Genomic DNA, 62,059 nt, shown 5'->3' on the forward strand with positions numbered 1-62,059 from the left:
CAGCATGCAGCACAGACAAGTTCTGAAATTAGATCCTGAACCCCAAAAAGGCAAGTTCTCATTCAGCCTCCAGCTAACTGGAAATAGTCCAGCTTGTCCATTGTGGGGGATTTCAGCTCCTGATGGCTACACCTTCCCATTTGCAACTAGGCAAGTCACCTTGTCATCTCAAACAGCACAAAGCATCACAGCCAGAAGGTCAACCTCTACCTGGGGACAGGGGTCCCCTTCACTCCATCTGGCTCGGGGCCACAGCAGTGCTGGTGCAACCAGGTCAGTCTTCCTGGAGAGCAGAAGCAACATGATCTACACAGCAACATTGGCATCCCCATGTGAGCTTGTTCTTTTCACCAGTTCAGCACAGCACAGAGCAGAGAATGCTGGCTCAGCTGCAGCAGTGAGCCAAGCCTCAATACTGTGCTGATGTGGCAGTAGTGCTTCTACAGGCCTTGCCCTGCGATGTGCCACCCTCTCCACTGCCTGGTGTGGACACTCACTGTGGGGAAGTGGCAAACATCTGCTGTGTAATGATCAATAGCGCCCAATCCATTACCATCCACCCGAGCCGGCATTGCTGACCAGCTCTGCTTTTGTCAGACAGACAAAAGCCCAGTTTGGTGAGGAAGCTCTTCATGACTCTGGAGACCAAAGAAAGTAGCCTACAACATGCAAAAAAGATTTTACATAGAGAAATGGAATAACCTGATACTTCCCTTACATCCTGGGTTATCTGGGATAACCTCTGCCTTCAGATCTATGTTCTGCCTTCAGACTGTTTCTCGTGTTATGCCCAAGAAAGAACTGTTACTACCTCTTTCTGGATGCAAACTGTCCAAGGACAGGCCAGTTTGCATGTCTGCTACTAATGAACATCCCTGACTGAACTCATGGGTACAAACATAACCACCCTGCACTGCAGAAGAGGCACTAAAGCTGTGACCTCTAGGTCACTAGTCAGGCAGCCCAAAGCCAGTGCTCCTCACCCTGGACCCATGAGTACAAGTGTGCAGAAAACAAGGCAAATGAGTGAGCCTAGCTGCCAAGAAGGGCCACCACTGTTCTGCCAAGCATTCACAGCCTCTCTTTCAACAATACTGATTAGCACCACCAGCACAAAATCAATATTTACTTGAGAGAAATGCTGGTTGAGAGAAACCTAGCAGTGACCCTGGCACAGCCCAATCCCAAGACATGGGGCAGCACGTCTGTCAGAGGGAGCACACACTGCCTGCTGGAAAGTGCCCATTAACTCCTCTTTTGTTTGAGACTTCCTACCTTCCAGACATCTGATGCAGTCAGCCCTCAAGGGGCACGGGTGTTTATTCCAGATGAGTTAATTGCCCTCCCTTGGGACTCAGGTTTTATCAGGTTTTAGGTCTGTACCTAAAAGGCAACTTTTTTGAGGAGAAAACAAACAACAAGAGGTGTAGGAGTGAGATTGTGTTTTTTCCTTGGCTGCTTCACTGAACCCATCAGCCTACTGCTAAAACTCCCTTGCCTTTCATGTAGGGCAAAAACTCAAGCTCACATGGCAAATAGCAAGAGGGTCTGAGCTTCCTAGACTCAGTTGGGAGCTATCACCTGCCTGGCTGCATCTCACAGAAGAGAAGCTGCATTGAACCTTGGGGTTTGGCCCTGTGTTGTTGCCTCCCTCCCACTGCAAGATGTGGCGACTTCAAAGCACAGCTCATTCTATCCACCACGCTCCTTGGTCTAATAAAGACCTGGAACAGTCTCATGCTAGAGCCTTTTATCTGGGATGAGCCTATTAACTCTCTTCTAGGCTCAGCTCAGGGCTTATTTACTTGTTTAATGCACGAGACCAGAGGGGATCCCTTGAGTCACTGTATTCAGTCTCCTGCCTTAGGATACTTGACCACCTTGTCCCGGGTCTTTACATCACATTCCGTCTGACTTCTGGCACATCACCTACAACTTCTTTCTCTCCTTCACAACCTCTTCTACTTCTGTAAATGCTAGTTACAATCCATCACCCTGCACAAAGGGTCCCTAGACATCCCCAGAGCCCCTAAGGAGAATGGTTATTGTTACCTCTCATTCCCACTGTGGAGGATATCAGCTTTCATCCATGGGAGGGAAAAGAATAATTCTATATGTACAGCATTCCTCAGTTCCATGCCAATGGGACAGTGGGTACTGTAAAGCTTGATAACAGCAGATGATAAAATTCTTTTGGGAACATCATGCATCATGTACCCCATTTTCATCCTGGTTGGGTGACAGGGCATTTGCAAGAGCAGGTACTGTGGCCCAAGAGCTTCTCAGGCTGCAGGTGAATGAAAGGCATCCTCATGATAACATGACAAGTTCAGGTGAACCATGACAGAGGCTCAGAAGCAACTTCCTTCCTGCACATGACAAAAGGGAGTTTCCCAGGAAGACTTCCACATCCATCTGCAAAATCATCCCCATTCTTTTTCCCTTGATGATCTCAGCCTGCTCTTCTTTCTCTTCTGACAGCTTTTCCCTCCAGCCACTCTGTTGGAAACTGATATTTTCCTGAGAAGCCCAATTTCTTCTCAACTGCCTTTGCACTGAAACCAAGATTTGAAGGGGAGCCTCAGGAGAGGGAGGGAGCAAAGTATGACACATTCAAGCTATAATGAAATGACATATTCATCACAGCTAATGGGGGCCCGCATGGCACCCCAACTGCATGCTGCCCCACTGCCCATTTCCCAGCTGACTCTGCTGGAGTTTCCCCCCTGCTCCCCTCTCCGTGTTTCTGACGGTGTCACTCCAAGCAAAGTGGTTGATCTGATTGGCGAGAGAACATGAGGGGTGTCAGAGAAGGTGCTCACAGACATTTCTTGGCTGCCTCAAGGAAATAAAGGCCATCGCTGAGCCTGTCAAAATGATTAATCGCTTACAGAGAATGAGGGGGAGGAGGGAGAGGGAGGCAAAAGGAACGGGAGGAAGGAGAAGAGAAAGACAGATGGGATGGGGAGAGCTATAAACAAATAGCAAAAGCAGGAGACACAGGATTGCTTCTGTGCTGGGGAGGAATTGGAAGCAAGAGGCCCCAGGCTGTGCTTGGAGTGAACTTGTGGCAGATGAATGGGTCCTTCACAGCCCCAAATTCCACTTGGAGGTTTCTTCCTCAGGTGTGCACCACTCCCAAACACAGGCTCAAAGAGCACTAAGGCCTGCTCCACCAGAGCAGTGTCAGACCTGACAGCCCAAGTAACATGGTCCTGTGACACCTCAGCTCTACAAATCTCTGCAGTTCCCGTGAGCTGACAGACCAGAAGCTTATTACCTCAAATGCCAAGCAAGGCCTTGCCTCCAGCTCCACAGCCAGTAGTAGCTGGCATTTGACCCAAATACCCACCAGCAGCAGTAATTCTTTGCTGCCAGAAGGATTTTAACCCAATGAAACACAGATGGTTGGGAGCAGCTTCTGAATATCAGAGGTCCTGGCAAGGGAACTTGCAGCAGAATCAGCCCATTGCCTGTGGTACTAATCTCTCCCACAGAAACTACCCCCTTGGATGCTATTATCACCCCATATGCCCTCTATGGACATGGGGACTGTCCTTTTATAGAAACAAACCATTTGACCTCACCCCTTTAGCTGCTTTCAGTTCAGCTCGAGCCCTCACACAGCTCACTGCATGAGGCCAGTACTGCTTAAGCAGCTCAAGGGGCACAGAGCATGCAGCAGATCTTGTAACAGATTACCTACACACAGGAGAGCCTCCCTTCCTGGCTTCCCAAGAGGTTAAGTCATATCCAAAGGTCCTCCCCATCCAGGCAATCAGTGGCAAATCCTGACTCTTCAGGGGAAAAAAAACCATAGCTGACACTGAGACAAAAGTCACACTTGTGCTCCTGCCATCCAGTAGAGTGACATTTCTTACAGAAAGGGCAATGCCCTGCCATGTCAAAGTCTGGGATTGCTCAGGGTTTGCTGCAAGTTTGTTAAGTGAATTCTGACCCCACTTCCTGCACCACAATCTACCTTCCCCCTCTACAAAGAACATGAGGTGCACTCCAAATGTAAATACACATTTAAAGTGTTGCTGTAAATGAGGAGCAGCCTTCCTCTTGTGTTCAAGAGGGAATAAAAGTCATTACCTGACATATCTTCCCTTCCTAAGAAATGTGACCAGTGATTCTCCTAACTGCTGTCATGATGAGCACTGGATGAAAAACCTTGTTAGATCCTGTCCTGAGATCTACTGTTTTCTCTTTCATTTTAGTTCCTGTGGTGAACACTAGCCATGGGAAGAGGCTGAAAATCCAAGCTGCTGTCATTTGTCTGAGCTCAGAGACAGCTGGGAATGATACAACATAGCTTCAGCTCTCCCCTTTTGTTCTGGTTTAGGGCAAATTTGGGAGAAAACCTCTAAAGGGGTTCTTCTAGAAAGCAGATTCAAGCAAGCCCTTCCCCCAACTGGTCAGGGAATGCATTTCCTTGGAGAAAAGTGGAAAAAATCTGTTTATTTAACAGGCAAAGCATTCAGCAGCACAAAAATGAACAATATTAAACAACAAAACCTCTTGCTGCTCTGAAGAGATGACAAGTTCAGAAAGTCCTCTTTGTGGGTCACTTAGCTCGGCCCACTCAGTCTGCTGTCAGTCCCTCCCATGCTGGAAAATGCAGGTGTGAGCTCCTGATGTTTTACCTTTGTATCTGCTTTGATTTCCAGCCACAGAAAGAGTAATCATCCTGATGGAGACCTTCACCTCAAGTAAATGACCCAGCCTTGCGAAGACAGGAACTGCCACTGAAATCAATGGATCCAGTAAGCTTAAGTCTTCAGATGAACCAACCAACCAACACTGTATGCTCCACAAATGGTCTATCATGCCCCCTCCCAGGTTAGAGCTGTTGATTTAATCAGAGGCAATGCTCTTCATGCAAACTATACCAAAGTGTTTAACCTGGCAAGACCATGAATGACAGCTGTAGGAAAAACAGGTAACACAGATTTCACAGGTACAATAATTTGATCAAAGCCAACAAAACCCAAACAAATGCATGTAGTGGATTGTGCGTGACTGGATGATGAGGCAAGACAGCAAATGACAGACATGGAGAAGTCACCACTGCCTTCTTTTCTTTACCTGTCATGCAGTCCATCAGGTTCTTCCTCGCTCTTGTAGAAAATGACATTATCAGGAAAAGAGCCTGAAAATGCTTTCATGTTGCCTATCCTAAGCTTTCTGCATGCCAGTCAAGGCCCCTGCCTGCTCTCTTCCACACCATAAACTGCATGCAAGATGTGGAGCAAGGAGACAGAAAATTTAAGACGCTGTTTCTGTGGTTTTTGCTGTCAGTTTGTGGCCAAGCACCGAGATGGAAGCGCAAGGTGTCAGTGGGGGAAGGACTGGTCTCCCAGATATGCTCTCTCCCTTACTAAGTAGGACTGGAAGGGTTTTGCCACTGCCTTCCTCCCCAAGCCAGACAAAACCCTCTTTGCTGCTCTGTACCTAGGCAGAGATGGCTCTGTGGAGCAACAGGAGCACTTAGTTATGCATCTTGAGGACTTCACAGTGGCTCTAGTGGCTGCCTCCATTGTTTGTGGGATATTCTCCCCCCCTTCCCTCCTTCTAACAAAGATTCTGATTAATGATCGCTCATTCCTAATTGTCAAATTTCTTTTCCTTCATCCTGTGTCTAATCACCAGTGACAGAAGCCATTACGCAAATGAGAGCAGACGACTTCCCACAACTGTTCTCGTTGGTAAAAGCCTTGTAATTTAAAGCTCTGATTTGTAGAGGAAAGCTGCGTTTCCCCAAGGCGTCCGGGCATCTGTTCCACTTACACTCCAAGAGCCTCGACTTCCGCTCCCTCCCCCCACAATTAGTCCTCTGCTTGCAACAAATATTTGACTTTTCGAGGCAGTAATTAGAACTTACTTTGCATGTGTTTGTCACAGTAACAGCATCTTTCCCTTTCCGTCTAGGCAGCAGCAATGCAGAGAAGTGCCCAGGGAAGATGGTGGCTCCAGGGCTTCCAAGGACATTGATGGGAGAGGTGCTTTCTGTTCCGAAACAGGAACAGAAGATGAAGACCAGAAGCAAGAGTGCAAGGAAGCTTCTCACACATGAGGCAGAAATGCATTTCTCTAAGTGTAGAAACACATGACACCTCTGCTGCAATTGCTGCTCTGCTTCCAGGGCTGAGACCATGCATTAACAAAGGCCTGCCAGGAGATTGCTGAGACCCTGAGAGCACTACCCCCGTTCTAGGGCTTTAAAGCACAGTTGGCTGTGTTGAAGGTCAGCTTGTTCATTGATAAGAGCTGTTGCAAAAAAAGTAAGTCTCTGCCCAGGCCTGCCCCTCTCTCTCTCAAGAGCTGCTTTGATTCCAAGGGTGACCCCTTGCCCCCAGCTGAGTTAGACTGCACTGCAACTGTGTCTGATACCTCCTCAGCCCAGGCCTGATCCTCACCTCTTGGCTTTACCTTGGACCTGATTTATCACTCCAAATTTCCCTAAGCTGAGCTTGACTCTGATCAAGGGGGTAACTGAGTGGATCAGTTCAAAAACCCATGTGCTTCTCTTTACACAGGAAAGATTCTGCAGCTATGATTTACAAGGATTAATACTTCTCCTGAAAAGAATCGCACTTTTGAAGGAGCAGGGAAATTAGGAGGAAAAAAATGGGAGAAGAAAGGTATTAAGGGACCTAAGTTAATAAAAGAAAAGAAGACTATAAGTACAACTGAAAAATCTTGACCTCTGACCTAGTTTTCAAATGACATGGTTCTCATCCCTCACCTTCCTCTGCTCTTTGCACAAACGAAACATTTCTGAGCTTTGTGATGCCACCTGTACATTATCCAAGAGGCAATGCAGAGCTGAAAGGATCAGACACCCTGTCCCCCAAGGGTGTGAGGAAAGTGCCATTTGCAGTGGCTCAGGCTGAGGCATCTCTCTCTTCCACAACGCCAACATCCCTCACCTACTATTCAACTATTCCCTATTTTACTACATCTTGGCCATTTGTTCAGAATTAGTCAACATTTCAGCAATGGTTAGATTTCAAGATTGCTGCAGAGTTAATATTACTGTGAAATAACTTGTGTTTACTAGGTAGAGAGGACTCCATCTCCCAAGGCTGCTAACATACAGCACAGGTACACACAGGAAGCTTCCCCCCAAATCTCTGTGACAATTGAGTGCATTAGGCCTGCTGTGTAGTTTGCTCCATCATCCAGTCAGAGTATGGTGACACCATTCAGGTCAGCTGGGAGGGGAATTTTTCCCTTCCCACCAACACTTCTTGTTGATAGGGTACAAGCACACCATCTTATTGCTAGCTTTCCTTTCAGGCTTCTGGAAATAATATGGAGAAAGTTGTGAAGACACATAATAATGTGATTAGTATTGCTGTTTTGAAGGCAGTTCTGGAGACCAACAGCCTTCACCAGCGAAAAACACAAGTGGAGTTGTCAGACTGAAAGGTAGCTTTATACACACGTGTCCTTATAGAGCTCTTCTACACAGCCACTCACAAAATAAAAGCCACACCATTCTGTTGTTCAACATTGGTTGTATTTAAGAACTACACTTCAGAAGGTACCATGTGTTTGTCACACCCCACCCCCTGCACACACACCCCTAGCAGAGAACACACAGCTTCCCAATACCATGGCAAGGGGCATTGAAAGCACAAGGTGAAAAGGGAAGGGGGAGGGAGTCAGTCCATCAGTGCATTGTAAATGAGTTTTCACAAAGTCAAGTGCAGCAAAACCTGTTCAGACACTTCAAAAGTTAGACCTTTGGCAAATAAAAGAAAAAAAGGATCCTAAAAGTTCTGTAAGTACCATTCTCTCTCCACATGGGATATGAACTCCCACCCTGAGCTTCAAGAGTTGATGGTGTCTAACAAGCAGTACTGAAGACTACCATGTGCTGAATTAATAGCACAGAAATGGGATTTAATTTGAGCATCTTTCAACAAAGGGCATGTGCCCAAGATTCCTGGGAAGGCCTTGCTTTTGGCCAATCATAAGGTTCCTCCCCAGTTGTCCAAAGACTGAGCATTGATAAGCATCCAGCTGAGTGACCTTCGTCTGGATCTAACCACAGCTCTGGAGAGTCTTCAACATGGCAGTCAGACTACTCAGTGACACACATTTCTTGAACAAGGACCCTGTAGCTGCCAATTAAACTTCATTTATTCTGACCAGTAAAGCAGCCTGAAAACTTGCCTCAGGACCTCCTGTTTGAGAAGCCTTTCACTTTTGTGAAAGATAAGCCCACTGCAAGTGGTGCAACAACTGTCCCAGCAAAAGCTGGGACCTGAGACCAAAGATGGAGCACTTCTCAAGTAGCATGTTACACTTTTATCAGAACCCACATCAGAACAAGCCCAGCTCAACAGGGAAAACACTGGGAAATCTCAACAAAGCAAGTTCTACACTTTCTGGGATGAGATAGTGGGCTATGAAACAGCTTCTTCCATCTCCAGCTTTTGGAACCCATTACAACCGCATCAAAAGTACAAGACCTTTGCACCACCCCAAAGCAGGGACGGCAGTGCAGCACACCTCAGGGAATAAAAGGTCAGCTTCCACATGAGCCCAAGGCTTCTGCATGGAAGAGGAGGAGGAGGAAAGCAAAGTTATTTTTCAGAGTGATTACTGAGGACTCAGAGGCTTCTCTGGTTCCTGTGCTCTGGTCTTGTCACTTCCCAGTCTGCCATGTCAAGTCCCAGAACACAAAAAGGATCAAGATAAACTTAATCACATTTAAACAAAAAGCCCTGAACTCTTTCACATGACTGTACAAGGAAGAGAACCACACACTGGCATGGATTTAACTGATGGACAGGAGCCACACAAAATCACACAAACGTGCGCACTTGTGCGCAGCCACACACACTTGAGTTCTTGCAGTTTCAGTAAAAAGGGCACTTTCCTGTGTTAGTCTCAGGAGCCAGCACCCTGCTGGGGAGAAGTGAGGCTCTATACCTATCTGACACTGCGTTTTGACGGTTGAGCTCAGCGTCCCTTGGAAATTTAATTTTTAAATGTGGCTTAATCATTCAAAACTTGGAGAGTGCCCTGGCATTTATGCATCTCCCTTCATAATGCTACATCCCCTTTTAACCATACTGCAGCTTCAAAAGAGCGGGAGAGAAGCCTTCACTCCTCAGAAAAAGCTGTCAGAAAGGAGATTTATCTAGACTCTTACAAGACAGATGTTATTTGGATAGCATAGGATTTGGTGCTCACACACTAGGTAAATTCATTCTGATCTCTACCCTGTACTACATCCAAACATAGATGTCTTAGGTTGAAGGAACTGAACCATTTGTCCAGTTGCTCAATACACACAGGCCATCTGACATGTTTGTTTCCATTAATATAAAAAGGTGCCAGAGTTGAGCAGGGACAGGTCCTCTAACAACAGAGGACTGTGAAACCTAACATTTCCCACCTTATATCCACTGCTGCCACCAACACACAAACCCAGCCAAGAGGTCCAAACCCCGTAAGGCTGAGGAAACAACATTGCTCCTGGTTATCCTCCGAGCTCTTCTTCATATGCCTGAAAATCCTGAAGTAACACATCCAAGTGCCAGAAGCCATGCTCCTTGTTGTGGCAAACAGGGCAGAGGGAAGAAAATAAACAAGTTAGTGAGCATGAATCCAGCTTCCAGTAAGTGCAGACTCTTTCTTGGGAGGTTCAGTTAGATGAGAGTGGAGGATGAATAGGGTACTAATGGTTTTGCAGTTCCAGTAGCCCCTTTATTGTAGTGGGGCCAGGACAGGCCAGGAAACCCATCAGTCTGTTAAGTGCTGCGTGCAATACTAGCGCTCAGTATCTTCCGTTGCTTGTGAACAAAGCAGCTCCAACATCAGCCAGGGGCACCAGGCATTAGTCATACCGGCCCTTAATCATCATATTCAACAAGGGACCCACCTGTTCAAAGCAAAAACAGGTCATTAGCCAGGACAGTTACACAGAAATGCAGCACAGAGCCTGCTCCCTCTGCATCACAGAGCCCAAGATACACCTAATCACTTTCAAAGTATTTTCTAGAAAAATACTGGGGCACCTACAAACACATTCTTAAAATACCCTAGCAAAACTGCAGAGTTCTCTGTCAACACCTGACTTCAGGTGACACCCAAACATTCCATCCAGACTGGAAACTTGCTTGAAACACTTTCACTTCCCACCCAACCTTTGTGATTTCTAAGTAGATGCTATTAAAGGGAATCAATAGTCATCATGGGTTTTTTTCAGGGAGAAAAGGAACATTCTCATTGAATCCTCACTGGATCCTGGGGTCAGTAAGAGGAGGGCTACAACTGATGATTTTGCTAAGTTGTTTTTTTGTTTTTTTTTCCAGTCAAGACCACTCCCACATCGCAGGACTGCCTAATCATGGAGGGACGTTCAGAATGCTATGGCAGTAAAATAATCTCAGGGGAGAGGCTAAAGAGGAGTTTCTACACAGTGGTAAGGATTACAGACCATTAAAGCATTTCTATCCTTGACCTGCATTTCCACTTTCAGATGATCAGATCTTCAAAGGCATGCTCTTAGCACCTCAGTCTTTTTAGACTTAATACCTCAGGGTTTTGGTTTTTTTAATATACCAGATAGTTAAGACTGCAAAGAATTCAGAGATAAACGAGATATGTTAAAGATGAAGCACCTGACTTAATAGAGGAGATTTCTGTTATTTAAGAGACTTGGATTCAACAGGTGAAACAGTTTCAATTTTTTTTTTTTTTTGCAAATAATGGGTATCATTGTTGCACAGAAGACTAAGGAATGTTTGGGAACAACATTTTCCTGGAAGTGCCCAAAGTCAAAGTACACTTTTTTCCCCACATACAAAAACAACTACTTTATTGTTTGTAGTGGTCCTCTCCAGAATTATAATTTTAAGAGCTTGCATTTGTGTAAGCAAATGACCTTCTGAAGACTGCAAGGAAGAATCAGCAAAAGAACAATCCTGCTTTCTCCCACCCTCACTGTGGCACCTAGAGAGCCAAGTAGCTGTCATCTCAAGTTTTGCATTATGCCTTAACGATTTCAACAGCAGTGACCACACGGTTCTTTCCGTACCTCTTGTGGATTTCCTAAGGCTTCTCCCAGCATCTTCTCAATGTTCCTCATTATTGCCACTTTCTGATGAGCCTTTAAGGGATACTCAATTCTCTTTGGGGTTGGGGCACCCTGAAATATCAAAAAGAGCTCATTTGTATGCTTCCTGTATTATTCCACCATACCCCAGTCACCCAGCTCTTCACACACACAACTCTGAAGAGGAAGAAGTAGTTTCCAGGAGCAAAGGACTTGGTGCCACAAAGTTCTCATATTGACAATGTGTGCCCATACATCTCTACCTGAAAAAATCATCTGGGATAGAGCTATCCAAGCTGTGCTTGTACTCACCTTGTACCAGAAGTTCACAGTGATGGTAATCCCCCCATTCAGGAGAGACTCAATGTGGTGCCACCTGCATGGAAATCACATAAAAAAAAAAAAAAAAAGAAAAGAAACTATTGCTGTAGCTTATAGTGAAATACCTTGGATGATGAGTTCAGACAGCACTAGACAAGCCTGGCCCTATACCTCCTGCATCAAGACCTGAAAACTTCTGGAAAGCTCTCCTTATTTAAATATAGATTCTTTTCTCACACATGTTAGTGAGCACATGTACAGTTAAAGTGGTGTCAAGGAGAATTACTATTCCCATCCAACAGACAGGAATTAGAAGCATACTGGCCCAAGATATCACAGAAAATATCACAGCTGCTAGAGAAGTAAAAACAAAATACTCCATAAGAGCCAACCCAACACTAAGTAGGAAACATCTTAAACCTCTATTTTTTATCACAGTGCAGTCCTGCCATCCTTCTTACCAGTACATAGGTATGTACAGCACATCCCCAGGACCCACCACTGTCTCATAGCCAACCACATTCCGGAAGTTTGGAAACTTCTCATAGTCAGGATTGTCAAAGTCCACCTAATAGAAGAAAACAATGAAAAACTCAGAACAATTTCCTGCAATGACAGTTCTCATTATTGGCTCTCAGTGTCAAATGATCCTGGTCTTCCTTACATGCTTTCACATTTCCATTTGTATCTTAACTTTACTGTGAGGTCCTGCAGTACCCTCCAAGTACCATATACGTAGGAATCTTGCAATTTGTCTGTCAACAAATCTGCATTTGACCAAGTGATCAATGGAACAGAACAGAGATGGTGGCAATTGCAGACCCATTGTGTATCAGTAAGAAGGTTTTCATGGCCCTAGCACTTGTGAGTCAGAACCAGACACAAACAGAAAACTACCAATGCATTCCCCACTTAACCAAAGTGAACAGAGGTTTTGCAAAAGCTCAGCAAGTGTTCTGCAGCTTTAACTCCAGTGCAGCTTCCTCCCACCTAGTGCCTTTACAAATGCCCGTTTTTGGCATGGAGCAGAGAACAGATCTGCTATTCTCACCTGGCTCTGTCTGTCACATGGATGGTGCACAGGATAAGGGTAGAGGCATTCAAACTGATCAGGAGGAAACAGGATACACCTCTTGTAACCCTTAATCTGAGCAAAGAAGTTCTGTTGCTCGTCATAATGAGCTGGTGTCACATTCCCTGCACAGAGAGAAAAGATAATCAAGACACTCTCATGTACAGGTATGAAAGAGATGCAAGTTATATTCCTTGCTGAAGACAGAAAATATACTCCCACATATTCAGAAACTAAACAAGGAAAATGACAACAGGAATGTTACAAACACCCTATCAGTCAGCCTTTATTGAGGAGTAGCTACTTCACTTAATTTCCATTCTAAATCCATACTCAGCAACTTATGCTCTACAGGATTAGGATTTCCAGCTTGTTTCAATGAACAGCAGATGCTGAATGTTGACAGGAAGCTTTTTCATAAAACACTTTGTTTAAATGACAAGTTGTGGAACAGACTGTCAAAGATTATTAGTCTAGAGAAAGGGAGTTCAGTGGTCGGATTTGAAAAAAAGTCCCAGAAGTTTTTCAAGACAACAAGTAAACATCTCTGTCACCGGAGCTCCAAACAGCACCTGCTCAAGTCGGACTAACAGTGCTTGAGTGTTGCCACTAGATCTTACATTTAATCAAATATTTAAATACAGAGGGCTGTTCTGTACCCCTCACAACTGTTTTTCAGCTGTTTGCCAATTCAGATATTACTCTGCTGACCTGCAAGAATTAAGATAACAGTTAACCCCATAACTGCTGCTCTAAAGACATTCCTTTTTCTAGCACATGCTGGTTCAAGACCATTCCTTGGTTCTTGTGCTAACCTATTAATAGGATTTTAGTGATTATATGGCCTGTAAGGAAGTGTTGGTCCATTGATTTTATAGGAAGTTCTCTCAGCTAGTAAAACAAGTGGCAAAGTCAAACTACTGTAGGTTGAGTTTGACTTGGTGCAAAGGAGAAAAAACCATCCAAGTTGTGTAATTGAACAATTATAATTGGATATGTTTGCCACATTGATTATAGGCTCTCCCACTTCACAGCACCGTGTACATTTCTTCCCCAGTTATTGAGATTACTTTCTAAAAGAATGCTCTCCTTGTCAACAGCCTAGTGGTATCTCTGTCTTCTAAGGCACCTGTCCCTAAGTCAGGCTCCACATGCATTTGGAATTCTAGTCTATCTAAATACTTTTAGAATTTACCCATCTTCCAGTTTCCCAGTGTCCTCTAGCCTTTCAAAAAAAAAAATGTGTCTTAATCAAAAGAGAATTCCTCCTCACAGTGTACTAGCTCAAGTAAGAAAAAAGGCTTCACAAAATAATCAGATTTCCTCCTGGGCAGACACTGGACATACTCAGAAAAGCCCAGAAGTCTAACACTGTTCAAGTTGCAAACCTTTCTGCATTTTGAATCTGCAGGCTTCAAGCTTTCTAAATCTACAGTGCCTGAAGCATGCAAACAGCAAACAGATCCCAGGATATGATTAGCAGTTACTAGAAACACAGTCCCACCAGCATCACACAGTCTTTCCATGAGCACATTACATTCAAGCACCCACAGCACATCCCTGGCAAAATACAGACTATTTCTTTCCTTATTTCCTCTTTATAACCCAAGTTAAGGTGTGACAACAGTCTCCTCCCAGTGCAGCTTTACACTACCTCCTCTGATGGAACACACAGTTCTAAGAGAAAATCCATTTGAAATTCCTTTTGGAACTGAAATACAGAACTGCTGATGCAATCTTCTCCCTTCCTCCTTCAGTCTGAGGAAGCTATTTACCTTCCATGCCAATAAGAAGCAAGTTAGAAGTCAGTTGACCCCAGCCACGTTTCCCTTGCTGCTTGTTAATCCAGTTCCAGTTGAAGCCAAGGAAATCCACTACAATTTTCCTTCCAACTGTGTCATTCAACGTTTGCTGCAGATATAGCCTGAATTGTCCAAGAGAGAAAGCAGAAATCAAGTATTAAACTTTGTCATGAGCACAGACATACTCCATCTCTTCAGAAAGATTTCAAAACACAGAAGTACTTCCTAGAGATTGTGTTCTATCACTACACAGCTTCAACACCTGTGGAAGGAAAGTTTCAAAAAGTCTGCAAACTTTCCTGCAAGGTTTCCCAGTACACAAGAGAACAGATCTTGGTTCAACTTGAACAATTACAAGGGAAAAACATAATTTTAAGGAAGAACAACCCTCTCACAGGGCAGGAAGAGGAAACTCTAAACAAATTGGACATTATCAAATAGGTTCACATCTAATTTCTAGGTGAATGCCACCCCTCTAACTTGCCTGCAATATCAGTTACCTCTTCTAGCAGAAATACATGAGGGGAAAAGAGGGCTCGGGAGAGCCTGCACATTTCAGTATCAAGTTAATTAAAGCCATGTTTACATTTAGACATAGAGGATCACAGAAATCTAACATCTGTACCAACAATCACAGTATTACAGACTGCTGTCTGCAATGCTGGAAGAAAACACATTTTTAACAGGCAGGACTGACTTCTCTCTTGGAAAAAGCACACCCAAAGCTGAGAAAGAAGAGAAAGGCACAGATGACAAGTGGGCAAGGGTACAGTGTTGATTCCAACCAAGACACAATTAAGCATCTATAATTCCTTTTAGAGGGCTGTGACTGAAAACACTAAGGGTTTAAGTACAGCTGCTGACAGTTATATCCCATGTGCAGCTGAAGCTCCTCCCAGTGACTTAGAGCTCTGTTAGTGGCACGGGCCATCACCCCCAGTACACAGCACGTGCACAGCCCGGCCTCGACTTCCCAAAGGGGGTTAGCTCCAGCTGCCTTGGCATTCTGTGGGAAAGCCTGAATGCCACAGCCTGTACCTTCACATCAGACAACAAGCTTCTCTACCAATACCACAGTCTGTCAAAAAAAAGTGAAGCTTAATTCTTTCTCTATACAAACCCTGCCTCACAGAGAGGAGGGAAAAAAAATAAATTCCTACAGCCAGTGTGAACAGTTTGTTTGGTTTGGCTTTTCCAATAAGGCAACAAGGCTGCTGTCAACCAGAACTGTTGCTTTTCCTGCAGGATTATTAACAAGAAACAAATAAAAATTCCAAAAAGTTCAGGACACTTCAATCATCTACACACACTGAAGAGAAACTCAGCTCCTACTTAGGTCTGAAGAAACGGAGAAACCTCCACACTCCGCTTATCACTTACCTCTCAGCACCCCCTTTTTGCTGTATTTCTTTGAGTCTGTCCACAAACTCGGCAAACTTCATTTCTTCCCTACTTGACTTGGGTTTGAAGTTCTTAAAATTGGCCATTTTTTTCTCATCATAGTACAAAAACTTGTGTGTGCTGGCACTATACACGGAGAAGTCCCCATTGCCAATGTTTTCCTGGAGGTAGTCCAGGTCCCATTTCAGAGCAGGATAAACCAGATTGGTATCTGTCAGCACCACTGGCTCCTGGAGAGAAACAGGAAGTTTATTGATTCAAAGACCTCTTGAACTTAAGAACAAATACATTCATCATGGCACCCACAAAAACTCCCCTTTTGAAAATGAGGAATTGGAAAAGGCATTTGAAGTAATCATATACCTTATTTGGGGGGAGAAAACCAAGCAAGACATGGACATTTTAAGAAAGTGGTGGCCTGGGGCTACAGCAAGCTCCTGGTAGCAACGGGACACAGACTGCACTATCTACTTAGCCAATCTCTGTCAGCAAGGTTAGACAAACACTAGCTGGGCACACCTCTGGGCCTGCTTGGTCCTGCCACGTAGCCAGGGACACAGCAGATCCTGGCTGGTCACTTCCAGCCTCAGCTCCAAAGGGGTAAGTGCCAGCAAAAAGATCCCTCCGAGTCCAGAAACAGAACTCATCTCTTTTCCCAGAGGACTGCCACAACCACCATCAAGAAACTGACCATCTCTCCTTCGGCAAAAAAAGAACCTTTATAAAAGGAAGGCAAAGTACACCGCCTGTCTCCTCATCTACCAGCAGCAAGCAAACTAACCAAGGCAGCACTGTGCTCCCAAGCTGTGCATGCACAACTTCCCTTCTTGCAGACTTGCCTTAAAAAAACCCAGCTACCAAACCTACCAAGAAGAGACTGAGCTGCTACAGAACCAGTTCGAGAGCCAGCACTGCCAAGGAACCCTTACAGCTCCTTACAGTGCGGGCTGGCACTTAGAAAACATCAACACGTGCCATGGGGCTCACACAGCGTTCCCACCACTTCCATCCCGACAACAAAGGGCTTCAAACAAACGTTTCCTGCGAATTTCACGAGTCAGCTCCGTAGCACCGGAGAAAAATGCCCACTGCAGCAGAGAGGAACGGGACAGCGGCACCCCGGCCGGACGGGCCGGCCTGAGGAGGTGACTGCGCCGGGACGCCGCTCACCTCGTTCTCGATGAGCTCCTCGGCGCGGGGGTCGCTGTGGCTGAGCCGCGGGATGGGCCGCGTCTCGAAGGAGTAGCGGCGGAACTGGGAGTCGCTCCAGCCGGGCCCCGCCGCCACCGCCGGGCCCTCCCGGCAACCCGCGGCGGCCGCCGAGGAGGAGCAGGAGGAAGAGGAGGAGGAGGAGGAGGAGGAGGAGGAAGAAGAGGAAGAAGAGGAGGAGGAGGACGAGGCCGCCGCCATCGCCGCCTCCACCGGAGAACCCGTACCGCGGAAGGCGGAAGCGGAAGCTGCGCACCCATGGCAACGCCGGAAGCGGAGGGCAGAGGGCCACGGAGAGGGAGGGCGGGAGCGGCGGGGCGGCGGCGGCAGCGCCCCCGCGCGGGCGGAGGCTGCGGCGGCCCCGCTGCCCCGGGCCGGGCCCTCCCGGGGCTGCCGGAGCCCGCGGAGAGCGCCCGCCGCGGGACACAGGAGCGACCGGCTCTGCGGCCTCCGGGCCGGGCCCCGGGCCGCCCGCGGGCAGCGCGAAGCCGGCAGCCCCTTCCCCTGAACGGCGGCGGAGCGGCGCTGCCGCTGCCCCCGGGCGTTTCCATGGCCCTGAGGGAAAGGCGCCGCGGAGCCCTGCCCTGACAACCAGCGCTTTAATTAAAAATTGCTACCAAAAAAAATGTAGCACTGCCTGGTGCGACTAACAGCCGCCTGTGAGGGCGGCTGCATCATTTTAGCAGGATTTCATGAGCTGTGTGGCTGAAGCGGGAGCCGTTGCATTATTTTGCTGTGTGTTTATTAAGTGAGACAAAGTCTACATTTGGCTTTTAATCTGCAAACAGCAGGAATGATGATCGCTGTTTCCCAAGAACGCGCGCCACATCAGGCATCAGCTCTGGGGAAGATTTTGGTCTCTGGCATACAGCGGTTTTCATCTTTCCATCATTCAGCTGGGATTTGTTCTGCCTGCACAGAACTTTGCCTTCCTGAGAATAATGCAATTTCCTTTTCTCCTTCCAAAACTTATTAATATACTTAGTTTCTGGGAAAATGAATGTCCTCTCACATTTTAAATCTACAGCGTTTCTGCTGTACAGGTTAACAACATTTTTTACAGTGTATTTGCAAATAAATTTGGGCGCTTAGGGAACTCGAAACACGGCAGTGGAAAACTCAAACGTAATCCAGAAAATAAATACCCAGTGGTGAAGAGCTGATGTAAGAAGTCGCTGAGCACAATCCAAGCCTGCAGTGAGGCCTGAGCCCAAGTCAGTGGGAGCCAAGGTCCCCATTTCCAGTGCTGTCCCCATTTCCAGTGCTGTCCCCACTTCCAGTGCTGTCCCCAATTCCAGTGCTGTCCCCACAGCTCTGTGGGCTGCAGAGCTGGGACAGGCACCAAATGCTGCTCCACAGAAAACAGCAGCAGCATCTGCACTGGAAGGCTGGGCTCAGAGTTAGTAACTTTATTAGATAACTGAGTAGCTTCACCACATTCTCGTTTGTAAGGGAGTTGGCTGAATTAAGATCCCATCCCTAAAATTATGGGGATAGGCCTTTCTTTGGGATAAGTGAAAGGATCCTGTTCTTTATCTGCAACAAAGCCCCCGTCTCAGGCATGCTGTATCTCAGATTTAGTTTTGTGGTTCATCACTATCTTCATTCAATTCTTAGGTTTAAAATTAATGTTGTTATTAGAAGGAATGGCTTTAATGACAAACTGTCTGTGATAGTTTTTGAGCTGCAAAGCTTTATAATGTAAATTGTTATGGAGACATTACCCATTATGGCTGATGTGAATAACTGAAGGAAAATGAGTTCAACTACCACAGAGTTTACATAATGAAGTAAACTGCAAAATCCTTTAATGCTTGTATTGATTTTATTTACAATAATACATTGCTCACATTTGAAGAATCACATTGCTAAATTAACATGCCATTTTTGCTGTCCACCTTCCTCCGGCTCCATGGAGATAAGACGATCGCATTTGGGTATTGACTTTAATAATATTGATACTGATACAAAGCAGGCGATTTGTACAACGCCGCCGGGCGCGGCATCGATCCGACTGAGCATCGATCCGGCTGCTCCGCGGGAGGCTCCCCGCGTCTGGAAGGCAATTCCTGCCACACATTCCCGTCGCCCCGCTTCAGACGGTGACAGACAAGGCGAAATATCGCCGCGGTGCCTTCTCCGTCCATTGACCCCGCGCCGCCATCACACCCGCGGCCAGCAAGCCACGCCCACCCGCACCAAGCCACGCCCTCCCCGCGCCAAGCCACGCCCTCCCCTGAGCGCTGGCCCCGCCCCGTGCCTGCCGCGGCCGCGCCTGCGCGCTGGGGGTGATGGCGGCGGGCGCTCTCCGCGGTGTCCTCTGGCCCCGGGCGGCCGCCGGGCTCCGGGCGGCCCGGGCCGCCCTGGCGGCGCCGTCGGGGGCGCGGGCGGGTGAGCGGGCAGGCGGGGGCTGGAGCGAGGGGCCGGCGGCGGGGTCGGGGTGTCTGGGGCGGCGGGCCGGTGGCTGCGGGGTGCGGGCGGGAGGGCGGCGCGACCTCGCCGGCCCGGCTGCGGCTGGCGGCGCGGCCCGCGCCCACTGAGCCGCGTTCCTCCCCCGCAGCCTCGGAGATGTCCAAGGACATGATGCCTGGGCCGTACCCGCGGACGCCGGAGGAGCGGGCGGCCGCTGCCAAGAAGTACAACATGCGTGTGGAGGACTACCAGCCGTACCCCGACAACGGCCTGGGGTGAGCTGCGTGGTGCCGCTGTTCCGCCGCCGGCAGCGGGCCGGGGCCGGTGGCTCCTGGCGTTGTGGGGCCGTGCTGTAGGCTCGTGGCTCCTGCTGAATGCCTGCCTTTGCTGTACTGTGAGCTTAGAGCTTTGAAGACACTTCAGTGTTTTAAAATAGGAACGAATGGAATGAGTTAGAGGCTTGTGTGAATTAAACACGAGAGACTTCGTGTGCTGTTGTATTGCAAGGCTAAGTGGGATGAACTTACAGCCATGTCTAGAATAAAGGTTTCATGAGATGTTTAAATGTTGGGGAATATTTGACATGTGTCAAGATAACTAGGTTTCCTTATTTTGGTTAAGCTTGCATTTTCTTTCATCTAGTAGGGCCCAATAAGGCCACTTTGGGGAATGCCATTTGCTAAGGTGACTGGTGTCAAGGTAATTATTGTTGTGCTAGTTGTTTTAATGCATTTCAAAAATCTATATGCATAAAAGCTATAAAAACAAAGTAGTATTTCATTCTATTTCCTTAGGCCTGTCTTATACTGTCTCTATATCTAAATAAGTACAGATTTCTTTATGTTTGGTCTTCTGTTTATTTCTCATAGGTTTGGTGACTATCCCATGCTCCCGGATAAGTCTCAGTACGAGAGAGACCCCTGGTACCAGTGGGACCAGCCAGACATGAGGCACAACTGGGGGGAGCCGGTAGGAACACCAGTTCCACTTCTCAAGTTGCTCACCAATGCTTCTTTTATTAAATTCTAACATGCACTTCTTGTCAGTGCTTTCTGTTGAATCCTTTGTGTAATTTCATCACCAGTGCCAGTGTGTGTTGCCTGTGCAAGCAGGGACAGTTCAAGGCAGAGTTAAGCTTTGGCCATCTGGGTAAAAGTACTGAGGACAGTTAATTTATTACATATGAGAAAGGAGACTTAACAAACTTAACTTCCCCTGCAGGAGTAATTTTATTTGCCTGACAGGACTCAGTATGAGAGCCTGGTTCAGAATTGTTTAGCAAAGAAGCCACTGTTTGAATAAAGTCCTTTTAGTGCAATGGAAGAAGCTACTGTTGCTTTATTACTTCAGGGTTTTTTTGAGGTAGACTACAAATAAGGATGTTCTCTCTAAAGGAAGTTTGCAACATGTCCATAAGATAAATGTGAATAGGTCATCTATGTTAACTTTGAATTTAACTTGAAAATCTAAGCTCCTCAAATTCCTTTCAGGAGTAGCTCTTCTCCTTTTGTGAATGACTGCAAGCTGACTGCAGTTACTGAGCTTGGTAATTGATTTGTGATCTCTTCTAAAAGTAAGAGTGCATCTAAGTATGTGTGCTTAATATATCATAGTCAAACCACATCAGAGCATTTCAATATGTGTACCACAGCAAAGTGCATGTTGTAAGGACTGTAAGAGCATGTGAAAAAGACCCATGTTGATTCTGTGTTGTTGTAGTGCTTGCTGCAGGAAGGCTTGTGTGCAAGCCCTTGCAGATGCCTCTGTTTAGGCAGCTTTGATTTCTGCTCATTCTGGCTCTGGGTTTGATAGGAAATGGCTCTGGGGGAGCTAGAGCTGGGAATCTGGAAGCAGTACTTGAGCTGCAAATTAATAAGTTCTCTGCATTTATTAATGTGAAAGGAGACTATAAGCAGAACATGCTTGAGACTTTCCTATTTATAGTTCAGGGCATTAGCTTGCTACCAGCCTTGCTCTTGTCCTGGAGTAACAGCATCAGTCCTCTCCCTGTTTTGAGGGACCAGCTTCCAAGTGTCAGGTAGTTGCTTCTTTGTTTGAAATAGCACTACTTCTGTTTGGGTATTTGACTGAGCTTCCATTAATGAGTGTTCCAATTTATACCATGACTTTCCAGTGGTCCTGGGGAACAAAGCTGGGGTGGAATTATTATGCATAGAAATAAAATGTGCTGCTATCCTATATTTAAGTATGTTGTGTGGTATAAGCATAGGATGAAATGTAGAGTCTTTTGAGTTTTACTGTAAGCAACAATTGGTTGTGACTATAGGTAAACCATATACCTTCTCTGTGGCTTTACCTCTACATTTGAGGTGGAGATGAAGCAGCTTCTTGCAGTTTTGTGAATGCTGTACTGTGCTGCTTCCCTTGAGAGAATCAGCTTGACTACTGTTTGTAAATGTGCAATTGTTTTGCTTTGTTCTTCAGATGCACTGGGATTTTGACATGTACATTCGGAACCGGGTTGATACATCCCCCACTGTTGTTCCCTGGCACACCATGAGCAAACACTTCCTTCTGTTTTTGAGCATAATGCTGATCATGTTTGGTGTTGGAGAGATCTACCCATCCTACAGGCCTGTGGTGAGTGAATCCTAACGGTAAAGGGAGAAAAAGTAGATGTATTTCTTGTCATTGCCAGTGATTGTCCTGTGGCCTCATCTAGCCTGAGTTGTTCTCTTGGCTGGCCTGGCTCAGCTCATAGATGCTGCTTCATAGTGTGCAGTGCCTGTTGTCAGGGAACTAATTTGAACTGTGCTTCTTACAGTATCCCATCTTTGGTCTAGGTATTTTCCTTCCCTGTGTGTGCATCTTCTCAAGTGAGATGCTTTAACTCTTCTTTTGCCCTGTGTTTTTAATTATATCTCATGAGTTTTATCATTTGGGAAATGTACTCTTGAAAAAATGTGTCTAAATACACATGCAGCTTTTGCAATACATTGTCCTCATGCTGTGAGATAAAATGTTGATTAAGATTAAAAGCAAGACCACCTTGGTGTTTCCATTTAAAAAAATCATTTATGCAAGGAACCCCATATTTCTGAATTTACTTTCCTCTAATATACTAGCTGAAGCACTTAAGAAAAAGAAATTTAGGTAATAAATTACAAGCCCTCATTTGGGTGAGGGTGGGATGGGATGAGTCATTTTCGTCTTAGCCCTTAATTTGCTTGGTGAATGTGGTGAATTGCCATTCTTTGTCTCTCCTTGTAGGGACCGAAGCAATATCCCTTCAATGACCTGTATCTGGAGAAAGGAGGAGACCCCAATAAAAAGCCACCAGAGGTGATACACTATGAAATTTGAAAGTTGTTCAAGTGCTACATTTCCATCAGTTCTCCTGGGGAAGAAATCTTGTCTGGTGTTCACTGGCATATGTTAACACTTGTTCTTACAACGTTCAGCTGCTAACTGCAGTGAAATATATCAATGACACCTACTGTGCTACTTGTCTTCTGTTGGTTTGAGAAGGCTGAGTTATAGCTAATGAAATGGAGTGACCCTTTGCCATTTTTCTGAATGGGATGGTATCTATGGGGCAAAATTGTGAGTGCAGACCTAGGACTGCTGGTCATTTATGTATCTTGTGCACAAACATTCCTCACCTGTGCCTGTTTATGTAGGCAATACTGCCTCTAACCAAGACATGTCATGCAGGTGCTGCTGGAAGTTGGAGTGTCACTGTATACTGTAAAATGATTGGCAAGTGCCAGTCTTTGGGAGTCTTGTACTGTGTCTGCCCTTAGTGGGAGTTGGCTTTGATCTCTTCCAGGTCTAGATGCCCTCTCAAGTGAAGTTTGCATAACCAGTAGGAAGCACTTGTGAGGCACAGAGCCTTGCAGTGTGTAGCTTGAAGCTGACAGCAGCAGTATGAAAAGGCTAATGAGCAAGTTCTGCTCTAGCCAGATCTGCTTTGATACAAGTGCACACGTGCTCATAATTGTTCCTTACGGCCTGAGTTCATCCACCTAGCCTGGAGTTTCATCTGACCCATGAAGTCTGCCTCTTTTGCTGCAAACCACTGGTCTTGGACCTCCTATTGCTTCAGCAGCAGTTTTCTTGGGAAAGTTATACATACAGTTATATTAAGCTCCCAAATTTGTCCAGCTCCACTCTAACATGAGGGTTTTTCCCTCTTGTTGCTGGAGGAGACTACCTTTAGTACTAATTTACAGTGAATCTTCTCTCAGCTCTGCTGTGCTGTGCCGTAACCCCCCTGTTCAGTTGCAGGAGTGGGTGATCACAGAAAGCTGAAGGCTTGGGCTGCTATAGGTGCTTCCTGTAAACTGGGTGCTGTGCTCTGCTCTTGGCACCCTTCACAGCTCATAGTTTTGTGCTTTAAGAGAAGCAGGTATATACAGACAGTGATTCATGGTTTTTCCATCTGTATTAAACCCTATCAGATTTTAAACCCCAAATTCTAAAGAGACTGTTAGCTGAGTTTTTAAGGAGTTAGGTGAAAGGAAATTATGAGATTGAATGCTAGAACATAGTTTTATTTGCACTTAAATATTTATAACTCCTTTGGAGGTGCTGAGCAATCAACATTCCTCATAGCTTTTGTTAGCTGTCACCTTCTCTTCTTGTTACAGAAATGTTTGCTTTTAAATTATAGTCAATGATGTTTTATCTCAGAAGGGTTTTCAGGCATTCTTTATGAGCTGGGGGACCTTAAAACTGAATTCTGTTTTGCAGGGCAAAACACTCCTTAGGGATGCTTGAGTCGAGAATTACCATTCCACAGCACTTACATGACAGCACTGTATGAAATGTTATGAGAGTTGTAAGAGTCTTCAAGTAAAAAGAAGGTGATCGGAGCAGTAACAGGAGCTTTGGTGTGTGTGACAGTGTCGCACTTGCACTGAGGCAGGGCTAGGCCCATCCAGCTCATTGTGCAGCGTTCCAGTCCTGCTTTGGGGATTTCCAATCCCAGTTTGTTCTACACAGTAGCTTAATTATGGTTTTCATCCATGGGGATGACATAATGGGTTTGACAGATATGGCTCAGAAATCCTAAAAAAATTAGTTTGTAATGTAGGCAAATTTTTTCTTAAAGCAGGAGAGATGCAAGAGAAGAATGCCTGGGTCCTTCTGCTATTGTTTCCTGGCAATAAAATACTTTCAGAAAAATACATTCCTTTCCTTTCTGCACACCCTCAGGACGCATTACATGTGTAGCTGAGGCAAAGTTCTGAGTGGGTATGGCAGCCGCAGCAGAGCACGGCTGCAGCAGTGGGGTCCTTGGCCGCCGGGGTGAGCCCTCCGGTAGGGATGGACGGGCCGATGCAGGTGCCTTCCCGCGGGTGAAGGAGCGGCGGGGCCGGGCCGGCCGCAGCAGCGGGGCCGGTTCCGGGCGCGGCGCCGCGCAGGCGCGGCGGGCGGGGCGGGCGGCGCTCCGGGCTCCCCGCGGCCACCGTCGGAGCGCCGGGCTGCGGAGCGAGCGGCGCGGGAGGCACGGCAGCCAGCCGGTAAGGGCCGCCCGCCCCCCGACCCGGCCCGGCCCGGCCCGGCCCGGCCCGCGGCCCTCGCACACCCAGCCGGGCTGGCCTGCCCGCCGCGCCCCCGTCCCCCAGCCCAGGGCTGCTGTGCCGCCCTGTCTGCCTCGCTGTCCGGGCTCCGCTCCCGTGGCCCGTCCTTGCCCCGGCAGCCTCGGCTCCTCTGTCCCGTCTCTCCTCCGCCGGCCGGCTGGCGGCGGGCGGGGAGCGGCCGCGGGATGGCGGCTGTGTGAGCTGGGCCGCGGGGAGGCCTCTGGCGTAGCCTGTGTCTGACACCCGGTGTCCGAGGTCAGGGCTTTCCTTAGACCCCCGCTCTTTCTCACTGTCCCACGGGGTAATGCTGTTGTGCGGACAGGCACTTTGAGACGTGTGTGCACTGTGCCTGAGCAGCGCTGTGCAGTGGGCAACAGCTTCTGGAACTGCGCAGAGCACAAGAAGTTTCTTTATATACCGCTGGAGCTGTCATGGAGGAATGTGCTGAGCCCTGCCCTGCAACAACCCCACCTTGCACGCACCAGTGATTAGCTGAGATTAGCTGAGTGTGTCTCTGCCTTCTGTAATCGGGGTTTATAATAAGCACATACGAGAACAGCCTGGCTGTGGGCTGTTGGGGAGCTGCAGAAGGAGCATGTCATGTCAGAACAGTGCAAATGGAAGGGGCAGAACAGAGATTTGAAATCATCACTGGGATGTGGAAACTGTAGGAACAGTTTGTGTCTTAACCATTGTGTCATAGCTGGGGGTGTTTTTTCAGGTCTTAGCATGTCTACTTGTCACCTGGGTGACCTTGGACAAATCTTTTTTGTTCTGCCCAAGTTTCACTTTTTAGCTAAATGTGGGGAGATCAGCCTATCAGGTCCTTTGTGTGCACTGCTGGAAGTCCAATATCAGTAGGAATAGAGAGGAATGATTGGGTGTCCAGTGGCAGGAGGAGGACTGGGAAAGTCAGTGGGAGGGGATTTCTGGTTGACAGTATTTGGGTGGTGCAAGAGAGAGAAGGCCTCACTAGAGTGCTATCAGGGATAATTATTATGACAGCTTTGAGGGTCAGTTAGCTCATACAACAACCACAGTCTTATTATAGGGTACTGTAAAGCCATAAGTATTTCAGGTTAGTAAAGGTAGAAATTTTTGCCTCTTGAGAGCATTGTTTGCATGGTCTAATGTAATTTGGGAATCTTCACTGTTTAGCTTCATGCTCTCTATTTCTCAGTGGTGAGCTGTGCTCTGACCTGTCAGGTTTTGCTTTGTGGGCATTCTTACCCTTTAAAGTCTGTGCAGGAAGCCATGTCTGAGGAAAGCTGTGGGGAATTGCTGCTTCTGTCCACTCCCTTTGGGGCTGAGATTCATTAATCTATTAGAACTGTAATCGGATGGATGTCTGTAGAAGAAGGGTGAGGAATTGTCATGATTAATTAATTAGAAGTCCTGAGAAAAGCATGGGCTTTCTTGGAAGTCTTAGATGCTATTTTGAGAGATGACAGCAGGTGGCAACCTCTCCCTAAAAATTGTGCTGTGGAAGAGTTCAATACTCGCAAATTTTTCTCAGGCAGACAGAAGAGTTTGCTAAAGAAGGGTTTTTTCCTTCTTTAAGGATTATGAGTCCTCTCCTGGATACAGATATGCATAGTGTATAGAAGGATCACTTCTCTAAAAGTAAGACTCAAATCAGGCGTTTTTTTTCCCTTTCAAACTCAGCTCACTGTCAAGGAGGGGGTGCTGCTCTATCTCTGCAGATCCTCAGCTGCAGTGGAGCTGAGCTGCTCAGATGTTCTCAAGAGACAGTGTGATACATGCATCCTCTGTGGGCCTCCTCAAGTCTGCTGGAGCCACTGCTGGTTTGCCTTTAGGGCCAGGGACACAGTGAACCTCTTCAGTACTATGATCCAGCCCTCTGCAGTTGTTGTGTTGACATTGAGCCACTCTAAATGGAGTGATGTTTGCTTTCCTCCATTTGGGTGGGTTACCATGACCAAGACACTTTACCTTCGCATTCTGTCCTGACTTAAGTTTGTGACAAGAGAGCACTAATGTTCCAGTAATTGACTTTCTATGTAAAATGCTCTATTGATAAGAAAAGCCAAACAATTGATCAATACTGTTCCACACAATTTTTGCAGCTTATCTTTATTTGCACATTAAATGTAAATTATTTCAGCCATGCAGTCAGTCCAGCCCAGAAGTAAGGAGGGGGAGCTTGTGCCATTTACCCAACTAATTTTGTGATAGTTTTATTCTTCACTGAGTCCTTACCAATTAATTTCCTGTAGGGAAGAGGTCTCTTGGCCATTGTCTACTGATGTTCACAGGGAAGTTGTCCTCTCAGAAGCCAAGAAGCAGTGAGGCCTGAGTGTACAGCCAGCTCCCACAACTGATAGATTGTAATTGGAGGAGGAGGAGGCCAGAAAGGGACTTGTAAAGGAACATACCAGCTGTCCTGTCCCCCATAGTGGGGGAGTCAGCTAGAGCCTTGTGCAATAGACTGTTGCCAGAAGATTCCCCTAAGTTCTGTGGATATTTTCACTTGCCTCCTCCAGTGAAGGGGGAAGACCTGGACAGGGTTTCTGCAGTAGTATGGGAGGCATGAGTAGGTACTGGAACATCTTGAGAGATGCACCACAGAGAAAGTGTGGTGGACGCCTAGCGAGTACCCCACAAAGTGTGTACTGGAAGATTGGGAAGTAATCTTTAGAGATTTGTTATGGTAATGAGGAGATGACCTTTCCACCTCTATTCATAGGGGGCATGAAGAAGTAGTTGCACTTTTTTTAATTGTACGAGAGTTCTGTTCAGATTCTGTTGGGCCTTAACTAAGTTGGGATAAGCTTAATGTGTGAATAGCAGTTGGAAGTTTGAGCTTTGGGAGATACTGCTGCAGAGTAATGCTAAAAAGCATTAAATAGATTCTAGTCAATCAGCATATCCTAATAGTGCATGGGGGAGAGAGAGAGGATGTCCTTAACTTCTGACTCGTGGGGCAGAAGAAACCCTAAAAAGAGGTGTAGAATTCTTAGCTGGGAGGTCCAAGCCCAAGAAGTAATGCTGACCAAACTTCCCCCTTGTGTGGGCCCCGGGAGGCCACAGTTTCTTATAAGCCCTGCGTCTGAGCAGAGGGCCATGTGATGCAGGTTGTGGTTTACACAAACAGTGTCAAGTAACCCGGAGAGGTTAATCACAGCAAACTGACAAGATGCAGAGGGTTTTGCTGTGCTGCCTGCTGACAGTTTTACTTTATTCAGCATGATATCATCTCAGCATACAGTTCTGTTTAGCTAGAGTTAAAAGACTGCAGTGCAGCCAAGCTCGAAAGTTTAGGCACTGCTCATAAGAGTGACCCCACCAGCCTGTGAATGTCCACACATCATTTATGATGCTTAGAGGGCCTGTTTGTGCTCAGGGATGGAGCACAGGGTGCTTTCTTCTTAGTAAGGATCCTCCTCACAACAGTAATTATCTGTATTGTATTCAGTTGTTTTTATATTCAGTTTTGCAGCCTCCCCCCTGCCTGCTGTTGATGTTTGATTTTCAATTAACCTGCTACATTGTTGCCCAACTAATCTCTCCAGAGGCATGGGGAAATTTTGTTCCCGTTTTACAGGTGTCACTAGATCTGTCCTGAGTAGAGTTGCTGTCAGTGCTGAGATTGAAACCCAGTAGTTACTTGTGGATTACTTCTTCTCACCTTCTGCCATTTGCTGGCTCAAACAGAAAGTCAAATGATTTTTTTTTCTTTTGTTTTTTAGAGGAGCAAGAACAAAGTACATTAACTGAATTGGCACACAATAGCATTGCACTTTGTTTTCTGTTGCCACGTCACTTTTCTGCTTGGAATTTAGCCTGCCCTGAGATTCCTTCTGCTCCCTTTTTGCTTATGTATATGCTGACATTAGCTTGTTTGGAGAGAGCAACTAGTGCTAGATCCAAATACATTTGTTTAAATTAATTTCTGCAGCTGATTTAAACTAGCCTGCAGTGAAGACTTGAGTATGTTAATTTAGATCCCCTGCTTTTTTCTGAAACTCTCCGGTAATTGGGACATACGAAAAAGAGAGCTATATATGAAACAAAATTTGGGGTCAGTGGGATTTGGGGGGGAGGGAGTTGGTGGGGTTTAATGAATTCTTATATATCCTGATTTATTCCAGTATTCGCTGCCTCAGGAAGTAGCCATTAACTTCACTCTTTTGAGAGCAGTGTGTTCTCATCATGTTTCTGATGTGAATATTTTCACATCAGCGGTATCTCTCTGTTCTAAACTCTGTGTGAAATTTCTTTCAGAGTCTAGAAAATGAAGCTAAAAGAAATTGAGCGAACAGCTGTGCAGGCATGGAGTCCGGCAAACACCCACCCTATTTACCTAGCAACAGGTAAAGTTCTTCACAATTTGTGACTATTAGACTATGAATCACAGACAAATTTCATGTAGAGTTGTACGGGTTTTAGCTTTCAATAGTTTCCACCTTGATAGTCTCTGGAAAACTTACAAGCAATATACCAGAAACATTACAGCTTTTATGTTTTTTTAAAGTAACTGGTGGAGAATTACTTCTGTGCCCAACTTTGACATTTTAAATGTGAGTGATTTTTCAAAGGTTGAATACATTATTTTTTTTATTTATAATTAAGACTCCAACACTGCTTGATGTTCTGCATTGCACACGTCCTATGCCTGTGGGGGGAAAAAGTTAATTCAAGTAAAGTTTATTTAAGGTCACTTGTACTTGTCTGTCTTCAGTCATAATCATGTAGCTTGACAATCAAATACTATAAACCTCTTCTCCCTAAAGTTGCCTGTTAGGTTAACATTCTATTTTCAGTACTTTTGCAAAACCTTAAATTTTATTTTGTTGGTTTTATTAATTAATCACTATGGTTATAGTAATTTTATTTCCTGAAGCAGAAAGTGAGCCTGTTCACTGAGTTGGCAGCAGGCAAGTTTGTCTGTGTGGAGGTGACAGCTCTGGTGGTTTTGTTGGGTTTGCATGGTAAGGCTTTGCTAGCTGGGGTGGCTCCTGTAAGAAGCTGCTGGGAGCTCCTGCCATGTCCCCTGGTGCCATGCCAGCCACCTTCCCAAGGGACCCACTGCTGTCCCAGGCTGAGCCTGGCAGTGCCAGTGCCTCTGGAATAATATAGTTAGCAAGAGGGAGAAAAAACACCATATGCAACTGGAGCACAAGAAATGAGTGAGAATATGGGAGAGACACAATGCTGCAGTCACCAAGGTCCATGCAGAAGGATGGGCTGGAGGTGTTTCAAGTGCCAGAGCAGAGATTCCCCTGCAGACCCTGGTGAAGACCTTAGTGAGGCAGACTCTCACCCCCACAGCCCATGGAGGTCTGTGGTGGAACAGATACCCAACTACAGTCCACTGTGCTGGAGCAGGTGAATTCCAAAGGATGCTGTGGCCCTGTGGAAAGCCCATGCTGGAGCAGACTCTTGGTAGGGCCTGTAGCCCCATAGAGAGAGAGCCCATGATGGAACAGGTTTGCTGGCAGGACTTGTGACCTGTGGGGGACTAAGGTTGGAGCAATCTGTTCTGAAAGACCACCCCATGGTGGGGAGCCACACTGGATCAGTTTGTGAAGAGCTGAAGCCTCTGGGAAGGATTTGCATTGGAGAGGTTTGCAGAGAACAAGGCCAGAGTTTTGGTTGAACCAAAGGTCTTGGCTTCAGTTTGCTTTAGATCAGAAGCTGTGTAGTTTTATAAATTGTACTACTTTTTAATAGTCCTTTGGGCACTTTCCACGCTGTAACCATCCCTGTGGTAACTGGGGGACAGTTTGCCTGGCAGTGTCCCACTAGGCAATGTTAAATCAACTTGCAGCTTTTATTCCATAAGAATAATGAAAAAGAAGGAAGCTACCGGTTTGTGACTGCTAGCTGTCTGGGTTGTCGAGGCATGTTTAGTTGGTTGCAGTTGAAGAACTTAGAGAATGTAGAGTAGCTTTACGAGGTCTGATTAAGAGATGTCATGATTGATGAGCAGTAGGCAGAAGTACTTGGGATGATAACTGTAGCTGGATTTCATTATGTCAGTGCCTTTGTAATTTAGAGAAGAACTTAATATCAGAAGCCACAGTTGCTTGGAGGAGGGTACATGAGTTGCACCTATCCCAAGAAAGAAAGTTATTTGTGTACCAGTAACCTTGGTGATGAGAATTTCCTGAAGAACTTTTAATTTCTTTCAAAGTCTTTGTCATAATTATTGATTCTTTTTTCTGAGGTGTTCAGACATGTCCTCTTTTGAACTGTTACAACACCAGGGTTGTGTTGACCATGAAGAATAGGTTTTCAGTGCCTTACTCTTTTTGTGTCTTGTGCTTTTGATAAAAATGTCCACTTGTGTTCCCCTTGTACTTCTGCTAGGAACATCTGCCCAACAACTGGATGCATCCTTCAGTACAAATGCCACCTTGGAAATATTTGAGGTTGACTTCAGGGATCCCTCCCTGGATATGAAGCAGAAAGGAGCACTTCCTGCCTCAAACAGGTACTGGAAGCTCATACTGATGTATCAATCAATGAAACTGAAAAGGGTTTTCTGGTGCAAAAAAGGAGAGGAGAAGATAATGTTTACAGCATATAAAGTGATCTTTTGAATCAATTGACCTCTTTTCAAAAATGGAACATTTTTGTTGATACAGATCATATTGGGTATAAAAGTAAAGCAGGTGGACTATTAGAGAAATCTGAAATTACTTGTATGGTAGTCAGTCATTAGAGACATTATGTATAATGTGAATTTGCTGGGGCCAACAATTTGCACTGAGGAGACTATAGAGATGGTGAAACTTAACTTTCCAGCTCTTTAAAACAAGATGATTTCTTAGGTTTATCAGTGTAGGTGACATCTGCCCCCAGTTTAAAACACAGCCTGGATTTCTAACTAGCAAATTTTAAAGGGTGTAAACGTATTTTTCAGATAACAGCTCTGGAAATGAAAGCACGTAGATCTCTTAACTAATTTTTAATGAGGTGTAGGATAGAGTTTTTCACCCACCAAATCCTATGTGAGGTCCTAAAAGTTTTAAACAAACAACAAAATAGCCAAAAAAATAGAGACAAGCTCTTCCTTTTTAAATTCCCTTGAAAAGTCATTGGAAGGAAGCTTATTTCTTTTTTTGCATGCAAGAGCCACAGTCCTCTTAAAAGGGAGATGATTGCTTAAAGTGCAGACTGCTGGATATGTTTGATAGGTTGAAACAGGGATGTGAGTTTTGGTAATGAAGAGGGTGTCTTGATTTCCGCCAAACATCATGGCCTATGCCAGCTTTATTTTCTTCTTTTTGTAGGTTTCATAAGCTGATCTGGGGGAACTTTGGGAATGGATCTGCGGAGTGCCCTGGGGTGGTGATTGGCGGGGGGGATAACGGAGTGCTGACGATGTACAGCGCGCACCGCGTCCTGGCTTCGAAGGGTGACCCTGTCATTGCACAGACAGAGAAGCACTCGGGTCCTGTTCGAGCCCTTGACTTCAACCCTTTCCAGGTGTGTAACACTGACATACCAGAGGAAAGTTAATCTCCATGTTAGAAAATACGTTCCTTTGTGTATAGATTCATAAGTAAAGGGACAAGTTTTAACTTAAGAGGCACAGCAGTTGTCACACGAGGCTGGTTTGAGACTCAGATTTGGGTTCTTTTCACAGCTTTGCCTCTGAATTCCCCTGTGACCTTGTTCAAATCACATACCTCTCTATAAAAACATGTCTTGTAATATTGTTACGTGTCAAACCATTGTCCTTTCAAAATTAAAACTTTTATTTTTTTGTTTGTTCAGTTGGTGTTTAATTCAGTGGGGCTCTGATCACATTTGAAAGGACTGCAACATAAATGAGGAGCAAACAGAACCTGTTTCTTGTGGTAGCACAAAGGCAAATGGAAAATTGTCTGCAGCTGGTTGTGAGAAACTTGCATCTTCTCAGAAGAAATGTCCTTGATGCCAGGCAAAAGCTCAGCTGGCCAGAGATGGTGGCTTCTAGGCCTGTGGCTGAATTTCATCGTGATTAACAGCAGCCATCTGCACAAAACAGACAAATTTTAAATGTGTCTGTACTATGCTGCAGTGGATGGCGTGGAGGCCAGAGATGTGCTTGGTTTATAATCCTGTTAGTATCTTTATGCATGCCCATGGCTGTGAAATACAGCTCTCATCTCACTTTGGAAGATTTTGGGGTTTTTGCTTGCATTTATTTTTAAGAAATCTGTGAGCAGGAATCTCAGCTGAGCATTTCCTTTTTTTTTTCCTACAGAATAATCTCTTGGCTTCTGGAGCCAATGATTCTGAAATTTTCATCTGGGACTTGAATAATTTCAGTGTGCCTATGACTCCGGGGACTAAATCACAGGTAAATGAGTTTTCCTCTGGGCAATACTCGTGCAGTTTTGTATCTCAGTAGGCAAGACAAAAAATGTGTGTGGAGACATCCTAGCCTAGTCAGTCTGTGAAAGGGGAATGACTTTGAAGTCTGTCAGGAGAGAGATGAATCAGAAGAGACTGATTGGTTTCATTCTTGGGGGTGGAAGAAGTGTTGTAAAGGGAGGGGAGGTAGACTGGCAAGCTCTGGAAGGATGCACTTTGCATGGATGGGTAAGCTCTTTGTGGATTTGAATCAAGTAACTGACCAGTTTATCTTGTGATCCAGCTGGGGCATGTGTGATGGATTAAGAAGGTTTATTGGACCTTCTCTGAGGAATGAATTTATTTCAGGCTTCAGCTGAGGCTTTTCATATCTCATGAAAGTCATATCCCTAGCAGAGCCAGTGAGCCATTAAATGCATCTTGGCTATTGCTCCCAGATAATATTTCCTGAGTTTGAAGAGGAAGAAGTTTCTGATCTTCTGATGCTTATTGTATTATTCAGGGCAATCAACTCCTGAAAGTAGAAAAATCGTAGTAAACTTCAGTAAAAGCAGGCCAAGTTTTTCTTCCAGTAAGTCTCCTGTTTGTTTCCTTGCCTATCTCCTGCATTGCAGTAGGTACAGTAACAGCAATTAGTCATGAATACTTCATTGTTTTCCGTCTCACTGCACTCCTGAAATGTTGCACAAGGTCATCCTTCCATTTAAGTTCATCTGAGAAGATGGGGTAGAAACATATGTCTGTGCTTAGCTGCAGTTCTCTCTGGAGTGATTTATAACATATTTGGCCAATGTAGAATCCAGTGCCTGTTCCTCAAATGCAGAGGTACTTTTCCAGGTGACATTCCCCTATAGAATTTTACTGTCCACTGTACTCTGAGTAAAGGACTTCCCCTAGTCTTTCTGGTTAGTGCTGCTGGTATTTCCAGTTACTGATCAGCAATTGAAGAGAGGAATCTATGTATCATCAAATCCCTTATCCCTTAGTTAAACTATTGACAGACTCCTGTGAGTGTTCCCTCAGCTTGGGAATAATGGATGTGTGGCCTTTCCTGTCTTGGCAGCCACATGAAGACATCAGTGTGGTGTCCTGGAATCGGCAGGTGCAGCATATCCTGTCCTCTGCTCACCCCAGCGGCAAGGCTGTGGTTTGGGACCTCAGGAAGAATGAGCCCATCATCAAAGTCAGTGACCACAGCAACAGAGTGAGTGGAGAAAAGCTGCATTTCTAACTAGCTTACAACGTGCCACGTGGGACTACAAAGCAGTGGCACAGACTCTTGGGACAAGTGGTTTTATTCTAGGAGCTGCTGGAACTAGTTTTCTTGGAGACATAGCATCAAAGCACCTCTTTTTCTTCTTTCTGAATGAAATGGGGAAACAAGGCCCCTTACTGTTTTTAAAATTCATGCACTCTTGGATTCAGTTTCTGTGTTCACAACTCATTTATGAGAAGCCTCCCAGCTTTCTTCCTAGACCAGCTTTGGACTTTGACTTCTATGTGGTTAGTAGGGGTTTTTTTGCTGTGAAGAGATGGTAGAAATGCTTGCTGCTTGGAGCAAGACATTACTAGATTTGGTTTATGTCAAGCATTCTGGGAGAGTTCAGTACAGAATGACATGGCTTTGGCCCATTTGTGCTATTGCCAACTTGCATAGCTGAATTTTCAGCCTGTGCTATTTTTGTCCCTAGATGCATTGCTCAGGAATGGCCTGGCATCCAGAAGTTGCAACCCAGCTCGTCCTTTCCTCTGAGGATGACCGTTTGCCAGTGATCCAAATATGGGACTTACGCTTTGCTACCTCTCCTCTTAGCCAGCTGGAAGGGCACACCAGGTGAGGACTTGCATGTTGTGTTGCATCTTTTCAAGGCAGACAGCTGGGAGACTGGACTTAGGGGAACTGTGATTTTCTCCTGGGCCTGCTTTCTTTTCCAGATGAATCTGGTTGAAGGTGGAGATGAGAACTAGCATTTCTGAGCCAAGGTGCTGGTGCATGGTGCTTTCTTAGTGACTGGATGGCAGAACAAACTGTACAGGAAATATGACTGATTTCTTTCTGATCTATTTTAGGGGAGTTCTCTCTGTTTCTTGGTGCCAGGCTGACCCTGAACTGCTGTTGAGTAGTGCCAAAGACAACCGGATCTTGTGCTGGAACCCAAGTACGGGGGAGGTATGTAACCACAGCTATCAGTACACATGGTCTGCTTTATGTGGTGTACTTTGCTCTGTGTGTGTCCTTCCCTTTACCCTTGTGGAGTGCCAATGTAATTCCCTCAAGCATGTCTTGTGCACTCTTTCTGAAGTGAATGAGTGTGGTCCATATCCAGAGTGAAATAGGTTTTTGCTGATACATCTTTGTCCAGAGATCAGAGAGGGAAGAAAACTTTAACTTAAAATTTAGTTTCAACTATTTATAATTACTTTTGCTAAGGTAACACTTTAGTGGTCTCTCTTTACATGTGATTCTTCTTTTTCCTTCTCCTAGAGTAGTGAGTTCATTTGGGAGGAAATTTGAAGGAGACCAAGGAGCATATGTTAGAGAGGGTCACTGAGAAGGGAACAGTGTAGTTAAACAATGTGTGTAAACTTTATTTGTAGTAAAGTGGTTTCACATGTATGTGCTTATCTAGCCATGTATCTCAGAATTACCATACTTGGTATATTTAGGTATCACCTGAATTAAAGTGGGGCTATTTACAATTTTTGTTATGCACACCCATTCATTCAGTGCAGAGATCCTGGATAAAACTGAACTTCGGACAATGCAGTTGATCTTGATGATAGCATGGGGAAAGTGCTCTAACAATACTGAGCAAAGTCCAGATGGGAGCCTCAGGCTAGATTAATTTAATGGGGCAGTATCACTCAGTTGCCCACTTTTGCCTTGGAGACAAGGAAAATAATTAATTTGTTTTCCTAAAATGTGTGAAATGCTGCTTTTGTAGTTTCATGGAGTTTGATGCTCATTTTGTCTAGATCTCTAGTGGTTAGAAGAGATTCAGACTCTGAAATGTTCCTGATGTCTAATTTTTACAAAAATATTTTCACTGTCTTTTAGTGGAAAGCTTAAAAAGAAATCAGTGTGGCTGACTTATCTTTGTGCATGCTGCTGTAGATTTGCAGAGTCCAAATTAAAATTAGGCTTTTGTGTATAAACTACTGTTAGGGGGCTCTTACTGACTTGGTACCAATGAACAGCAAATTTTCAAGTGAAAAAGTTGGGAAGCTTTGCAGTATTAAGGATGAATACAGTTATACAGAATGGCTGATCTTGTAAGTTTGAGGGAAGTATTGGTTTCTTTGGGTTTGGGGGATGTTTGGTTTCTTGGGATTTGTTTGTTAGTTTTTCTATTTGGCAATCTAGATTTTAATATAAGCAAATTATATTAATTCACTTCTATCTGGAACAGAAACCACAAATCACATTCCCACAGAAAACGAAGCTTGTTTCTGTAAACCATAGAGGAAATATGTTCATTTTACAAATGGGAGGTTTAAAGTCAAGGCTGTGTTAAGGAGTTGCCCAACATCAGGCAGGAAGTCTGTGAATTGAACTTTGACTTTTTGAATGCTGAACCATAAACTTGTTGGCTGCAATGTCCTTCACAGTTCATGTGCAGCTATTACATTGTCCTCTCGTTCTATATTTTTTTCTTTAGGCTCTTTATTTTCCTTGTCACATTTGTTGCTCCACACTGTTCTTTCTGTTTACGTGTTGTTGCTCATGACACATTCTTGCCTCTTGACTTCTGGTTTTATTGTGTTGTTTTCTGGTGTCTCTCCCTTGGTTAACAACAAATGTGACAATGCTATAATACTCTGATACAGTAGACCTCAGGAAGCAGAGCAAAAGTGACTTTTCACTTTTGGGTTTTGTTCTACAGGCAGAATCCAGTTTAACATGAGTTTTCTGTGACTTTCAGTTTGGTCTCAAGGTGCTATAATTTGGTTGCAAAGGCACCCTTCAAGAAGCAAAAATAAGAGATTTGTATGCAATGGTGACATGTAAATAAAGTGACAGGTTTGCTGGGGGCAAGTGATTTGGGGAAAGCAGGAGGCTGTGTTGTGCTTGTATCTTCTCTCTTTGTGTGATAGGTGGTGTATGAGTTGCCCATTCGGAGTCAGTGGTGCTTTGATGTCCAGTGGTGTCCCAGGAATCCTTCAGTCTTCTCTGCTGCCACTTTCGATGGGTGGATCAACATTTATTCTGTTATGGGCGGGAACTTAGAAGCTCAGCAGAAGACACAGGCTGACAAGGTAAAGTCCTGTGTCCGTGTTAGACCTTGACAGACTGGCAGTTTCTCTTGTGACTGCTCACAGTGGTGGCAGCACACGTGTGTGTAACAGGGTCACCTTTAAGCGATGCAGTCTGTCCCACACACCTGGACCTATGGTTGTATGGTGTGGGAACCAGAAGCTACCTGAGTGGGGGTTTCATAATCCCACCAGATTCCAGAGACCACATTGCCTCTGACAAGGCAATGTGTAAAGAAAGGTGTGTAAAGAAAACCAAGAGCAAGTGCAGTTGTGATGTTAAGATACATTTTATTGTTATTACTGTTAGACTAAAAATAAAGTAGTACACCAGCTTTTCTTGTCCTTAGGTTAACATTAAATACATTGATACTAATTCATAGGATGTTATTCTTCATTAGTTTAGAAGGTAATTTTTTTAAGTGGCTTATAAACCACTATTAGCAATTTTCCTCAAGTCTTTTGACTACAACTTTGAGCATGTTAATATTTTTGATACTGAAACTTATTACTTAGCCAATGAATAGATGAGCAAACTCTGAACAGATTAACTGTCACTACTGTCTAAAATTTTAGTTCTAATCTGGTGTCTAGTCTTTTAATTCCCTTCCTCTGTCCCAGCCAACAAATGCCTTACAATACAGGTTTTAAGAGAATACGTATGAACTGGCTTAAGTGTTATTTATATAGTCATTTACAGCTGACTGAGTTCAGTTTCATAGGATTTGCAAGAGGCAGAAAATACTTTATCAAGCAACAGCTGTGGGAGATTAAGGATTTATTTAACCCATGGAGAATTTTCTTTCTCTGCATTCTTCATGTGCATGCACCATGCTTCCACTGTTCAAAATTGGGGAACAGTAGTGTTGAATAATTCCTGAATAAATTGAATATCAAGTAAGAACACAAGCAGGAAATAATGACAGTTGTGGTGACAGGGAGTTTGTGACCAAGCGGTCTCTCTCTTATGAATTCAGTAGTCTCAGGACAGAAACTCTGTTGCAGACTTGGTTATGTATATTTATTTCTTTAAGGTTTAGGGTGTTTGATCTGTTGGATATAAGCTGTTCCTCAGGAATTATTATTTCTTTGTAATTGGTTTTCTCTGAAGAAAGACAAAACATTGCTTGTGATTCTAAGATTTGGCAGCCTTAGCTTGATCAGCCTGATGTTGCTTCCTTTAGGGTGTGCTGGTTAGCTGAGTTATGAAGCTATTCCCTACAGTCCAGTCAGATTTGAACAGGATTATCTTTAGCAAACAAAAAATCTATGCAAACAATGTTAAAAATGAAAAGTGCTTGTGAACAACATTGTATGTATGTTCACTGACTCCCTAAATGTAAGAAATCTGGCTCAGGGGCCACTTTTGTCACTCTCTTGTCTAGACAAGAAATTTTTATTTCGTTAGTCTCATTGAAGCCAAAAAAGCTTGAGACAGTCCTTGAAACTAACCCATTTGAAAGACTCCAGCAATAAAAAGGGAGTCAGAATTCCTTTGTGAGAAAAACAAGAAATAAGTTGGACAACTTTTGACTATATGTTGTCATTATCTATCTTGCATAAAACAAGTAATTTTGCAACTCCTCTATTTGAGCTGGGTGCTAGGCCTAGCAGTGCTTTTTTAGGAAATTTGCATCTTGCTAAGGAAAAACTACTTGAAAGTCTCTTAGGGTAAAACTTCCTTGAGAAATGATTGCTGGAACTGTTTTGAAATGCCCTTTCTCTTGCACAGGGACTCGGTGGTATTCCAGAAAGAGGTGCTGTTCTCGCCTCATTTTTCATCAGTGTGGAAAGTAACGCGTTCCTAAGCAATAATTTTTTGTGCTTACTCCATACAGAGAGGAATTTAATTATATTTTATTCCTATTTCCATCTGATTCTAGATCTCTTCCTCCTTCAACAACCTGGATCCCTTTGGCACAGGACAGAGCCTTCCTCCTCTGCAGGTGCCAGAGCAAGTAACTCAGACCACCTTGATTCCACCATTAAAAAAGCCACCCAAGTGGATTCGCCGACCTGTGGGGGTTTCATTTGCAGTAAGTGAATTTTCATCCTTAGCTGAAAATGCAATAGATGTGTTGTCTTGTGACACAGTCCTTTGCTTTGACTGGAAAAACCTCTATCGTCCTGTTGCTAGTTGTTTTAATGCCTGTTTAAGGTGCATTGTGGTGTCCCATGAAGTGAAGTTTGTTTACTCCCAATATTCAGATATATTCCCAGCAAGAAAGAGTCCTGTAGTGGAGAACGGGAGATTATAAGTAGAAGTTAACATAATATAAGAAAAACTTGTAAAAGCTGTCCTTGCAGGCTGGCATGCATTCCCATTCTCTTCTGTCTGTCTCTTTCCTATCCAGACATTTAATTTTCCTCACATCTTTGCTCTTAAATTGGATTGCTGAATTGTTCTTTTAGCCTGTTACTTGACTTGTTTGTTGTCTGTCTAGTGCCTGCTCTTCACCTGATAGTTTCTATCACTGCAGTCTGCCTCTCCATGTCACAAAAGAACTAACAGTTCTATTCAATGGTACCTTTTCCTCTGTGCCTCTCTGGCACTTGCAATTGGCTAGGCCTGACTGGATATGCACAAGTGTCAAGTTTATCAGTGTTTATCATCTGAAGGGCTCATAATGAGAGCTCCCTCAGTGCTCATACCATCCATGCACACTAAACTCTTGGGTTCCTTGTGATCACTGCTGGAGCTTGGGTTTGTCTTGCTAAATGAAGAACTGAGTAGCTTTTACCTTTGTTTATAAGAATACCTATTGTGTCTCTCTCTGTCATTCTCAGTTTGGAGGAAAACTGATTACCTTTGGTCTAACCAAAGCTCCTGGACAGCAAATGCAGCAGACTTATCCACACCAGGTATTCATCAGTCAAGTCACTACTGAAACTGAATTCCTACTGCGATCCAAAGAGCTGCAGATGGCCTTGCAGTCAGGGAACCTCCTTGATTACTGCCAGGGCAAGATCCAGACAGCCAAGCTGCCATTTGATGAGAACCTTTGGAATTTCTTGAAGGTAGGATGGCTGTGGTGAAATACAGAGGTCAGTTCTTCTATGATCATGGGGTGGAATATGGTCATCTTTATATTCCTGTTCTTTAAAATATAAAATGGAATTGAATGAATATGCTTATTATTTTTCTAAAGAAAGTTGAGGTGTTGGAGATTGTCTTGGTTTTCATTAGGAAGGGTCTTTCCAGTGGACTTGTTTGGGCTTCCTGAAATAGGATCTTTTTCTCTCAACACTGCCAAGCTATATCTGCCTGCAACCTGTGGAGCTGTACATTATAATTTTTTAAGGTGAAGTCCAAATGGACAATGAGATACCCCAGAACAAAGGAGAGAGCTGTGGTGGCAAGAGGACTGACTAACCTTCATGGACAGTTTGGCAGCGTGAGAGTTTGGTAATAGGAAGAGGTCGTCCTTCTGAAGAGGCAGGGCTTAGTCTTGGCAGGGCAGTTGTTTACAGACACTTGTAGCAGACTGTGTGGAGGGCAAAATATTGAGATATTTGCCACAGTATTATATTTGTGTGGGGAATCTTGAACAGGATGGCCAGCTGTTATCTAGGTGGTGAAAGTGATCTCCATTGCAACAATGTCTTCAGTTGCATAAACGAGACACATCAAGCTGTCATTTCAAGTCACTTTTTATAATCCATCTGGTGTGTGGTCCTGAGAGACACTCCAGCACATAAAGGACATATTACAATTGATTGTCTTAAACTACAAACTAGGCTTCTGTACAAAAGTGTCCTGCAGCACCATTCCTGCTTCTGCAGGAACAGTTTCTGAAACGGACTGTTTACAAGTATCTTATACATGTACAGTTTGATCATTTGTGTAGAAGAAGCAGCATGAGACGTAACTGAGACAGACAGATTCTCATTGCAGAATGTAAATCATGCATTAAAGCATATAAATAGTGCCTATCAATTAGGCTGTGTGCAGCCTGTGGGAATTTTTGGGAGTGTCTGAAATCCTCGTCCAGGGAGCTTCTGTGACAGTTAACTAATTCTTGTGAAGCCAGCTAGCAATTCAGGCAACCACCTTGTCTCAGTTTCATGCAGATTCAAATCAGTCAATTTTCTCTGTGAAGAGATTAGTTTGGCAATTCCTAGATTGTCCAGGGAATTAATGACCAAGTACAGTAAGTATGTATACAGTCATGGTTTTGATACATATTGTACCTCAGTTGTAACTGTGGCAAACTTGAGTTTTGCCCTTTTACTATGATTATAACTTAAATTCCATACATCTTTACACAATAGTTATTAGGTGGATTTTTCTCTGTGAAGAGATTAGTTTGGCAATTCCTAGATTGTCCAGGGAATTAATGACCAAGTACAGTAAGTATGTATACAGTCATGGTTTTGATACATATTGTACCTCAGTTGTAACTGTGGCAAACTTGAGTTTTGCCCTTTTACTATGATTATAACTTAAATTCCATACATCTTTACACAATAGTTATTAGGTGGATTTTTCATCGTTGAATTCTTTATATGTAAACTGAGCTCTGAATTTGCTGCTGCCAGAAGCAGCTAACTATTGTCAGTGTGTAGGTATCTATGATTTGACATATTTTTTGTCTTTTTAATATCCATTGGGACTCAGGTGAATTTGGAGCAGGAGTCCAGGACTAAACTTCTCAAGCTGCTGGGCTACAGTAAAGAGGATCTGCAAAAAAAGGTAAAGGGTATTTCCAATAGATAGAAACATATACAGGACTAAAGCTGTTGCAGAAGAGTTGCAGGGTCCTACTGGAACTGAGCAAGTGATCTCATAGCACACAAATTACAAAAGTGTGTGAAATTTCAGCTGGGAGTCACATGAAGTATACCCCACTAAAAAGCAAATGCAAGCACTTGTAAGGGTGTAGCCAAAGGGGTCTTGAGCCCTGTTATCTTGCTTTCAGTTGTTGGTGCACTGGGAAGCATTCAACAACAATGCAGTTGTGAGAGCTTCTTTTAGAATTCAGCTCTCTGCATCTTAGGGGATTCTTCAACCAGGAAGAAGGTGACAGGTGGAGACAGTCTGGCATAGTCCTGATGGATAATGCTCTGAAAAGGATAATCTCTGATAGGCAGTCAGCCAGGAATAGGGTGAGGTGGAAGTTTTCAAACAGGTGAAAGAGTTGGGGGAATTGTGTCTGGGGCTTGCCAGTCTCTTGGTAGCTTTGCTGTCCAGGTGCTTACTTTGCTTTTCTCTGTTCATGTCTGTTACTTTTCTAGATTGCCTTGTGTTTGAGTAACGGGATCCCAGATAAACAGCCCCTTCCTGAGGCAGGTGATACAAATGCTGCAGCAGATCAGGTATGTCCTGTACATCTTGCCAGCTTAGGAGAGCAGAGAAGAGCAGAATGAACTGGAAGGTCTTAATTTCAACCACAGCTTGTTGAGCTCAATGCTGGCATTGCAGAGGGTAGTTCACAGGCCTATCAGACCCTCACAGGGTCAGACTAAATGATAATAACTTTCCCTTCTGGCTTTAAAACTAACTAATGAGCAGTGAAGGACTCCTGGCTGTTATTCCTGCAGGAAGGATTGCTTCACCTGTGTTGATTTCTTCAGTGTTAGAATTAGCCTCACCCCAGATTAACTTGAGGCTACTGTTCTGGATTTCTTCTGTGAAGCTTCTGCTGTGGTATTTTTTTCTTTTTCACCTCTATCCTCTGAAATGTTTTTTCATATGATTTTGGGATGTCCATCTTCAGATGCCTTCCAAGGCTTGGTTCACTGTAAATTTTTCTCCTCTGAGGTATCTAAAACTTATATCCTCTGATTAGTTATCATCTTCACAAGCCTCAAACACTAGCTGAGATATTCCAGGAGTAGCAATTGTGTCCTGCATTTCAGTAAAGCACCATGCATGGCTGTGATCCAACCTGTTATTTACAGATTTTACTTGTTGTTCTTGTCTCTGTTCCATCCAAAATAGTTCATCTTGCTCAAGGGCTGACAGTTGAGTTGACGAATGCTGCCCAGCAGTGCTGTTGGCATTGCATGTCTTGCACCATCAATCTCCTAAGCTTTGCCAATTGCAGCACTGCTCTTGTTGCTTCCCTTGTGAAACTGTGCAGATTGATTGCGCAGTGACAGGAGTTTCCAAATTGAAATTAGATTTATATGAGCATGCACAACCAAATGGAGAGCAGCCCCATCCCACCCAGTAATCCATTAAACTGTTTTGGGTAGAATATGTGTGTGCAGTGAATTAAATAAGTCTTGCACTTTTTGCACAGCTTTTGATGAATTCCAGCGATGATGTAGCTGCTGTTTCTTCCTCTTCAGCCTTTTTTGATAACCTCATCCCACAGAATATGAGCACATTGGAGATTCCTGTCACAGAAGGTATGTTACATAAAGAGTGTTTCTGCCCTCTTAGGAAAATGGGAGAGGAGGGAAAACCAGAAAATTCAGAGACCAGGAAGTTCACTCCAGCAGATGGATACTTTCAAAACATATGACCCCTTCAAGTGTTATGCAGCATTTCGCATTGAGCATAGAAATACTTCCCCCAGATGAGAGACCCATTAAAAATTTAGAAGAATCTTCCAGATGATGGAAGACTTAGAGTCAGTTCAGTGGATATTTTGAGTTTCCAAATTTTCTTTTAACTGGGCTTTTAGCTGTTACTGCTTTTTAAGGCCTGCTCTTTAAAACAAGTATCATCAATGCATCTGAGTGGTGACTCTTTGGGTTGACTCTGCTTCTGACCTCTGTAGATACAGATGGACTCATCAGCCAAGCCCTTCTGTTGGGGAATTTTGAGGGTGCAGTGGAGCTGTGCATGCGAGCAGAGCGCTTTGCTGATGCCATCATCTTAGCTATAGCTGGTGGGGATAACCTCCTAAAGGAAACCCAGAAGCGCTACTTTGCCAAGCAGAAAACAAATCTCTCCATGGTAAGTGATGGTTTTGTGAGCAGGGGAAGGTGTGCACTGTCTTGCCAAATGTTTCTCTGAATACATGTGGAAATGCTTTTTCTTCAATGAAGGAAGTAGAATGTCAGCAGAATCTGTGCATCTCCTATTGCATTTACTCTAATATCTTGGTAGTTTTATGACAATTTTATTTTGTTTACATAGTATGTTTGTGTTCTCTGTTACTTTTTTTTAAAATGGTTTTTGTCTCAGCTTCTCATGCTTGTGACCTGTGGTGCATACTGCCCCTTTACAGCTCAACTTGGAAGTTCCTAGCTTATTAATTTGCAAATGGGGAAGTGTAACAGAGGATATCTTAATACTGTGCTCCCAGTCATTGATACCAGTTGCTCTGAAACAAGATACATGTTAGATCTTTAGTCTTGTCTAGTGTGGCTGTTTCCATATTCTTTTAAGTGCTTTGTTGGGCTTTTTTACTTTTTTTAGAGGCATCAGGTTCCAATTACTGTTAATGTAGGGATGCTGAGATTGTTGGACTTTAATGTATAGTGCGGTAGTCTCTGCATGGTGGAAAGCGTGTTTGAAAGTGAGCTGTTGCTTGGATTGTCAGCTTATCTTTTTCTTCAGTGACTGACAGGCCTTCTGCTTCCCTTACAGCTGCTTTCCTCCATTGTGCAGCAGAAGTGGCAAGATATTGTTTGCACATGTGATCTACAGAGCTGGAAGGAGGCACTGGCCATCTTGTTAACATACTCAAAGCACGAAGACTACACTCAGCTCTGTGGTATGCAGTGCACCATGTTTTGATTCAATTTCCCTTGCAGTACCTCTGGACTGCTTACAGAAGGAAGTGGATAGAGTTAAGAAAAGGAAGCACTTCTTACTCATTACAGCTATCTGGAATTTATTTAAGTGTGAAGTGTTGAGTTTAGAGAATGATAGGTGCACACTGTAGCTGAGAATCATGGTGTAAAGTTGTGTATGTGAGTATTTCCTGTGACCTGTAGAAGTAGCATGGAAATAAACCAGGATAGATGTTATTCCTAGGCTGAGACATGAAGAGGGTGATTTTTATTCTATAGAGTAGGGTATTTCATTTACAGTAAAAGGTCCAGTGTGCTTCATTCCACCTAAAACAGGTTTCAGCACCCTACTATTGCCTGGAGATTCCCACACCTCTTTTGGAAATTAAAAAAAAAGTGTTGGATTTTTTCACTGAATTCATCTGTCATTTCTTTCTTTTATGTGTTTGGACATAAAAATTGACAGATGTAGAAAAGTATTTTTTTTCATCCGGGTTGGCTTTGGGTTTCCTTCGCATTTCTCTGTTATGCAATGGAGCTGGTAAAGGGTCTAGATCCCAAGTCTTAAGAGGAGCAGCTGAGGGGACTGGGCTTGTTTAACATGGAGAAAAGGAGGACTGAAGTGACCTTACTGCTCTCTATAGCTACTCAAAAGGAGGTTGTACTTCTCCTAAACAGCAAGTGATAGGAGAAGAAGAAACAGCCTCAAGTTGCACCAGGGGAAGTTTAAATTGAACATTAGGAAAACCACTTACAGTCAACGGGTTGTCAAGCATTAGGACAGACTGCCCAGGGAAATGGTGGAGTCACCATCCCTGGAGTTATTTAAAAAACAAGTATATGTTGCACTTAAAATCTTGGTTTAGTGGGACTTGGCAGTGCTAGGTTTATAGTTAGACTCAATGTTTTTTCCGATCTAAATGATTCTTTGATTCTAATTAAGTGCAGATTCAAAGCACTGGGGTTAATGAGCTCTTCCAAAGGGGAGTGTGTTAAATGTTGGCTGCATCTCTTCCTCTCTAGACATGCTCGGTGCCCGCCTGGAGTCAGAGGGAGATGCAGCCCTGTGCAATGATGCCTGCCTCTGCTATATCTCATCAGGCAATGTGGAGAGGCTGGTGGAATGCTGGGTTAAAAACCATGAGACTTCATCACCACTTGCCCTACAGGTACAGGCCCTGTGATATTGGTTTCACTCCTCTTTAGGCCAGTCTGGTAGCCCTGAACTGTTTGCATTTTCCCATCAGGGTGTCTGGCTTCCAGCAGACAGTGGAGACCTGTTTGTACTCACCCAGGTATCTCCTTCTAGCCTGGGTTATGGTCCTACTTCAAAAGGAGGCTTGCACCCTGAATCAGTCAGGGTTTGTGTGCTTACATTGCACATAAATCCAGCCGTGGACAGGAGTTACAGCCTACTTGCCTCTCGTACATACTGATGTCATCTCTGAGCTTCCTTTTGGTCAGGGAAGTTTGAACTGTACCTTTTTTTTTTTTACTGGTAGTAGCCTGGGATACGTTTGCTGCTGTGCTTGTCAGGTATAACATAATGCTGCAGTTATCTGGCTCTACCTTCAGAACAGCCTTAGCCAAATAAAATGAACTCTGCATCATGATATTCCCACTGCAAGTAGAATCATGATATATGAGAAGTCACACCTTGCAGATAAATCAGGACTTCTAAGTCAATGTTGTTACCTACCTCTCTTCATTCCTATTGAGTATATCACAGAATAATCCGAGTTCAAAGGGACCCACAAGGATTGAGTCCAGCTCTTAGGTGAATGGCCCATATGAGGATTGAATCCACAACCTTGGTATTACCAGCATCATGCTCTGACCAACTGAGTTAATCTCTGTAATCTGTTACACTTAAACCAGTCCTGCCAAAGTCACTGAGCCCTGTTGTGTCTGTCACTTGCTAGAATGAGCTAGACAAGTCTTCCACTTGAATATCTGCAGATAATGCCCTCTGCTACAGAGTTCACTGGCTTTGTAATCTCACTACTGAGTAAAAGCAACAAAAAGACATCTTCAACACTCCTGGTTGTTTCTGAAACTGGCCTCCTCCCAGTTGCCAGATATCAGCATGTATTATTCTACAGCTGTAAACACTGCTTTCATTTCTAGGAGTTGAAGGAGTTTTGAGTAACTAAAACCCTTCTGGTCCTTTTGGCAGCAGTAGTAGTTTTTTCTAGTGAATTTCTCTTGGTATGGTTTTAAGCCTTCCTCTTCCAAGTTGATCACCTGTAACAATAGTAGCTTCCTAGTAAAAAGATCACAGTTGACTGGAATAATCTTGCGGCTTCTGATTTTCATTTTTTCCCTTACTATTAAAGTAGCAATGTCATGGTTTGCTTCCTGGTTCCTGTTTTTCTCCAAATGCATCTGAGGAAATGGTCATCAGTGACAGTATTTGGTGCAGAGGGGAATAACTTCTGTCCACACTGGCCCTGATGTCAACTGAAAATGGGGAGAGCCATCTGGTATTGTCTCAGCATGAGATGGACCAATAAAACTAGTCAGATTCTGAGTAGTCTTATTTCTTCCTTCCTCCTGTATTATTCAGGATCTTATAGAGAAGGTGATGGTGCTGAGCAGGTCCATTGAGATGCTCCGAGGCACCGCAGGACCAGCACCAGGCCCTGTCTTGGCAGAACGAATCACCCAGTATGCCAACCTCCTGGCATCACAAGGATGCTTGGCAGCTGCAATGAATTACCTACCCAGCAGCTCTAAAGAGGTGAGTGAGCAGCAAGCTGTCTTGAGAAAGAGTATAGGGGAGGGAAATTGTATGAGAGAGAGCTGGGGTTTTGTCATGCATCAGGACTTAAAGTTTCACCTTAGTTATGCTAACTTGAGAATAGAGGGGGAGGAGGGAAGGTATTCCAGGATATGGGTTTTGTCTTCATTTGCATTTTCTTTGTAGTGCCTTTGATTTAAGGAAAAGGAAAGAGTTATAGAACTGTAAAATGGTTGATGGAGAACAACACTGAGATGCAGCTTGCCAGGGAAGCTGCCTCTCTTCTTGAAACTAGCTGGTAGAGGAAGGGAATGAGGAGGTCACCTGGCAGTTTGAAATAAATCCATCTAAATGTGGGTAGGGGTTGGGGAGGGAATACTATAAAGACTGGGGGAAGGATCAGTGAGACTTCATCTGCCTAATTGTATGGCAGGTGATGTCCTGGATTGTCATTTACCATTTGCTGAGGTTTTTTTCCCTGCTGATTGTTGGGGACACAGTTAGTTTTGCAGTTTGATTCATAGTGCTTTAGGTCAGGGTCTACTTTAAATGCCTCCCCAGCATTTTCCATCTGGGGCTCTCAAAGTGCTTCTTCTAAAGCATGGTTTGTTTCAGCTCCTGATTGAACAGCTCCGAGACCGGCTCTTTCATGCTCAAGGAGGGAACATGGGTGATCAGCAGCCACCTCCTTTTCCCTACACTCGTGTCAATGTAGGGGTCATTAAACCCGCAGCAGCCAAGGGTGGTTCCATCCCTGAAGGAGCAGCCCACAAAGCAGGTCCCAGACATCCAGAGAAGGTAGGCCCTAAACTCAGGTGTTCATGCCTGGGGACAAGGGAAGGAAGGCTACTGGGTTGTGGAAGGCATAAGAAGTAATATGAGATGACATAACCTGCAGACACTGAGGAACTCCTCAGTGATGTCCTTCACTGGAGCAAAGGCAAGCTCTGTTCCAATCCAAAAGCCAGCTGTCTGGCATCTTTTCACAAAGCCCTGTCCTACGTGCAGTCCCTGGAGGAGAATGTTACAAGTGTAGTGATCCACTGAGATCTCAAATCTTAAGGTGAAAGGGGCTGGGGTCATTTTCCTTTGCTCATCTTACCCTTATCTTAGTAAAATTAATGTAGTGTGGCTTCATGGCTTCACCTCAGTTCTTGCACAAGAAGACTGTTCGCAAAGTTTTGCTTCCAACCTCTATTATTCCATTATTGTTCCTTCATTATTTCCTCCCGGTTGTGCTTCCAGGAAGTCATTATATGGGAACTTGCTCCTGAGCACTAATCCTTTGGAGAGTTGGAGAATACTCTGAAGAGTGTGGTGTTCATCTTGTTGAGCAAGTTACATGGTGGGAAAGGCCTTTGACTGAGTGCATCCAGGGCACCAACAGCAGAGCAGCAGCTTCTGTTGCCTGAGAAGTGACAGAGATAGAAATTGCACCTGCTAGTACTGTGTATGCATATGACTCTGTTGGCCATTTGCAAGTTCTTTGTTTTTTAATTGCAGCCCAGCTATCCATCATCATTTGCCCCTTCAGCACCATCTCAGCCTTCAGTGCCTTCCCTCTTCACACCTCAGCCAGTGCCAGCAATGCCTGTGACACCTCACCACGTTGCCCCTCCCCAGGCCAGCACGGGTGCACAAACAAGTGTCTATTCCAGAGGGCACCCATATCCACAGTACAACTTGGGCTTGAATCCAGCAACTGTCTCAGGGCCAGGTAAGCATTGTCTGATAGTTGTGTCCATTTCTAGGTTTTCTGAGACTAAAGCCTTCAATGTGGACGGCTGCTCTAGTTTTTTCCTCACAGGCCTATTGTACTGACAAAGAACAGGTCAGCTGTCTAAGAGGCTTCTCAGTGCTTCTGACAGATGTAGTTGTAGTGACTGTTGCTGCATATGTGCTGATACTAAGCATATATAGGGGTGGAAAAGCCACAGCTAGCTTGGTGGCAGTTTCACTGATGTAGCTTGGGCTAGGGGGCATGGATATTAAAGGATATGGCTTGAAGGAGGGAAGGCTTACTACCAAGAAGGCTAGTGTCATGAGTAGTTAGCACATGAAACAAGTGATGCTGATATGCTGTCTTTGTTGTCTGTAGCTGTGTCACAGTCTCAGCCATTTGGACCAGTGGGAGTCAGACCTGTTGGTCCTGCTCCTTTCTCCAGCCAGCCCTCTCTGCCAGGACAGTTGATGCCCATGACATCTCCTGATGTTCCACCACCCAGACCTGCCCTCTTCACTCCAGCCTCAGTCCCATCATCTCAGCTTCCTGCAGTCTGTCCTCTCCCTGTGGCAAGCCAGTCTCCTCTAGACTTCTCTTCAGCACCTTTCAACTGCCCCATGAACATGGGTTATCCTCAGGGCGGTCCTGGAGCTCCATCTACTAAACCACTGCCAGCAGCCATTCCTCCTCCTCCCACAGGTAAGTACTGCTTGTGTGTCCCAGACAAGCCCAGGTGGGGTTTGCAGTGTGTAATGGACATGGACCTTCTGAGGTCTGGTCTGTCTCCATAAAGACTGGACGTGGTGTTGAGGCAAACCTTACAAGCAGAGAGTGCTGAGTCTTGCTGTGGTGGTGAAACACAACAATGGTGACAGTTCCTTTCAACCTGCTCAGTTATTCTGTCTCCCAGGTTATGGTTGCAAGATGATGTCTCTTCAGGTCCTTAGTGCACCCTGAATAGTCATCTACTCCAAAGGCATCTGCTCTGATGGAAAGGGTGGTGGTTCCCGTGGAATGCCTGATGGAAGGTTTGCTCATCTCACCCTTGCTTATGCAACTTACAGAGAAGTGTATTTGAAATGGTGGGAGAGCTTCCCTGTCCATGAGATACTCCTTATTTAGCTTCAGGATTAAATTCCTCTGTCTGCTGTGCTCTAAGGCTACCATTTTCTTCCTGTTGTCATAAAGGGCTTGTCTGGGAATCACTTCTGGATTCCTCTCTGCAGTGTTTTAGACCCCTTTGGGTCTACAGTTTGAATCCAGTCTATCGTGTGAAGTCCTTGCCAGCATGATGAATAGTGTTGTTGGACCTAGTTCCCCATGAAATTCTGTTCTATTTCCCAGAATAGCTCATGTTTATTAATTCTCTGTTTGCTGTCTCAAGGGACAGGCTTAGCCAGGCTGTGGAGATCCCTAACAACAAAGCTGACAATCCATAGAATTTTGAGCAGATGCTTCTCCAAGCCACATGTATGCTGAGAGTGAAGGAACTGAGGCTGAAATCTGCCTTCACCTGAAATCCTTTGCTGACCTGTGTTTATCCAAGGATAGCAAATCCCACTGTGTCAAGTCTGTGGGGACTACACACCAAAGGCTCTAAGCTACAGCTGGACAAATTCCTTCCTGAAAAGCTTTTTGGCATGGTAGTCCAATGAAATTACTCACTGAATTAAAGCTGTTGGTGATTATGCCTTTTCCACCCTGCCTTGATTTTCAGGTTTCTTCCCTTGGCTAGATCCCCACACGGATCATGCAGGTAGTACCCAGAGAAACATCCAGACCTGTGGGACAGGCAATGTTGCTGCTTCCAGTGAAATGCATGTTTTGATGTGTGTGCATGTGTGCATGTTTGTTGTTTGTTGTTCCCTTGCATGCCTGGGGAGCTGTACAGGTGGGGTAGGGAACATACCTGTCCTGAGGACTAGTAAGTGACAGCTGGGGATACTGGAAGTGAAATAAAAGTACTATGCTATTACTCATGAGTTTGGGCACAGAAAATAGGGTGTCCTGCTTCTACCTTCCTATTTCCCTCCAGTTCTGGAGGCATTAGACCATTTTCAGTCTCTGTCTTTTCAGGCAGTTGCTGGGCCAGCAGGACAGGGAAGCAGACAGTTTTCCTGTCTTGGTTCTCTAGGTGAGGAACAAGCCAGTGGTTTAATTCATCTCTCCCTGTTACTCTCCTAGCCTTGTGCATGGTTTTGCTTGTGCTTTCCTCCTGTGGTTTGGAAGAGGTGGAGTCCCAGCAGAAGCAGTGGTGGAGTAGAGCTTCTCAAGCAGAATTTGGGGGCTCTCTTCCAAGGGGAACTGGAAATCCTTTTTGGCTTTAGTTAAAGGGTGAGGTTTGGCTTTGAATTTTAGTTTGACTGTGGGGGAAAATTTGGACCCAAGGGGTTTTCTGACTGATACTTTGTACTGATTTCTCTCCTTGGGATTCATTGGTGTTGGAAGGTAGTTATATTCTAATCTACATGTCTTTGTGGTCTGTCACTGTTCTGATTGCTGCTCTTTGGCAGGACAATCTACCAGGCACAAATCTCACAGCTTTATTTAGGAAATCTGAGGACTTATAGGCCCTTGCATCCCCAAGCAGTCTGGCTGTGTGGAGTGGGACTCCAGAGAGGGAGTTGTCCCTTCAGCAGAGAAACAAAATACCTCAGTTTCTCCCTGTTAAGGGAAGATGATTCCACAACAAGGATTTCAAGCACTTCTTTAGGCTGAAGATGCCTTCAGGAATTCACTACTAAGAAATTCCCTTCTCCTTGGCAGCATTTGTCCCCAGTTTTAATGGCAATGTATGGCATGCTTAGTTCAGCAGTGCAAACTGGCTTCCTTGAGAGTGCTTGCTTGCCTGCTATTATTATTCTGGTTTTGATTTGTATTTTTCTTAATCTGAAAATGGACTGTAAAATCACTCAGTCTGACTGGCCAAAATTGCTTGCTTTGAAAATTCCTGAACATAGTATCTACAGCTCATGAACATTATTACTAACACAATGAACAGACACCTCCACTTGCAGAAATCCCAAGTTCCTGACAGTGTCAGGGACAGGGAGAAGGACAGCAACATATTGGCTCATCTCCTTTCTGGCCAGGATAATCCCTGATTCCAGCCTCTGATGGTCTTGTTTTTTCTAGGACAGGCATTGCTAGAGACTGCTGCCATGGGGCACTCTTTTCAGGGATGGTGAGAAATCCTATTTCACAAGTAGCATAGGGAAGATAGCATTTCACCCCAGCAAAATGCACCAGGGTCTGTTGTGTCTCATATCTGATGATTAAGTGCCTGGCTTAAGGGGTATAATTTAAATAGCTGTTTCCAGTGAGGATACAGAGTGCCACTGGGTTGGAATAGTGCCAAGGACTGCTGGGCCACAGACTCAGTGGGGGCCAGCCGAGTTCTAGGGCACAGAATCCTCAAGCTAGAAATAGGTGCCAACTTAATTAAACTTCTGATCCAAACTCATCAGAGAGCGAGTCTTGAAATCATGGGAAAAGGGAGGGCAAAAAGAGGCTGCCAGAATTTTAATAATAAAGGTAATTAAAGTAATTGAAGCACCTTTTGCATCTTTACCCTGTGATTTTTAAAGCTCTGTTCAGGATCAGTAGCTCATTAAGTGTGGCTCTGAGCTCCAGCAATTCTGATATTGCCCCCTTAGAATTCCTCTGTTTTCTCACAGATTATTCGTGTCTCGTGGGCTTGAGGTGATTAATACTGGGGTTTTGTCTAAAGAGGCAGGTACCTTTACAGGACAGCAGCAGATAAGGTATTTGCAATTTGACCTTTGCAGAATGAAGAGTGGACACAAGTCTTTCGATATCATGTTGTTTGATGGATTTTAAATTACCTGGAATGAGGTTAGAGTACCACAGGAGCATCTGCTAAGACACCCTTCTGATCCCAAAGCATTTACTGGTTAAGTTTATTCCCTTCTATTTGGCAGTCAGCAAATTTTGCTAAGCTTTGGTTCTGAACATGATTTTGGAAGGGAATCCACCCCTAAATCTTTCTGCCTTTATTAGAACAGCCTGTATTGTGTTGGACTGCCACCGTGAGCATGCCTGTGAGTACTGGTGAGAAGCCCTCTCACCTGTAGCATAGCTGTTGCTGTGCTACCACGGTTCCAGATTCTCTGGGGAACCCCAAGAACTTCCTGAAATGTGAGCTGCACACTGATGCAGGTCCCCACCAAGGTTCAGCCCTGACTCTGAGGCTGATTTATGGAGCTTATACAGAATCCAGAAAGCTTCAGGTAGTTAAAAAGAAAGTTTCCTGTGTGGGAGTGGATATGTGCCAGTTCAGTCTGATCAGACATCACCTCATTAAGGCTGTGCACACACTAGGATACAAAGAATGAAATTAAGAAAGGGAAGGGGAAGCAGGAGTATCTCGTGGGCCTGTGAGCTGGGTTTGAAATTCCTCAGCTGAAACAGTCTAAACGTGCAATGACAAGGGAATTGGAGCCAAAGGGCCTTCTCCCGAAGGAAGTTCTAAACAGTGCATGGATTGTTGCTGCAGCCAGCTTCTCACAGTCTGAGGTTTGTGTCTTGTCTTCTGTCCTGGCAGCTCAGGAATCTTGGAGTGATCCCTCTACTGGAAGAGGAGGCCTTCAAAAGAAAAAGGTAAGTTTTCAGCTGCAATATGTGTTGGTTGTCTTTTAGCCAGGGAATTCCATGTGACAGATACATTCCTATAAATGCTATAAATGCAAACTCCGCAGGTCTCTATCCCTGTTACTCTGTCTACGTCTGCACTGCATGGCTAGGACAGGAGTCTAAGCAATCTTGACTCTTTGCCATCCAAAGTCACATGCTGTTCTGCAGGGTGGCTGTTTTGTAATATCGTTATCAGCTCTAATGTTGCATCCTCTGTCAGTAATTCCCAGGCTGCCTACAATAATTTGTTGTTAAAAATACAGATTTTATCTTATGCCCTTGCCTACACAATTTTTTTGATGGCAGCTGAGGAGGTCACATCCTCTTCACACCTGACAGCTAGGGGCAGCATTTTCCCTCAGAACAGTGAGACCAACAGTGATTTTCCTCAGATGCTGATACCAAATGATAAGGCACTTGTGCTGAAAGGAGTTGGGACAGGTGTAGCTGTGGGCTGCCAGTCGTGTTGGTCCTGCAGCTCTCTGCCTTGTCGTGATTGCACCGGAGGGCCTGTGAGCTGAGCTCTTCTGCAACAAATGCTCTCAGTACCCCGATTCTATCACTGGTGCCTGCTGGCAGGGGTGATGAGAAGCTTCTTTGGCATCCTTCCCACCCCCCACTCCTCTTCTTTAGCTTGGAACAGACTTCTCGCCCTTTTTTTCTGGCAGCATAGCTGGGAACCTGCTTCAGGCTGTGCTCACTACAACAGGATTAGCCTCTTGTTAAAGCCATCTCCTTTTGATCTAGCCCTGTTGGAGGGAATCTGTCATGACTCTCTGGCTTAGCAGGGGCATGATGAAGTGTTTGCAAGAGGAATCTCCCCCCATGTCGTGGGATTTTCCCCAATACTTGCTCAGTTGGACACTTCACTGCTGCTAATCTCTACATTCAGGACTCGTGCCGTTGCAGAGACCAAGCGGCTTTCTGAGGACCAGTGCTCTCAGGGGTAACGGATCTGTTTGATTGAACAATTCCAGAGGGGTTTTCTTGCTGTCGCTTTGACTGTTCATCTAGGATGGAAGAGGAAGGGCCCTAGTCTCTGAGTCAGGGGACTGAAAGAACAGGGATGTGTTCTTACATCATCTTGAGAACTGGAGATTCTTCAAGTTAGAAAGGATGTTGAATTTTTCTGTGGAGAAGCAACCAACCTTTCTTCCTTGGACTTGGTTTTTTTGATTTTTTTTTCTTTCCTTTCTTTGCTGACAGTTGCCTGAGAAATTTACTCCTCTGGCCCCCATCACAGCTCCAGTAATGGGCGTGCCTGCTGAACCCCAAGGGATCCATCCTCAGCTATCCAGGTTGCAAGAATCTGGCCAGTCACCCCCAGGAGCACCCAAGGAAGGCAGCCTACAGGTACCAGGGAAAGTGGGGCATTCCCTAGCCACCAGCATCTTGTCAGGTAGAAAAACAACTCAGCTTTTGAAGTTCTTACTACTTGGCAGCTGCAGAGGGCTTATGCTGCTCCCTAGCCCTTACAAGTCATCTCTGCTGAGCATTAGAGGAATTGCCAGGTTGGAGTAATGACACCTGGGTATGGGTGGGAGAGAGCAAGGGAGACCAGGCAGGCTGTCAGGTTGCTGGGAGCTGAGAATCCACAGATGTCTGGAGCTGTATCACAGTCTGAAGATAACCTAACTTTGTGCTTCCAGATGTTCTCTGGGTTTGTGAAGGGGTGAAATTTTTTCTGTTCTCTAGTTTGAAGAGGGGAATCTACCTGTTCCAGCCTTTCATGCTCATATTGAATTCATTCAGCTGCATTTTTTTTTTCTGTCAGTATCACCAGCTACCTAGGGAAAGCATTGAGAGGAAAGAGCTGCCCCCTGAGCACCAGGCTTTGAAGACTGCATTTGAAGGCTTGGTGCAACGCTGCTCGGCCGTTGCCACTGATCCAGTAAGTCCTCCTTTCCCTGATCTTGGACTTTTTTTCCCTTATAGATGTTTGACTGATGCTTCCTTCTTTTGGTTGGGTAAAGAAAGGAGAAGTCTTGTCCCTCTAACCAAGTTGATCTCCATTTGCCTCCTTCCTTTAGGCTGCAGGCTTGCTCATCTTTGGGAACTGAGATGCATTCTTTAACTTTTATCCCCTGCTGCTCATTGCCTTCTTGGAGCTCTTGGAGCCTCCTGGCTCTTTCTTTTAAGGAAAGTAGAAGAATTTACTCAGCTAATTCAGTTTCACTGGCTTGATCTGCAGACAGTTCCTGCAGAGCTGGTATTACCAGCTATCTTTAGATCTTAGAGGGAAAGGCTGAGAAATCCCAGGTGGAAGAGAAAGCCAAACAATCTTTGTGTCCAAGTAAATGTAATTTCTCCACCCTGGTTCCTGAAAGGCTATTGGCACATGTCACATTGGGTGAATGTGTCAGGCCAGACTGTCTGGAAGCAGAAGAGCAGTGTTTGCACATTGTGTTAGGTTGCTAAGTCTTCCCAGGGCTTGGGACCACTAAGAAGCCTTCCAGAACACCTCTGTTTGATAGGTGCTAGGGTGAACACTGAGCCCAGACTGCTATGCCAGAGTCAGGCAACTAGAGCAGCATCTTCAGTGTGTTTGCTCTGTGCTTTTTGAGAGTGCAGCATAGCAATTTCTGCGGTATAATCTAAAGGTTCTCTCTATGGACAGAAAGGCCTGCTGGTTTGGGCTTAAGCACTTAACTCAGGTGGTGGTTGAATAGCTGGCTCTGTACAGCAGTGCAGGGCACCTGAACTCCTGTGGCTTCCAGGCCTATTCCAGCAGTGCCGAGGGCCAGGCATTTGTGTTCATGGAATAAGTTATCTGTGAGTGGATTATTCAAGATGGGGTTAATGAGGTCAGTCTCATCAGAGCTTCAGTACTCACTTCACACACTTTCCTTGGTGGTTACCTAGAGTGGGAAGGATATTCCATCTTTTCCCTAAGAAGACCAGGAAGAAACTCTTTCTTGGGCCAGTCAGGGTAAGGCTGTCTGAACACCCCATGGGTCAACTAGTGGATGTTCCTCACACTTTGGAAGTCATCAGTCTATCCTGTGGTCTGAAAGTACTGGCAGAAGGGAGGCATGCCTAGGCTGGGAGGTGGGAAAGGGGCAATCCATCTTGCTGTGTTGGGGAGAGAATGTGTATATATGTACACGTATGTATATGTGCAGAGTGAGGGCATGGCTGGCTTGTATCACAGACCCTGGCTGTCAGTGCTGTGCAAAGACAGAGGAAGGGAGGGACTGAGTGAGAGCACTTTGGCTCTGGAGAGGTGGCTTTGAAGCTCTGGCAGACAAGCAATCCCTGTTTTGCTTCAGAAAACGCGGAGGAAGCTGGAGGACGCGCTGCAGCGGCTGGAGTGTTTGTACGACAAGCTGCGCGAGCAGGCCGTAAGTAGATGCCACCATCCCTTGTGGTCCTGCTGGGTCCCTGAGCACACCTTGGCACTGGCTTGTGGGTCTTGGTGTCTGTACCAATGTAATTGGCACATATTCTCTTGGAAAACAAGAGGAGTGCCAAGACCATTAATCCAGCCTGCCTTGTATCTTCTTTCTTAACTTTAACTCAGACATAGTGTAAGGAAAAGTTGAGGAGGTATCTGAAAGGTGCTTTTGCCCTTCCAGAAGTATACTGGCACATAGATCCTGGATGGGAAGGGGCAATTGGGAGTGGTTAAGTGTAAACATAGTGTAACTAGCTTAGAAAACTCTGAAGTTAGCAATGCCAGTTGCTGATGCCAGCTGGCATTTGTAGTCTGGGAAAGCAAGGAGAGAAGCAGCTATCCTTCCTGCCAGTGCTTGGCTGTATAGGTGCTGATGAAGTGGAGAACAGTAATGAAGGGTGTGGAGGGAGAGAGACCTGTGTTATATCACTGAACATGCTGACTCATTTCTTCTTCCTCTCCACAGCTCTCTCCAACCATCCTCATGGGTCTCCATGAAATTGCCCGATGCATTGAGGCTAAGAACTACCCACAGGGTCTCCTGGTTCACACTCAAGTTGTGAGCAGCAGCAGTTTCAGTGAGGTGTCTGGTTTCATGCCCATCCTGAAAGTCCTCATGACCATAGCAGGCAAGCTGAATGTGTAAAGTGTGGAGCAGCTGGAACAGGGCACACCAGGAGCTGGTGGACTGCCTCACCTATTGATGTGCTGCAGGTTGTGGACTCTCCTTCTGACTTTGGAGAAATAGGTCTGTGCCAGTGCCTGGAACTGTGCTAAGCCAGCACACCTGGCCCCATCTACTTTCCAGACAGCCCACTGGTGCCTGCAGCTCCTGAAAAATGTTTTTTCTCTCTTCTTTCTTACTGGTCTGAGGCCACTTTTCAGCCCAGGGATCTCAATTCCCAGCTGTCCAGGTTGCACAGGGATCCTTCTTCTTCCCTATATCTCCAGCACAAAGAGGAAAACCTTTCCCTTCTAGGCTGATACTGCTTTTTATTTTTCAGGAAACAAACAGGGCTGGTACCTGCAGCACCACCACAGAACAGCCTCAAGCTCTATTCCCTGCTGCAGAGTAAACTTCCTCAGTGGTAGCTGGGCTGCCTTGGGAACCTAGGCTGGTGTGTCCTCACTCTGTTGGGCTGCAGCAAGGATTTCTCCTGGCTCCTTCTTTCTCTTCATTCTCATCCTTAACTCACCTTTTCACCCCTCTGCACCCCTATCCTGCTACAGTTGGGACTAACTACTAGTCTACTCGAGGCCAGCTTTGGTTCTCTTTCTTCTTCACCCATCTCTCTTGTTTTTAAAAGTCAAGTCTCCTGTTCACCCTCTGTCCACCTTCCTTTTATGTCTTTTGCCCCATCATCTTCAGGCTCAAGCCCATAATGTTTCAGATCCAGGGATGATTTCCTTTGCAGTTCCTGGGACTCTCCCATTCAGGAATGTAGGCAGGTTGTGCTCTGTGCACTTCTCCCCAGAGCCAGTCGCATCCTGTCTTGGGGCTAAAAGCTGCCCTTTCTGGCTCCTGGCCTTTTTTACTTCTTTTACTTTAGCACTGCTGAATTTTCACCTACTGGTATTATCAACAGGCTTCCTACTTCAAGTTTTTCAGATGGCCTAGGGACTTTTAAGAGCAGCAGGGATTGTTTAAGTCCCATAAAGACTTCCCTTGAGCTACCCTGCCCAGTCCAGACTTGAGCAGGGAGAGACAGCTCATTGCTACAGGTATGGTGCATTCATACTACCTACAGTTACAGCAAAGGTCGTTCTCAAAGGCCCATTGGCACTCTGGTGGTAGGAATATGCTGCAGGAGGTGATCTTGTCAGGACTTGAAGATATGGATTGCGCTGAGACTTGTCATCACTGTGGCAATTCCTCTGGAAGTAGATGAGTGAAGCATATCTGTCCTGAGGAAGAAGTCTGGGAAGGTAGATGGGATGATTTTAGGGCACATTTTTGTGTGTGTTTATTTCCCTTCCTTCCTCCCTCCTTGCCTGCTCTCTCAACATCCTTCTTACTAACCAGGCAGCATAATCATTGATCCATAGCTGGGAGCAAGGCTTATTCCCAAGATTTGGATGCAGCCCCTATTTGCTCTGCTTGCTGCTTGAGTGATAATGCTATCGTGGGCCTGCAGGTCAGTGACATACACAAATCAACCTAGTCTACCATGAGACTTAGGAGGGAGGAGAATCAGAGAAGGGAGGAAGAGGACATGTCTCATTCACTCCTTTCCAGGTCAAAGTGCCTCCTTGTTGCTGCTGTGTTGTTTCTATTGCTGCGGTTTGATGCACTGAGAAATTACAGAACAGTGAAATAAAAGCTGTGTGTTGTGATGCTTTTTTTCAGAGGCTTGCTACCTCAGTCTGCATGGCCACCCACAGAGGGGGCAGTTGAGAACTGTGTGGGGCAAACCAGATTTTGGGCTCTGCTGCTATGGGTGGCATCCATCCTGGTGTGGTGAGACCTCAGGTCTTGTGCCCTCCCTAAGGCTGCAGGGTCAGAGCACTGATCTCCAGATCACCTGCATCAGTTGTGACTGTTCATCTGCATCAGACACAAGAAGGTCCTAAACTCAGGTTCTCTTGGGGAATCTCAGCAGTGTTTGAGATTTTGCACTTGACATAAAGAGTTGGAAGTATGTCAGTAAGTAAACAGCCCTTGATGACATTGTCTCCCATTGGAAATAAATGCTACACCACTGAAGCCATGTAGCTTGAACTAGGATAAGGATTGGACCTGTGTGAAAATTTATACCCTTGAATTGTCAGTTCTTGTCATTTGTTAATAACTTAGGAATCTGTTGGCTTATTTAATTTAATCTTTTAAGGATGTAAGAAGGGCTAAATGGAAACACAGTACTGAGATAAAGGTGGGGGAATCAAACTTCTTTCTTACAAAAGAAAGAAATTCTGATGTAATTTTTTTCTGTCAGCTAGCTAGTATGTATGTACAACCCTTCCAGTCAGCACACATGATACTCTGAAATATAAAGGACTGTATTACACAGCCCAAGGTTGGAGGACTTGGGAGGAAGCAAAGGCTTGAAAAGATTGTTTGAATGGTGAAAATTTGAAGGGCTGTTGCTGAGAAGGGCCAGGGGTTTCTGAGAGTTGTGGGTGTTAGGGACACAACACATACATTCAAGGAAAACAAGCCTTTTGTCGTTCTGCTGCTGGCAGAGGCAAACACCCAGTGTGAAGGAGTCTTGAAGAGCTTTTGGTCTGGAGCAGTTAGCAAACAGCCTGGCCTAAAAGCTGTCCCCCAGCAGGGACAAGCAAAGCTGATTTTCAAAGGTAACACTGGTGCAGCATTAGAATGGTGTTACCACACAGGTAGCTCTGGTGGTATACATTTGTTTAATGAGTGTATAAGGGAAGTCCCAGATTTCTGAGATCACTTAACAAGCCTGGCATTTCTTAGATTCTGCCTTTTTGGATTCAGTTATGGTACACTTTGCACTCCAGCCCTTTGCTCTCTTTAACTCAGGCCACTTCTACTGCTGAGAAATTATCACAGATTTTCCACGTATCTCTCAGATACATATGACATTAGTTCCCTCCAGCACACATAGCTGCTGCTGCCAGGTACTTGTGCAGAGACTGGCTGTTTATCCTGCCTTTGATGTGAGTCCTTCACACCTGCCCCTCTGTTGCTCTGTTTTGCTTTGTGTTTACCCCTGGAAGCAACCAACTCTGAAGCTCTTTGCTTTGAAAGCAAGCAGAGGGGAAAGTGAGATGACTCGCTTGAAAGTCTTGGAGAGGCTTGTGGCAGAGGCCCTGTCGCTGCAGCCCTGGTGTGGTATACTACCCTTCAAACCCCGCTGGAAAGTGTTCCTCCATTTATAGCACCATCTCTGCTGGCTGGCAGTCTCCCAGGGCAGTGAGCATTGCCCCCTCCCGAGTGGGCACATGGCTTCACAGCACCCGGACACCAGAGAAAGCATTTTCACTTGGGTGAGAAGGCCTTTGGTTGACAAAGAATTTGGGGGGGAAGGGGGCAGCAGGAAAGGATCCCCGGGCACAGAGAACAGAGCTCTAATCCTGTGGCAGATAACATCATGTCTGCAGGCTAGGCTTGTGTGTGTTTGGGGGAGCTGGAGGGGCAGAGATTGTTAGGCAGTATTTGTTTGTAAAGCCACTTGCTCTGAAGATAATGCTTGCACTAACTTCTATTGAGGGAGCAGTGTGAGTCCCCACAAAGTCCTTTCCCAAAGTGTCTTTGAAGCCAAGAACCCATTGAAAGGAAGAAAGGCCAAGAGAGGGGATTAGTTTGTTCAGCAGCTGTGAATTTCAGTGGGAGGCTGATGAACTCCAAAGTCTTTGTTGAGATGTTTTTTGTAAGGAGCCCTGCTGGAGGGAGAGACCCACACCGGGGCCGCGGCCTTAGACAAGAAGGAATCTGAAGCGGCGGGGAGCTGTAAACGGGCCACAAGGA

The 62,059-nt window shown here is 45.1% G+C and overlaps 3 protein-coding genes across 8 annotated transcripts; 2 read left to right on the top strand and 1 right to left on the bottom strand.

Moving 5' to 3' along the window:
• Nucleotides 1-9,707: 9,707 nt before the first annotated feature.
• Nucleotides 9,708-17,128, bottom strand: HIF1AN (hypoxia inducible factor 1 subunit alpha inhibitor). Its single transcript, XM_064430647.1, has 8 exons — nt 16,847-17,128; nt 15,656-15,906; nt 14,249-14,397; nt 12,453-12,598; nt 11,863-11,969; nt 11,393-11,456; nt 11,063-11,173; nt 9,708-9,904 (listed from the first exon to the last, which is right to left on the bottom strand). The coding sequence occupies exons 1-8, from the start codon at nt 17,084-17,086 to the stop codon at nt 9,860-9,862; spliced, it is 1,113 nt and encodes a 370-aa protein (XP_064286717.1). The 5' UTR covers nt 17,087-17,128; the 3' UTR covers nt 9,708-9,859.
• Nucleotides 17,129-19,115: 1,987 nt separating this feature from the next.
• Nucleotides 19,116-22,755, top strand: NDUFB8 (NADH:ubiquinone oxidoreductase subunit B8). The gene is made up of 5 exons (XM_064430648.1): nt 19,116-19,276; nt 19,446-19,572; nt 20,167-20,266; nt 21,743-21,898; nt 22,529-22,755. Exons 1-5 carry the CDS (start codon nt 19,177-19,179, stop codon nt 22,619-22,621), a joined length of 576 nt encoding a protein of 191 aa, XP_064286718.1. The 5' UTR covers nt 19,116-19,176; the 3' UTR covers nt 22,622-22,755.
• A 1,949-nt stretch (nt 22,756-24,704) lies between these two features.
• Nucleotides 24,705-59,944, top strand: SEC31B (SEC31 homolog B, COPII coat complex component). 6 transcript variants are annotated; one of them, XM_064430649.1, is made up of 27 exons: nt 24,705-24,783; nt 29,089-29,177; nt 31,177-31,300; nt 32,103-32,298; nt 33,062-33,157; nt 34,235-34,375; nt 34,863-35,005; nt 35,242-35,341; nt 37,267-37,428; nt 39,309-39,461; nt 40,213-40,443; nt 42,044-42,118; nt 42,661-42,741; nt 43,671-43,779; nt 44,154-44,332; nt 44,969-45,095; nt 46,138-46,283; nt 47,681-47,854; nt 48,470-48,652; nt 49,358-49,571; nt 49,953-50,276; nt 51,295-51,333; nt 54,142-54,197; nt 55,437-55,583; nt 56,005-56,121; nt 57,500-57,571; nt 58,091-59,944. In XM_064430649.1, the coding sequence occupies exons 2-27, from the start codon at nt 29,099-29,101 to the stop codon at nt 58,268-58,270; spliced, it is 3,648 nt and encodes a 1,215-aa protein (XP_064286719.1). In that variant the 5' UTR covers nt 24,705-24,783; nt 29,089-29,098; the 3' UTR covers nt 58,271-59,944. The 6 variants fall into 6 exon arrangements, 5 of the variants coding, with proteins under 5 accessions (XP_064286719.1, XP_064286723.1, XP_064286721.1 ...); XM_064430651.1 differs by lacking the exon at nt 24,705-24,783 and adding an exon at nt 25,046-25,098; XM_064430652.1 differs by lacking the exon at nt 24,705-24,783 and adding an exon at nt 28,681-28,794.
• The last annotated feature ends 2,115 nt before the right edge of the window (nt 59,945-62,059 follow it).

The sequence above is a fragment of the Passer domesticus genome, chromosome 8 (genome assembly GCF_036417665.1).
Source record: "Passer domesticus isolate bPasDom1 chromosome 8, bPasDom1.hap1, whole genome shotgun sequence".
Taxonomy (NCBI): Eukaryota; Metazoa; Chordata; class Aves; order Passeriformes; family Passeridae; genus Passer; species Passer domesticus.

What these genes read in the sequence shown, in the direction of transcription:
- HIF1AN (XM_064430647.1), bottom strand. Translation starts at nt 17,086, where the DNA reads ATGGCGGCGGCCTCGTCCTCCTCCTCCTCTTCTTCCTCTTCTTCCTCC. An exon ending in CAAAAAGGGGGTGCTGAGAG is followed by an intron (nt 14,398 to 15,655) that starts GTAAGTGATAAG and finishes TGGACAATTCAG; the next exon opens with GCTATATCTGCAGCAAACGT. An exon ending in CCTTAGGAAATCCACAAGAG is followed by an intron (nt 9,905 to 11,062) that starts GTACGGAAAGAA and finishes TGCTTTGAACAG; the next exon opens with GTGGGTCCCTTGTTGAATAT.
- NDUFB8 (XM_064430648.1), top strand. Translation starts at nt 19,177, where the DNA reads ATGGCGGCGGGCGCTCTCCGCGGTGTCCTCTGGCCCCGGGCGGCCGCC. An exon ending in GCCGTCGGGGGCGCGGGCGG is followed by an intron (nt 19,277 to 19,445) that starts GTGAGCGGGCAG and finishes CCTCCCCCGCAG; the next exon opens with CCTCGGAGATGTCCAAGGAC. An exon ending in ACCCATCCTACAGGCCTGTG is followed by an intron (nt 21,899 to 22,528) that starts GTGAGTGAATCC and finishes CTCTCCTTGTAG; the next exon opens with GGACCGAAGCAATATCCCTT.
- SEC31B (XM_064430649.1), top strand. Translation starts at nt 29,099, where the DNA reads ATGAAGCTAAAAGAAATTGAGCGAACAGCTGTGCAGGCATGGAGTCCG. An exon ending in AGAAGACACAGGCTGACAAG is followed by an intron (nt 37,429 to 39,308) that starts GTAAAGTCCTGT and finishes ATCTGATTCTAG; the next exon opens with ATCTCTTCCTCCTTCAACAA. An exon ending in AGACTACACTCAGCTCTGTG is followed by an intron (nt 45,096 to 46,137) that starts GTATGCAGTGCA and finishes CTTCCTCTCTAG; the next exon opens with ACATGCTCGGTGCCCGCCTG.